The sequence below is a fragment of the Bos mutus genome, chromosome 17 (assembly GCF_027580195.1).
Source record: "Bos mutus isolate GX-2022 chromosome 17, NWIPB_WYAK_1.1, whole genome shotgun sequence".
In the NCBI taxonomy this organism is placed as follows: domain Eukaryota; kingdom Metazoa; phylum Chordata; class Mammalia; order Artiodactyla; family Bovidae; genus Bos; species Bos mutus.
Window position 1 is genome coordinate 2,124,117 of NC_091633.1, and position 60,948 is coordinate 2,185,064.

The following is a 60,948-nucleotide window of genomic DNA, read 5'->3' on the forward strand; positions in this document are numbered from 1 at the left end:
TTTTCACTCTCCTCTTTCATCAAGAAGCTTTTTAGTTCCTCTTCACTTTCTGCCATAAAGGTGGTGTCATCTGCATATCTGAGGTTATTGATATTTCTCCTGGCAATCTTGATTCCAGCTTGTGCTTCTTCCAGCCCAGCGTTTCTCATGATGTACTCTGCATAGAAGTTAAATAAGGAGGGTGACAGTATACAGCCTTGATGTACTCCTTTTCCTATTTGGAACCAGTCTGTTGTTCCATGTCCAGTTCTAACTGTCACTTCCTGACCTGCATACAGGTTTCTCAGAGGCAGGTCAGGTGGTCTGTATTCCCATCTCCTTCAGCATTTCCCACAGTTTATTGTGATCCACACAGTCAAAGGCTTAGGCATAGTCAATAAAGAAGAAATAGATGTTTTTCTGGAACTCTTTTGCTTTTTCGATTATCCAGCAGGTGTTGGTAATTTGTCGTCTGGGCCTCTGCCTTTTCTAAAACCAGCTGGAACATCTGGAAGTTCACAGTTCACGTATTCCCGAAGCCTGGCTTGGAGAATTTTCAGCATTACATTACTAGTGTGTGAGATGAGTGCAATTGTGCAGTAGTTTGAGCATTCTTTGGCCTTGCCTTTCTTTGGGATTGGAATGAAAACTGACCTTTTTCAGTCCTGTGGCCACTGCAGAATTTTCCAAATTTGCTGGCATATTGAGTGCAGCACTTTCACAGCATCATCTTTTAGGATTTGAAATAGCTCAACTGGAATTCCATCACTTCCACTAGCCTTGTTCGTAGTGATGCTTTCTAAGGCCCACTTGACTTCACATTCCAGGATGTCTGGCTCTAGGGGAGTGTGAGTGATCACACTTACTAAGGCACTAATGCTCTCCTCAGAGTCTTTCCAGCTTTTGTCCACTGCCCAGTTTCAAAGCCACTCATATTTTAGGTATTTGTTACAGCAGTGCTCCCCTTCCAAATATAAGTTAGTATAAGTTACCTATTGATGTATAAAATACTATCCCAAACTTATCAGTTTGAACAAGGAACTTTTATTATCTTATGGTTTCCAAGAGTTGGGAATTTGGAATTTAGTTGAGTGGTTTTGACTCAGCTTCTGCGGTCACAATTAGGATGTTAAGATGGATCTCCAGTCATTTGAAGACTTGACTGGGGCTGAGGATCCACGCTATGGTCTGAGAGTTTTTGTCCCCCCCAGATTCATGTTGAAATCCTATCTTCCCAAAGTGGTAGTAGCTGGACTTTTGAGAGGGTTTGGGTCAGGAGTAGAGAGCCTTCTTAAGTGGGATTGTGTGTGTGCATGTGTGTGCTAAGTTGCTTCAGTAGAGTCTGACTCTTCTTGACCCTATGGACCCTTGCCTACCAGGTTCTCCTGTCCGTGAGGAATCTCCAGGCAAGAATACTGGAGTGCATTGCCATGCCCTCCTCCAGGAGATCGTCCTGACCCTGGGATCGAACCTGGATCTCCTGCATTGGCAGGCAGATTCTTTACCATTAGCACCACCAGGAGTTCCTGGGACTTCCCTGGTGGTCCGGTGGTTAAGAATCCGCCCGCCAATTCAGGACACATGGGTTTGATCCCTGGTCTAGGAAGATCCCACATACTGCCGAGCGACTAAGCCCGAAAGCCACAACTACTGAAGCCTGCGTGCCCTAGAGCTTGTGCTCTGCAACAAGAGAACCCACTGCAGTGAGAAGCCCGCATGTCACAAGGAAGTTTCAGGATGACTAGGGCTGTTGTAGGTGCATTACATGTCTCATTCAGTTCAGTTCAGTTGCTCAGTCGTGTCTGACTCTTTGCGACCCCATGGACTGCAGCACGCCAGGCCTCCCTGTCCATCACCAACTCCTGGAGCTTACTCAAACTCATGTCCGTCGAGTCGGTGATGCTCTCATCCTCTGTCATCCTCCTCTCTGCCTGCCTTCAATCTTTCCCAGCATCAGGGTCTTTTCGAATGAGTCAGTTCTTTGCATCAGGTGGCCAGAGTATTGGAATTTCAGATTCAGCATCAGAAGAAAAAAGCCATGACCAACCTAGACAGCATATTAAAAAGTAGAGACATTACTTTGCTGACAAAGGTCCATCTAATCAAACCTGGGATTTTTCCAGTAGTCGTGTATGGATGTGAGAGTTGGACTATAAAGAAAGCTGAGCGCCAAGGAATTGATGCTTTTGAGCTGTGGTGTTGGAGAAGACTCTTGAGTCCGTTGGACTGCAAGGAGATCCAACCAGTCCATCCTAAAGGAGATCAGTCCTGAGTGTTCATTGGAAGGACTGATGCTGAAGCTGAAACTCCAATATTTTGGCCACCTGATAACATGTCTAAGTAACTTTGAAATCATTTAGTCATTTCTGTCAACCCTCTGGTCTTTTGATTGGGATTGGTTTGAATGTCTGTACCAATTTTGAGACATTTAATATCTTAAAAACATTGAGACTGTAAAATTTTAAATAAAATGAAGCATTTTATTTCTTCCAACCAGTCCATCCTAAAGGAGATCAGTCCTGAGTGTTCATTGGAAGGACTGATGTTGAAGCTGAAACTCCAATACTTTGCCCACCTCTTGCGAAGAGTTGACTCATTTGAAAAGACCCTGATGCTGGGAAAGATTTAGGGCAGGAGGAGAAGGGGACGACAGAGCATGAGATGGCTGGATGGCATCACTGACTCGATGGACATGAGTTTGAGTGAGCTCCGGGAGTTGGTGATGGACAGGGCGGCCTGGCTCTGGTGGTTCATGGGGTTGCAAAGCGTCGGACACGACTGAGTGACTGAACTGAACTGAATTTTTTATGTTCTTTCCTCTCCTTTTTAGGAACCACAGTTAAATCTCTGATTTAATTCAGGATTTAACTTGATTGAGGAATATTAGGTGATATTAGTCTCTTCCATAAAAATGTTTCATGGATTTTCCTTGGTAACATTTTAATGGTTTTTCAAAAAGGAAGTTTCTAGTAACACAAATTTTACTTTTTACACAGCAATAAGTCATTAAACTGTGACAACACAAACTGCACTTTCTGGGAAGGTATATATAATGACTTATTGATATGTAAAAGGTGTATATATATATATTTATATATACACACACACACACATATTTGGGGCTTCCCAGGTGGCGCTAGTGGTAAAGAACCCATTGCCAATGCAGGAGATGTAAGAGATGTGGTTTCATAAGAGATGTGGGTTCGATCCCTGGATCAGAAAGATCCCCTGAAGGAGGGCATGGCAACCCACTCCAGTAATCTTGTCTGGAGAATCCCATGGACAGAGGAGCCTAGAGGACTGTAAACCAGAGTCATAAAGAGTTGGACATGACTGAAGTGACTTAGCACATGCACACACACACACATATATATGTGTGTGTATATATATATATATATATATATGTATGTATGTATGAATAGTAGATGTGTATTAGGGCATAAGTCTGACATGTACAGGTTCTGAAAATGAAAACTGTTTTTCATGTTTTAATAAAAACTTCACGAATGATGAAGTTCAGGGAAACATAAAGGGTCCTGAAAGTATGCTTGTCATGTTGTTCCTTGACACAGAACCTATTCCAGTGGTTCTTCATGAGTTGAGCACAGTTCAGTGCTACCTTCAAATACTGTGAAAACATAATTCCCATACTATTGAAAACATAATTATCATATAAATAATGGCACATGCCAAATTTAAGTATCCCATTAAAGTTTCCCAAACCAGGTTGGCAAAGCTGATTCAATAAGGATATAAAGGATAGAAAGAAGTAGGATTTATGTAGTCAGGTATCTTATGTTGAAATAAGCTAGGTAGAGCAGATTGCTGAATTGAGTACAAAGCTGGTTAAAAATCCTAAACTATAATCCTTGAGATTATCTTTTCTACTTCTAATCTGTTTTCTACATGTTATCCTAAATTCACCCATTATACAATACCTGGACCCTAAATCAATTCTGAGACAAATGAAGTCACAAATTCTAATAAGATCAGATGGGACTATTTAAAAACAACCTTGAGACTTCTTTTGTGGTCCAGTGGTTGAGAATCTGTGTTCTAATGCAGGGGATGTGGTTAGATGCCTGGTCAGGAAACTAAGATCCCACATGGCTTGGGGCAAATAAGCCCGCACCACCACTCGGGAGCCACAACTCCTGCAGCAACGAAGACCCAGTGCAGCCAAAATTGAATAAATAAAAAATTAAAAAAACTCTAGTGTGACATTCTAGGGTCATCCAGTTATATTTTGTTGTATCTCCAAATTTTGGATTATATTTTCCTGAAAGATATTTATTAAAAGGTTATTTTAAAAATAGAGTCACAGGAAGTTGCAAAAATAGTACGTAGAGTCCCGTGTACCCTTCATCCAGCTTCCTTCAATGGTGACTTCATGTCTATAGAACATCAAAACCAGGAGATTGATACTGGTACAGTACTGCTAACTAGATCCGGTTTTCACTGTATTTTATACGCATTCATTTGTGTGTGTGTCTGTATGTGCATGCATGTGTACAGTCCTGTGCAATCTTATCCCATGCTTAGATTTGTGTAAGCATTGCCACTATCGAGCTATTCCAGCATAGCTAGGAGACTGCCCCATGCTACTCCTCTATATCAGCACACCTCTCCACCTCTGGCAACCTCAGTGTGGTCTCCACCTCTGCAGTTTTGTCAACAATTTTTACCATGAAAGAAACACATATTTATTGCTGACAATGACAGAAATACAGAAAGATGAAAGAAATGAAATAAACCCTTGGGACTACTTATAGGCCCTGACTACTATCATTTCTAATAAGGCCTTTTTCAGACTTGGATGGTATGTTTGGAGGATGGCACAAAAGAAGTGTTCTTCCCTAGGCCCAGGATTCACACAGATAGTCCTGGAATCCTTCACCCTTGTGGACAGAGCTGCCCACTGAAATGGAACAACTGATGGGTGCACCCTGAGGGCAGAACCTGCCAGTCCAGTGGATATTCATGCCTGAGGCCACTCACTCCATGAACACTCCTGAACTGTGTTGGAGGCAGCCTTCTGGGTGCCAGGGAGGATGCATCAGAGCGGATGGGCAGCAGAGCCTGCCGTGACTGGGTTCTCCTCTAGCAGCACACCTAGCTGCCTCTGCACATCTCTGAGATGAGAGGTCATGATGGTGTTGATTTTCCTGGAGTGCCTTGGTGTGATTCTAGGCACGGAGATGCCAATTTGATAGAGCCTTTGGAAACTAAAGGATTTAAATATTCATTCAACTTTATTAAATTATTATTACCTATCAAACACAAGAGGAATTGAAAGCATTCTACCTTCTTATAACTTATAGTCTATTTGAGAAAAGACACTGGAAAATATATGCACGTATAGGTCGGAAAATATGTCGTAACACATGAGTAAGTGAAGGTAAGTCTCCCTGGGGAGATCAAGGAGAGCTTTCCAGAGGAGGCAAAATCTGAAAGTTGACCTTTGAGAAAGACCAGACAGACATAGTGGGGATGTGGGGAGGGAAGTTAGTCAGATGGTTCTTTCTGGACAAGAGGTCATCCTGCATAAAGGAAAAGTGTTGTCTGATAACTAAACGTGACTTGACTTGACTGGGCCATAAAGTAGGGCTGAGAATTTGGCTCACCGAGGCTGAAAGGACTGAAAATATGTCAGGAGTCTGGATGTGATGTTTTAGCTGGTGTGTATGACATCTGAAGGGGAGCATACTCATAGTTTAGGATAACTGAGGATTGGAGGGGTCTGGACAGAAGAAAAGGCAAAGGGAAGTGGAGCCCCTAGTTCAGAGAGAAAGTGGGACTTTCCTAGGACTGAAGGAAAAGATATTTTCAAGAAGGAAGATGTCAGTACTTTGAACGGATGGGGAGGGGAAGGTTACTTGAAAAGTATGTGTGTGTGTGTGTGTGTGTGTGTGTGTGTGTGTTAGTCGCTCAGTCGTGTCAAACTCTTTGTGACCCCCATAGACTGTAGCCCCCCCCCAGGCTCCCCTATCCATGGAAATCTCCAGACAAGAATGTTGGAGTGGGTTGCCATTCTCTTCTCCAGGGGATCTTCCTGACCCAGGGATCAAACCCTGGTCTCCTAAATTGCAGGCAGATTCTTTACCATCTGAGCTACCAGGGAGGCCCACTTGAAAAATGCTCCTATGAAGATGTCAGTGGAAGATCCTTCCTGACATTAGGCAGAGCCCCTCAAGGGGTGATGGGAAGGGAAGTCCTCCTGCAGAGCTGGAGGGGCAAGTGGGAGATCCAAGGTAGAGCAGTAGACCACACCCCCGACCACCCATGGAAGATCCTCCGAGGAGCAAGCAACCCATCTGTGCAAATAACGTTTAAAAAGGACAGGCGGCCAGGTCAGAGAAGCAGGGCAGCCGAGACCTTGTTTATGCACAGGAAGTGGCATTTGGGGCATCGGGCTAGAGGACCAGGCTTCTTGCTGAGGCCAGAGTTAGCAAAAGAGCTTTTGACTTCAGCTCTTTCAATTGCTGCCCTGGCCGGATTGCTGCCTGTACTTTCACCTCAAGAGACTGAAAAACAAAGCAAACCAGCTCAAGTCAAACTGAATTTGCAGCCTAACAGTGGGGCCGCAGGGATCAACAGCCCAGCAGGCCACCCGTGAGTGTTTCTTCACTCTGCAATCCTCTGAAAGCCCTAAATTTACAAGACAAAGAAGATAAACTCCATCTCAGGAGAAGGTAGGGGGTGGGGCCTATAGTCTCCTCAGTTCAGTCGCTCCGCCGCGTTCAACTCTTTGCAACCCCATAGACTGCAGCACGCCAGGCTTCCCTGTCCATCACCAACTCCTGGAGCTTGCTCACCTAGCCGGGGCAAAGCCACAGAAGAGCACGGAGTCCACCACACTGTGAAGCCTGGGCTCTGTTGCTGGGCAGATCACATCTCCCTGTTTAGATTCAACAGGAGTAACACAGGTTGAGCCTCTGTGTTCAGTGCCCTGTCCTTGTAGCTGAGTAACTGACAACTTGTGGGATGGTCACAAAGGGAACAGGCACCCACAGAGAAGCGCACACTGTAAGAAGGCATCCACTCAACACTTCAGCAACAGGAATTAGAATCAATGAGACAAAAGATCAAGATTTAAAGAAGTGTCATGTCTTCTGAGATACAAGGAAGAAGAATGTTAATAAACTGTTAAGAGAATTTTTTTGCATCAAAGGAGATACAATTGTCCTCAGTGCCTTGCGTAGCTTACTCCCTCACCTCCTCAAATATTTGCCCAAACATCATCTTCGTGTGGCCAAGAGACCAGATAATTTAAAATTGTGCCCCCATGCCAATCCTTGTTCCTTTTCACTGCTTTACTTTTATCCATAGCACTTTTCACCTTCTCACATGCTGTACAATTTATCTTTCCAGTCTGTTTCACCCTCTTACAATGAATTCTCTGTGAGGTCACTTGTCGGAGTCCAGCTCTGGCAGCCAGGGAATCAGCCTGAAGAGATGAGCGGTGGTTGGCAGAGAATGATGTAGCCTCTGACTCAAGGTAGGGGACACATGTTTATTTTAAGCATCAGGTCTTTTTTTATATTTTGACAAAAGCATTAGGTCAGAGGTTTTACATTTTCAGTTCCCCCTCACCCAGATTTATTATTTCCTTGTTGTCCTTCAAACAGAGTTCTTGTTTCAGCAATTCTCTCAGAATCGTGTTTACTCGTGATTACATTGTAACTCATGTTTATGCCTGGGCTGTATACCACATTCTTCAGTTTATTTTTTATCTTTTTAAATCTTGTTTGTCCCTAGTATCTTAAGTTCATTATTTCTTAAAAAGGCTTTTAGCTATTTTTAATTATTTTTAAACCAAAGCTCAGCAAACTTTTTTGTCATAAACATTTCCCTCACAAACAGGTCTCAGATAACAACTTTTTCCATGGCCTCAAGCTGTGGCCTACGTGTTCATCTTGGGACATTTTTGTAAAGATCTTTGAACAAATGTCAATGGTTACTTTATAGATTATTTTTTGGGCACAACTGCAGAAGGCTTTGTGCTTTCTCATGTTTTTCTCAAGAACAATAAGCACCTTAGCATTCTTTCCAGCCAACTCAACCAAAGACAGGAAAGAACAAGTCAGAATCACAAGACCTAACTCCTTCATCTTGGGACCGTGCCTGTGGGATGAGGAGAGGGGGTTGGGGCCGTGCCTCCGTTTTGTCAGTAATGTCTAACATGGCTCCTGACATCTCCCCTTTTCTTATTTTTTAGAGCATAAGTATGAAACTCAGTAGATAAAGCTGAAACACTTTGGTTGAGTATTTTGAAAAGGCACGGGGCTATTACACAAATCAGAACCAACAAGCATAAGCACATGGCTGCATTAGTCATTATTGTAAAAAAGGATCTATGGGAAAGATATCCCTCCAGATTTTTAAAAAGGGAATTAGAAAGCCATTGGGAGGAAAAGTCAGACTCCACCTGCTTCATACTCTGAATGTCCTGATGTAGCTTAGAAATATCAATACTAAAATCTGAATGATTTTAAACGCCTAGAATATGGTTCCTAATGTGTTCCCAAGAATGTACGGAACCATTCACTTGTAGAGGGGTAACACACATCCATTTAAATTCAGCATGGCACTTTAAAGACAACTTAATTTTTAAATTTGTAATTTCTTGTCCTATAAGCAGGACTGCTTCTTCTAAAGCATTGACCTTATTTTTAATTTTCATATACATAATTTCCTGTGTAGTAAGAGCTATGGAGACATTTTTGGACAGCTGATCAACAGACGAGGCAGTATGTACTTCTTTTGACAGGGCAACAGCAGAAACCATAACTGAAGCAATTATGGCAATCAAGGCAGTTATTCCCACAATCAGAGCTGCAATAAATCTCTTAGGTCGAGAAATTAAGCCATTAAGTTCAGACAAAGCTTTCAATGCATGATCATCAAACCAGTGTCCCTCTAATTTTACAGGAACCATCAAATACGGTGGTTGTTTTAGAATCATCACAGCCTTATAATTACTATAATCATTCCCATCAACACAATTTGATATAAAACAATTTACACATTCGACATTATAAACAGTTTCTCCTTCAAAAACTCCCAAATCATTCCGATTTCTGGCCAACAAAAAGGCATAAGGAGAATGTATGCAGGCCTGTACAATATATCTTTGTTCATTTAAAGGTCTATGTAAAGTCACAGGTGCCATAGCAGCCAATGTTCTCCATAATTTAGGCTGCATGGGACCTGTTCCATTGAAACTCACTAAAGGAGAAACCCATCCATTAACATGCCACATAGTAATTGCTAAAGGATAGGGGATAAATGAATCATTCTATATAGATCTATAAGGTTCTTCAAAAATCAAGTTTAATCATTGATCTGAAAGATAGGGGCACCCGCATTTGATCAGAGAATGTCTGGTGGCAACAATGGGAATAGATAACTTTAGGGTATACATGCATTCTTTCCAATGAGGAAAGCCAGAAATTTAGCTTATGTTTTCCCAGGCCTGTAGTCCTTCTTCATCAGAATCTGGAGGGGGGAGTGCACAGCTTGGAAAGTCCTTTAAATGAGGGGCTGCCTGTTTTATGGCATATTGTTTTTCTTGCGCCCCCGGCATCAGCAGCTGTAAAGACCAAAAGTCTGTCTTGCCTTTGTTTCTTGGAGAATCAGAAAGCATGCCTTTCAAGGAAGTGTTAACACATCCATTTAAAACTGGAGCTGATCCTTGTAAGGAGGAAGGTATGGCAAAGCAAATAGGTGGATAAACGGACACGCCTGAAAAATTGAAGGGAGCACTGACCACTGTTTTAGCATTATTAGGATAGATGAAAGCCCCGCCCAAAAGATGAATATCATTAACAAAAACATGAATGGGCTCATTCATCTAATCAACAGGCTGAAAAGAAGGTGGATTAGGCAAATAGTCTCAATGAACTTTTTTTGTGCTGGAGGGCCTCGGCTGACAAGCCAACACAGCAAGCATAGCCACAAACATTACCGTAGGAGTGGCCTCATGTCTCCCCCTTTCTATTAGTTTTTCAGCCTGTTGAGTGAGATGTTTCAGCTGGCCCCATGTTGGCACCATGTTGGAGGTAGTTGTTTGAGTACGATGACGGCAACGAGATGTAGCAGAATACGGTTGGACTCGATCAGCATGTCTTTCTTGAAGCACCAGGTGTCTGAAGCGATGTACTAGCGGTGAAGCCTCAGGTGAAGGGTCACTCGCCCTTTGGCTTTTTTTTTTCTACTCTCTCAGGCCCGGACTCGGACGAGCTTTTGATCTCTCTATCTTCCCTCAGTCCCGGACTCTAGGACTCCAGGGATCTCAGTGACCTTGGGGGTCTTTGTGATCTTGGAGATCTCATGGGACTGGACGTGTCGAATCAGTCTGTCAGGAATCTAAACAGGAGAAGTGGAATCTTGTGAAAACACACAAGCATACCCTCTCTCACAAGTTAACAGTACATCTGGCCCTTTTTACTCTCTGGTAAGGAGGTCTTTTCACTTGACCAGAGGCCGAGTCGTAGCCCCTGTAGGAATCTAGTGCCTCATCATTGTATTCTGTCCCTGTGTGTCTACGTTTAAATGATTAATTACAAACAAAGCATGATGTAGAACATAATGTGGAGAGGAATATTTAAATTTTCTCTGTCTTAATTTAGCTATCTGATTTTTTAAAGTCTGATGTGTTTTTTTTACTATGGCTTGGCCTTGGGGATTACAAGTGCATTATATTGCATTTTGTTGAATGCACTATAGAAAATTGTTGACAAAATCTCTTAAAAGCAGCAGAAGTATAAGCTGGGACATTGTCTGTTTTTATCTGTTTAGGGAGTCTTATTTGGGAAAAGCACTGAAACAAGTGTTGAATTACATCTTTTGTTGTTTTACCTGATCTAGCAGAGGCTATAATAACATGAGAAAAGGTATCTACTGGTAACATGTACAAAGGACAGTATTTTAAAGGCCGGGGTATGAGTTATGTCTATTTGTCAGAGAGCATTAGGCCTAAGGCCTCGGGGATTTACTGTTAATGGTAGAGATGGATTAGATGTTGGGCAATTTGGACATAACTTAACTATTTGTCTATGCTTTTGAACTGTGGTGTTGGAGAAGACTCTTCAGAGTCCCTTGGACTGCAAGGAGATCCAACCAGTCCATTCTGAAGGAGATCAGCCCTGGGATTTCTTTGGAAGGAATGATGCTAAAGCTGAAACTCCAGTACTTTGGCCACCTCATGTGAAGAGTTGACTCATTGGAAAAGACTCCAATGCTGGGAGGGATTGGGGGAAGGAGGAAAAGGGGACGACAGAGGATGAGATGGCTGGATGGCATTGCTGACTCGATGGACGTGAGTGTGAGTGTGAATGAACTCCTGGAGTTGGTGATGGACAGGGAGGCCTGGCGTACTGTGATTCATGGGGTCGCAAAGAGTCGGACACGACTGAGCAACTGAACTGAACTATTTGTCTAGCTGTCTCCCTAGGGATTTGAAACTCATATCTTAAACCAGTTGTATTTTGATGGTGAATTTTGTGAGAATTTTTGGCCTTGTCAATCTTTTTATGTAAGTTTAAAGCAATTACTATAGTTAACGTATCTGCCAAAGCATTTTTTTTTATGTAAAGCACCGGGCAAGCTGAAATGGGCTCTAATATGTCCCACAAAATATTTTTTATTTCTATGTTTAATTTCTTTTTGTAAATCAAATAACAAGGAGAAGATGGTAGTCTTATTTTCCGGAATATTAGCAGTCTCAATATGAGGAAACAACCCTACAATATATCAGGAGTCAGTCAAAAGATTGAAGTTATGGTCTCTTAAAGGTTGAAAAGCCCAAATAACTGTTCTTAACTCAGCTCTTTGGGCAGATGTCTCTTCAGTTACCTGAACATGGTGTTAGGTAGGTAGAATAGGGAAAAGGAGTCCAAAATGGCGGTGGCTAAAAGACAAGGGAGGTCCAAGGACCAGAGTGAAGGCTTTAGGCAGAACAAACAGCACTCCTGGCTAAGCCCAATTTGCATAGGGCAGGCCCAGGTGGAGGAAAAAGCATATAAAAGGAGGAGCCAAAGCGCTTTCTCACGGACTCTCTCTCCCGCCTGCGTGCGCTCTTTTCTCTCTCTCTCTCTCACTCTCTCTCCTGCTATCTTCTAAATAAAATAGAGCTGTAACACTGATTTGCCTAAGAGCTGTAGCACGGTTTGTCCAAGACCTGAGAGCGCCGAGGGCTTTAATGTCCATTGCTCCAAATCTTTGTTGTGACGAGACAAAGAACGGGGGAACATACACTTGCATGACAATGGGATTTTCCATTAAAAATTGTGACCGTTTTACCATTAGAGGAACCATCTGTGAAAACTAAAGTTGCCCCCTCCAAAGGTTGAATAGAAAATTTTTTTGGAAAAATCACAGAATGTGTTTTTAAAAAATGTAAAAGGGGGCTTGAGGGCAAATGAAACAAAATTTGACCCCTGAAATCTATCAGGGCAATTTGTCAATCATCACTATTTTGTAAAAGAAATTGTAGTTGATCATTATGAAATGGAATCACTATATTTGTTACTTCTTTTTATAAAAGTTTTACACTTTTTTTTTTTTACCTTTTATAATTAATTGTGTCACCAAGCTGGGATAAGACAAAACTATTTTTTGAGGGGTCACTGATGGAGCCATTCTAATGGGCCTTTTTGTCACAAGCATCCTATAGGTGTATGTTTTGTGGCGAGAATAATTAAATCCCATCTTCTGATAATATTAATCTTAATTAACTGATCATGTAAAGCCTCATTCACTTTAACAAGAACTAACTGCCTCACTAGTCAATTTTTTTTTTAGAACCGGGATCAGGATCGCCCTTTAAGCAATCAAACAAGGGCTTTAAATCTGTAGTAGTCAGTCTTAAATGTGGGCATATTCAATTAATATCCCCTAATAATTTTTGGAAATCATTTAAAGTTAGTAAAGGATCTCTCTGTAGCTGTAAAGGGCATGACTCACAGTATGGGTATTTAACACCCTCCCTAAATAAGAAAAAGGAGGATTTACTTGTATCTTATCTGGAGCTATCTTTAAACTCCAGTTTTTTAAGGCCTTAATTAATTTAGATAAGATTTGTTGTAACAAGGCTCTATCCTTATGGGCAGCCAAAATATCATCCATATAATGTATCAAATATAGATCTTTATACTTTTTTTTAACATTTTGTACAGCTTGATCCACAAATTTTTGACACAAGGTGGGGCTATTTTTTATTTTCTGAGGCAAAAACTTTCATTGAAACCCTATAAAGGGCTGTTTAAAATGAGCTGAAGGGAGACTGAAAGCTAACATTTTACAATCTTGAACAGCCAGGGGGATGGTAAAGAAACAATCTTGTAGATCTATAATTATCACGTTGTATTTAAAGAACACAGTTACTGGGGAATGGAGACCTGGCTGCAGGGTCCCCATGTCTTCCATCGTTGTGTTTATAGCTCTCAAATCTTGTAACAATTTCCTTTTTTTTGGATTTTTTTTTTAATGACAAAAATAGGAGTATTTCAGGGGCTATTAGAAGGCTCTATATGGCCGGCTGCTAGTTGTTTTATAACTAAATCTTTAGCTGTCTGTAGCTTTTTAGCTGTTAAAGGCCATTGTTCCACCCATACCGGATCATCAGATTTTTAGGTAAAAGGGTCGGCAGTAAGAGCAACAGCCTCTAGGATAAATTTGCATATCTCAAACCTTCTCTATTTTTGTTAGGAACCGTTTCTAATGGAGAAACAATTTCTTGTTGATCTTTACCAAGCCCCTTGTCAAGATTATACCTCATTTGTAGCACTTCGTTAGTAACGTTTTTATCTGGGCTGTATAAAAGCATTTTCATCTGAGATAATATATCTCTCCCCCATAAAGAAAAAGGTAGTGAAGGAATCACATATGGACGAAAGGTGTCTTGTGCCCCCTTCTCATCTGACCTTGTCAAAATTTGTGGGCTTTTAGCAACCGAGGGCACTGACCCTATTCCTACCAAGTCAGCATTGGTCAAATGTGTCAGCCAGGACGAGGGCCAATCTTTTTTAGTAATATAAGAGACATCTGTTCCAGTATCCAACAGCCCTGACGTGATATTTTCTTGAATTAAAAGATCTTTTAAAGGCCTTGAAGCTGTAATTTTTTGTACCCAAAAGGCTAGATCACTAGATCTAAATCTTTTGAGGCTCCTAGCTTGAGAAGTCAAGGTTTTTCCTGTCTGATAATAAGGTAAAAGCAAAAGCTGTGTTATTTTTTGACCTTTATTAAATTTGTAGTTTTGGCAGGCAGTGAGATCAAAACTTTAATTTCTCCAGTATAATCAGAATCTACTACATCAGGCACCACTGAAATTTCTTGAAGGGAAAGCAAGCTACGCCCCAGCACAAGTCTTACAATGTCCTCAGGAAGGGGGCCAGCCACTCCCATTGGAATCGAGTAACGTCAGGGGTTAATACTGTTGTGGTGGCAGAACTGAGGTCTAGTCCTGCGCTACCTGGGGTTGTTTTGAGGAATTCTGAGACGGAATAAAGGGATTTAACGCGACTGCCCCTGTTGTTGTCTGGGGTCGGGGCTGTCCCTGTTGCCCATTTCCCTGAAACTGGGAAAAATTACTTTTTGTATTTGGGGAGTGAGTGTAATCTCATCTTTATGGAATTTAGATCTGCAGTCTTTTGCCCAGTGATATCTCTTTTGGCATCAGGCCAAGGTGTCTTTGGAGGGTTGGTTTTAGTCTGTACTGGCACGGCTTGTTGTCTCTGCTTGGCAGGACATTGTCGGCAAAAATGCCCCATTTGGCCACAAGAGAAACACTTTTTATTTGTAGAATCGTTTTCATTAGGGTTAATCTTTTTTCTCATTGCCTGAATAACTTGGGCAGCAGTTTTTCCTCTCAAGGCTGTGGCTAAGGCAACCCCCTGCATAAAGGAAGTTTTTATTTTTTGGCAGGTCTGTATGTAAGTCCAAAGATTTTTTTTACTTTTAACAGGTCTAAGCAATGTCTGACAGGTAGAATTGGCATTTCATAAGTCAATTGTTTAAGAACTATCTCTGTTGGCTCGGTACTCTTAATAATTTTTTTTTACAGCAGTTTTTAATCTGGCCACAAAGTCTTTATATCTCTCATCAGGTCTCTCATATTACTCAAAGTGGATAACTTTTCATCTGAAGGGGGCGAAGATTTTCATGTCAAGATACCTATGGCCATAATCTGATTAAGTGTTTCTTTAGACAACCTTGTTTGGGCTATATTAGATTTGTATTTTCCATGTCTTTTTAATGTCACAGATCCCACTGTCTTGAGCTGTGTATCATTAGAGGTTTTGTTTTCCGCTGACTGTAGTCATATTTTGTCGACCACAGGAGGAACTCTCCTCCAGGAAGGCAAGCCTTTGTAACCGTTTTCCAATCATATGGTGTCATCTGTCTTTTAGCCCAGGCATGTAGAAGGGTGGGTGTATAGGGGGAGGTGGAGCCATAATCACGACAAGCTTGTTTAAGCTCTTTTAGTAGCTTATAAGGGACCGGTTCCAGTTTTTTTCTTTTTCGCTTCCCCCTTCTGTTTTGGTAAAGACTACTGGAAAGGCCATAGAGAGTTTCAAATCCCCCTGTTGTTTCGCTTTTTTGTTTTTTTAGCCTGGGTGAGACCTCCTTTTTTTTTTTTTTTTCAAAGAGCAGCTCTGTATATTGTGTATGTATCTGTTTCAAAAGCTCCTTTGTTTCCAAAAACTTTTTATCTTCCTCAGCCTCTGGCAGTCTGTTTCAAGAGCTCCTTTGTTTCAGAAAACTCTATCTTTTTCAGCCTCAGGCAATGTTCTGGGAGGCTTTGGGGGCAAAGTGGGGGAGCTCCTGGGCCCTGGGAGGCGCAAACAGAGGCTGCGGTGATTGCCTTAAATCAGAAAGTGATGGATAAGTTTTTAAAGGTTTGTGTAGAGGAGGAGGGGCCTCACTAGGGTGCCCAGCTGCAGCATCCTGCAAGTCTTCCCCCTCCTCCGGAGGTAGAGCACAGTCTCCCTCCTTTTCTTCGTCAATGGCAGAAAACATGATCTGTGCAGAAGGTGGAGACCCAGCATCCACCGCTGTAGCCTCTCCCATAGGCTGTCTAACAGCCTCATGTCGAAGGTCCAGGACGTCCCTAATCATATTCTACAGAGCAAAAGCATCTACAGGAATCTTTTTTGGCTCATGTAAAGTATAAAACAAATGTAACTGATCTCTAACCTTAGTCCAGGTTTTAGATTTACAGTGCCCTCTCAGGAAACCATGGGCATTGTTCTTGGACAAAAATTAGAAATTTAGACAGTCTTCCTTTGCTTACCTTAATGCCTCTATGGGCTAACATGTGAAGTAATATTTCAATAAACATTTGTCTATTTTTGGATGTAGAGAGACCCATTTTTCTAGAGAATATTTTAATTTTTTTTGTACCCTCTTCACCCTGTCTAAACTTCAGAGGGGTGCCAGCCACCCACAGGTACAATCCTAACCGCTCCGGGTTGCAGTCACGAAGTTACTTACTCTTCAGATGGCCCACGTTGGGCACCACTTGTCGGAGTCCAGCTCTGGCAGCCAGGGAATCAGCCTGAAGGGATGAGCAGTGTTGGCAGAGAATGATGTAGCCTCTGACTCAAGGTAGGGGACACATGTTTATTTTAAGCATCAGGTCTTTTTTTATATTTTGACAAAAGCATTAGGTCAGAGGTTTTACATTTTCAGCTCCCCCTCACCCAGATTTATTATCTCCTTGTTGTCCTTCAAACAGAGTTCTTGTTTCAGCGATTCTCTCAGAATCGTGTTTACTCGTGATTACATTGTAACTCATGTTTATGCCTGGGCTGTATACCACATTCTTCAGTTTATTTTTTATCTTTTTAAATCCTGTTTGTCCCTAGTATATTAAGCTCACTATTTCCTAAAAAGGCTTTTAGCTATTTTTAATTATTCCTAAACCCTAAACTCAGCAAACTTCTTTTGTCATAAACATTTCCCTCACAAACAGGTCTCAGATAACAGTTTTTTCCATTGCCTCAAGCTGTGGCCTACATGTTCATCTTGGGACATTTTTTGTAAAGATCTTTGAACAAATGTCAATGGTTACTTATAGATTATTTTTTGGGCACAACTGCAGAAGGCTTTGTGCTTTCTCATGTTTTTCTCAAGAACAATAAGCACCTTAGCATTCTTTCCAGCCAACTCAACTGAAGAAAGGAAAGAACAAGTCAGAATCACAAGACCTAACTCCTTCATTTTGGGACCGTGCCTGCGGGATGAAGAGAGGGGTTGGGGCCGTGCCTCCATTTTGTCAGTAATGTCTAACATGGCTCCCGACAGTCACTTGTCTGTATCCTCAGCACCCAGAAAGTGGCCCAACTCATAGTGGGCATGGAATCAATACTTGTTGAGCTAGATCAGCATGAAGAAGTACAAGGGATATGGGGATTAAGGATAAGGAATTAACCTACAGATTTATAATCTAAAAAAGCAGGACAAACTGTAAAAAGGAAGGAAGGAAGGTAGAAAGGGGGAGAGAGAGGAAAGGAAGAAGAGAAGGAAGGAAGAAAGTGTCAACTACAAATTGGCACTTACCAAGAGCGTTGCCACCAACCGAACAACAAAGGCATGTGCCATCAGCCTCCACGGAGACCGAACCCTGTGTATAGATGGAGACCCTCAACAACCCCCGAAGCAGTTCAGGGTGGAGTGAGGCACTCCGTGCTCCAGGGAATCTGGTGGGACAGGTCTTTAGATAGTTGGATGTTTTTAGGAACAGATTTTATGATCTCAATCCTTGCATCTCCTCGTATCTAGAGAGGCACTAACTCCCTTCATGGTGACATCAGATCCTCATGACTAACAAAAAGCCTTTTGTAAAACGAGTGCTTCATGGTATTGAACTTGCCCTTCACCAAAACCTTATAATTGACCTTGCCCCACTGCCACTCTGGTGGCTCAGATGGTAATGCGTCTGCCCACAATGCGGGAGACCTGGGTTCGATTCCTGGGTCGGGAAGATCCCCTGGAAAAGGAAATGGCAATCCACTCCAGCACTCTTGCCTGGAAAATCCCATGGACGGAGGAGCCTGATAGGCTACAGTCCATGGGGTCGCAAAGAGTCGGACACGACTGAGCAACTTCACTTTCACCACTGCCGCTTTGGAGCAGTCTCTCAGAGCTATCAGAGATGCCGCCTCCCGGGCTGCAGTCCTCATTTTGCCCCAAATAAAACTTAACTCACAACTCTCAAGTTGTGCATCTTTTTTTTTAGACAACAAAAGGAAGAATAAAATACCGTATTGTGTCAACCTGGATTTGTAATAACAAATGACACTGATGGAGTGAGGTGCTAGGGACTGGGCACTGGGAGTGGAACCAAAAGGACTGAGAGTTCAGTTCAGTTCAGTTCAGTTGCTCAGTTGTGTCCAACTCTTTGCGACCCCATGAACCTCAGCACGCCATGCTTCCCTGAGCATCACCAACTCCCAGACTCCACCCAAACTCATGTCCATTGAGTCAGTGATGCCATCCTACCATCTCATCCTCTGTCGTCCCCTTCTCCTCCCGCCTTCCATCTTTCCCAGCATCAGGGTCTTTTCCAATGAGTCAACTCTTCGCATCAGGTGGCCAAAGTATTGGAGTTTCAGCTTTAACATCAGTCCTTCCAATGAACACCCAGGACTGATCTCCTTTAGGATGGACTGGTTGGATCTCCTTGCAGTCCAAGGGACTCTCAAGGGTCTTCTCCAACACCACAGTTCAAAAGCATCAATTCTTCAGCTTTCTTTATAGACAATATACTTAAGCTTTAAACATTGCTGAACAAATTTAAAAGTACTGAAATTCAAAGATTTTATTATGTGACCATAAAGGACTTAAATGAAAAGTAAATAATAGAAAGCTTTCTGGAAAACTAACCTCAAAGTATATGAAAATTTAGAAGAATCAGGAAAAAACCCACAAATTTAGAAAATATTTTGAATTAGTTAAAAATGTAAGCAAATTGTATCGTTATGTATATTATGGACTATAGTTAAAGCAGTGCTTATAATATACACCTGTAAGGGTTTATTAGATAAGAATGGAGGTCTAAAATCAATCATCTTAGCCTCTGTCAGTGAGTCAGTTCAGTTGCTCAGTTGTGTCTAACTTTTTGCGACCCCATGGACTGCAGCATGCCAGGCTTCTCTGTCCACCACCAACTCTCGGATCTTACTCAAACTCATGTCCATTGAGTTGGTGATGCCATCCAACTATCTCATCCTCTGTCATCCCCTTCTCCTCCTGCCTTCCATCTTTCCCAGCATCAGGGTCTTTTCAAATGAGTCAGTTCTTAGCATCAGTGGCCGAAGTATTGGAGTTTCAGCTTCAGCATCAGTCCTTCCGATGAATATTCAGAACTGATTTCCTTTAGGATGGACTGGTTGGATCTCCTTGTAGTCCAAGGGACTCTCAAGAGTCTTCTCCAACACCACAGCTCAAAAGCATCAGTTCTTCGGCACTCAGCTTTCTTTATAGTCCAACTCTCACATCCACACATGACCACTGGAAAAACCATACCCTTGACTAGACGGACCTTTGTTGACAAAGTAATGTCTCTGCTTTTTTAATATGCTGTCTAGGTTGGTCGTAACTTTCCTTCCAAGGAGTAAGCGTCTTTTAATTTCATGGCTGCAATCACCATCTACAGTGATTTTGGAGCCCCCAAAAATAACGTCTGACACTGTTTCCACTGTTGCCACAGTGCTTAGTGGTTTCTTTTTCTTTATTTTTAAAATGTTCTGGCTGTGCCCCATTGGTTGTGGGATCTTAGTTTCCCAACCAGGGATTGTACCTGGGCTCCTGCAGTAAAAGCACCTAGTCGCAACCACTGGACCAACAGGGAGTTCCTTATGGTCAGTTCAGTTCAGTTGCTCAGCCATGTCTGGCTCTTTGCGACCCCATGGACTGCAGCACACCAGGTTCCCTGTCCATCACCAACTCCCAGAGCTTGCTCAAACTCACATCCATTGAATCCGTGATGCCATCCAACCATCTCATCATCTCTCGTCTCCTTCTCCTCCTGCCCTTGATCTTGCCCAGAATCAGAGTCTTTTCTAATGAGTCAGTTCTTCACATCAGGTGGCCAAGGTACTGGAATTTCAGCTTCAGCATCAATCCTTCCAATAAGTATTCAGGACTGATTTCCTTTCGATTGACTGGTTTGATCTCCTTACAGTCCAAGGGACTCTCAAGGGTCTTCTCCAACACCACAGTTCAAAAGCATCAATTCTTCAGCTTTCTTTATAGACAATATACTTAAGCTTTAAACATTGCTGAACAAATTTAAAAGTACTGAAATTCAAAGATTTTATTATGTGACCATAAAGGACTTAAATGAAAAGTAAATAATAGAAAGCTTTCTGGAAAACTAACCTCAAAGTATATGAAAATTTAAAAGAATCAGGAAAAAAACACAAATTTAGAAAATATTTTGAATTAATTAAAAATGTAAGCAAATTGTATTGTTATGTATATTATGGACTATAGTTAAAGCAGTGCTTATAATATACACCTGTAAGGGTTTATTAGATAAGAACAGAGGTCTAAAATCATTCGTCTTAGCCTTTGTCAGTGAGTCAGTTCAGTTGCTCAGTTGTGTCTTAACGTTTTTCGACCCCATGGACTGCAGCATGCCAGGCTTCTCTGTCCACCACCAACTCTCGGATCTTGCTCAAACTCATGTCCATTGACTCGGTGATGCCATCCAACTATCTCATCCTCTGTCATCCCCTTCTCCTCCCGCCTTCCATCTTCCCCAGCATCAGGGTCTTTTCAAATGAATCAGTTCTTAGCATCAGTGGCCAAAGTATTGGAGTTTCAGCTTCAGCATCAGTCCTTCCGATGAATATTCAGGACCGATTTTCTTTAGGATGGACTGGTTGGATCTCCTTGTAGTCTAAGGGACTCTCAAGAGTCTTCTCCAACACCACAGTTCAAAAGCATCAATTCTTGAGCGCTCAGCTTTCTTTATAGCCCAACTCTCACATCCATACACGACCATGGGAAAAACCATAGCCTTGACTATATGGACATTCGTTGGCAAAGTAATGCCTCTGCTTTTTAATATGCTATCTAGGTTGGTCATAGTGTTTCTTCCTAGGAGCAAGCACCTTTTAATTTCATGGCTGCAATCACCATCTGCAGTGATTTTGGAGCCCAAGAAAATGAAATCTCTCACTATTTCCATTGTTTCCCCATCTATTTCCCATGAAGTGATGGGACCAGATGCCATGATATTCGTTTTCTGAATGTTGAGTTTTAAACCAACTTTTTCACTCTCCTCTTTGACTTTCATCAAGAGGCTCTTTAGTTCTTCTTCGCTTTCTGACACAAGGGTGGTGTCATCTGCACATCTGAGGTTATTGATATTTCTCCTGGAAATCTTGATTCCAGCTTGTGCTTCCTCCAGCCCAGCGTTTCTCATGATGTACTCTGCATATAAGATAAATAAGCAGGGTGACAATATACAGCCTTGTCATAGTCCTTTCCCAGTTCCGATCCAGTCTGTTGTTCCATGGGGCTACCCACTCCTGTATTCTTGTGTTTCCCCTGTGGCTCACCTGGTAAAGAATCTGCCTGCAATGTGGGAGACCTGGGTTTGATCCCTGGGTTGGGAAGATCTCCTGGAGAAGGGAAAGGCTACCCACTCCAGTATTCTGGCCTGGAGAACTCCATGCACTATACAGCCCATGGGGTCGCAAAGAGTTGGGCACGACTGAGCGACTTTCATTTTCACTTTCACTGTTGTTCCATGTCTGGTTCTAACTATAGGTTCTTGACCTGCATACGGATTTCTCAGGGAGGGCACAGGGCGATTTAGGTCTCCCTTCCCTGTGGGTCTGGAGCGCTGTGTTAGTACTACTGCAATATGTAGCAGAGTAATAGTCAGCCTTGTCCTCAGCCTGTAGCCGAGATTAGCAGGAGCCCTGCCTTCACCGAGGTGTCTTTGGATCCAAAGAAGTGGCTGGGGACCCTGGAACCCTGGTGCTTATTGGAGTCTGAGTAACAATACAGGGGTACCAGGGAGGACTCCCTGGCTTCTGCTGGTACCAGTTTATGTAGTAGCTGCCAACATTGTAGCCACTGCTCAGGGTGCCGGTGAGTTTGGCTGATGCTCCCAGAGACGCAGAGAGGGTGGCTGGCTGAGTCAGCACAGGCTGGGAGAGGGAACCTGCAGACACAGACACAGAGGAGATGGGGCAGGAGCTGCAGGAAAGGTTCCCAGAGTCTGCACGCCAGGGGCTGATGAGGCTGGGACTGAGCCCTGGTACCCGGGGCCTGCCTACCTGTGCAGAGAGAGAGGAACATGAGCAGGAGAGGAGTCCAGGCCATGGTGCTCAGAGCTTCCTGGTTCCCACAGTGGGGCTGGGCTGCCCCAGGCCTCCTGTTCTCCCCCAGCCTCTGCCAGAGGAGGGCTGCTATGCAAATGAGGTCCACCCAGGGCCCGCCCAGCCCCTCCCTGAGTCCTGCTGCTGGAGCTCAGCTCACAGCCCAGACTCACGGGGTGGAGGGGAGTTCCCTCTTGGGAGGCCCTGGAGGAAGCCCCTGCCGAGACCACACACATCCCTGCTCAGGGGACTCTTCAGCCAGAGTGGACACACTGCTGAGTCCCCCCAAGGGCTCAGGCCCCGCCCCCAGCCCAGCTCCTGAACTGAGAGTGCTCCCTGAGCAGCTGTGCCTGGACTCCAGGGCAGTCCTACATAGCCACCTGCTGGTAATATGTGGGAAATAAAAAGCAAAACTAAACAAAAATAACCTCTAGAATTGAGGTAAAATGCACACTTTTCTACGATGATGGTGGGTCTAGTAGAGAAAACAAGTAGGAAGATTAATTTCCTTAGAAAAAGATGGAAATTTTACTATGGAATTACTCCACAAAAAGACATAACATGTATTTAGTCACCTGAAATATGTAACAAACTTGAGCCACTACATTGTTCTAATTGATTTGCATTGTATGAATGTCTTTTTAAAAACCTTACAAAAGATGTATATTTCCTAGTTCTTTAAGAATTTGTTAAAACTTGTACAGATACCTGATAAAATATATAAGAGGAAAAATTACAAACCACTAACATTAAATATTGATCAAAATCTTGTAATCAGAAAGTTAACAAAAAATTCCAATACCAAATTTAAAAAGTTGAAACTGATACCAAACGTTGTTTTTTCCCATCTACAAGCTACCTTTTATATTAAGATGTATTAAAAAATAAATTTAGAACCAATAACAAAATGAATGTAAAAATAGAAACACCTAGACACAATTGTAGTATTGCTAGTCCATACTCATTTACATACATGTAATTTCATGCAGGAGGACTTAATGTTTCCATTAATTGGGAAAATTAAGGGACAAAAATAATGCTAATCAATGTAAAGTGAAATTATGGTTTTGTAATCAGATTAGATGTTCTGGTACATTAGCTGTTTAATAAAATTCATACAGTTATTTTCTTTTCTCAACAGGTGTTTACGAGATTCATCTCATATCAAACGAAATGTTCATACTAAATCCTTTTCCTATTATTCCAATGCATGGATGATTATGTAGTGGAAAATAGGAAAATAGGTGACGAGAGGAACTGGTAAAGGACAGAACCATCAGCACCACCCTTGAAGGAGGGTGAGAAGCTGACAGGAAGCATGGGTGCCCCACGCCCTGTGTCCAGATGCCAGGAGCAAAAGGCAGGGCAAAGGCCTCCAAACCCACATCCCGTCACTTTCCCTAAAGGACAGTCTAGGTTCAGGAGTGAGGACACGAAGGGAGGGGTCCAGGTCGTGGAGGAGGGCCCCCAGGACCCTGCTCTTGAGGCGAAGTTGTTGACATGGAGAAAGTCCCTCCCCTGGGTCTCTTGTCCTCTGTCCAGGTATCACTGTAGGTCAAGTTTACTGACATTTTTGTTGTGTAATTTCCCATCCATTCTACCTGGACCTCAGGTCTAGGCACTGCCCCCCCGGATAGAGAAGCGGAAGTAAGAAGCAAGATGGTTGCTCACAGCTGACAGCTCTCATGTCCCCTGGGGCCCAGGCGCAGGAAAGTCACTCTCCAGGGAGCACCCTGCTTCCCATGTGGGCAAAGGCCAGTGGAGGAGGTTCCCAGGCTGCCTGGCCAGGACCCTGGAGCCCTGGGTGAGCCTGAGAGGCTGTCACAGGAAAGGCAGGAGCAGCATCCTGGGCCTCAGCTTAGCCCAGTGATGGCCAAGGAGCCTGAACGCCAGGCTTGAGGCCAGGGAACCAAGCAGGGACCCCCTGCGTCCACTACTAGCCTCAGAGAGAAGGAGAGCTGCTGGGACCAGGACACATACTGGATGCTCTGATGAGTCCAGAGTCAGACAGAACTGTACTGTGTTCCTCTGGTTCTGACCTGACCCATCATGGACTCTGACCCCAGGGCACCTGGCCCTGGTACTGGGGATTTCTGCTCAAGTTGAGAAAATCAGACAATGTTTTGCTGCAAAGGAAAGCTGGAGAAGGGGTGAATTAAGAAAGATGTGAACAGATTTTTCTGGACCAAGTTCCGTGGTATGACTGAGCACAGTTTTAGGCCAAACATCAAATGAAGCGGCTGCCTTTGCAGAGGATGTTTCTGCCCCCAGAGCCCCGACTGTGAGAGGAGAGCAGGTTTTTGTCGCACTTCCCTCCTGGCCTGGAGCACTGTGGGAGTATTAAGACTGAGGTCAGCAGACGCACAGTAATAATCAGCCTCGTCCTCAGCCTGGAGCGAAGCGATGGTCAGGGTGCCTGTGTTGCCGGACTTGGTGCCAGAGAATCGGTCGGGGACCCCCGAGGGTCGTTGGTTACTAATATAGATCAGGGTTCTGGGGGCCGATCCTTGGAGCTGTTGGTACCAGCTCACACCCAAAATCCCGATGTTGTTGCTGCTTCCGGTGCAGGAGATGGTGACCGTCTGGCCCAGGGACCCGGACACGGAGGGCGGCTGAGTCAGCACAGCCTGGGCCCAGGATCCTGGAAGGGGGAGAGACAGAGATGGTGACTCTGGGGTCCAGACACGAGAGCAGGGAGCAGGGACCGTGTGTCTTCCCAGGGCCCATCCCCTATCCCCGCATCCAGTCACCTGTGCAGAGAGCGACCAGGGTGAGGAGCAGAGGGGACCAGGCCATGGTGCACACGGTCAGGGCGTCCTGCCTTCTGTGGCCCCACAGCTGAGCAGAGTGTCCCCACAGCGCTCTTTCCCCTCTTCATACCCTGAGAGGGGGCGAGGCCTTTCATGCAAATCACGCCCCTAGCTCTCTGACCCCGCCCAGCTCTCTGCCCCCACCCCTTAGCTCTCTGACCCCCCCAGCTCTCTGACCCCTCCCTGGGCCCCGGGTCAGGTCCCTGTGCTTGAGGAGGGCAGAGTGTGGACTGGGGCGGGGCTCTTGGGGCCCAGGTGTGGGAGGTTCCATCGAGGAGCCCTGAGCAGTGGTTGCCTGACAGGGTCAGGGCCTGGGCCCCACTCTCACCCCACTAACCACCTCAGGAATGGCCCTCGAGCGCCCCCTGCTGTCCAGGCCCAGACACGCTTCCTGTGACCTGGTGACCAGAGCCCTCAGGGGACAGCTCCTGACCTGCTCTGTGCACTGTCCCCGCCTCAGAGCTCGTTCAGGGGCCTCCTCTGTATCCGCTGTGACCTCAGGGACCCCTGTGTGCTCCCCTCAGGCCCCTAAGACTGAGTCTGTCCATGGCTCCCTGGGCTGCTCAGGGTCAGGACTGAGAGGGCTTCTGGGGCACAAGTTCCTCTCGCATCAGGATCAGGTCAGGCAGTGCTGGCCCTGGGGAGGCCCATCCCCTTCTGGGCAGGATAGCGGGTCCCTCCTCTGTGTGTCCCCTCCCTGGTGGCCAGAGCCCTGCTTCCTCTGTGTGTCCCCTCAGCCGTGAGGAGGAGGGGCCTCTTCTCTGTTGAGGTGGGAAGGTGTAGGGGAGAGGCCGGGGATGTGACTCTGGATCCCTAAATGTCTGGATCTTTACTGTGTGTGAAGCTTTCCACACAGTGGACCCCCATCGCTGTGTCCTCTATTATGAAGTGACCCCTCCTGGGCGTCTCTCCTGCAGGCACAGGGCACAGGCTGCAGGGAGCAGGGCTGTAATACTCATCGCACTTTTTGTTGAGACTCTGAAAGGCCCTGAACAGAGTCTTTTCCCAGGGAGCCTGATATGTGGTGGGTGGTAGGACCCCATCCCAATCAGTGGGTCCGAGAAGATACAGTTCAGGGAAAGCTTGGCTGGAGAGGAATGGCCCGACTGTAGTCTGTCCTGCACTGCACGAGTGTGTTACACTGTAGGTGTGACTTTGAGACTTTTATAAATATTTATTTATCTGTTTGTCTGGGAGCTGTCTTAGTTGTGGCTTGTGGGATCTAGTTCTCCGACCAGGGATGAAACCAGGCTGACTGCACTGGGAACACGGAGTCTTAGCCACTGGACCACCTGGGAATTCCCTGAGACGGTAAATGTAGGAAAATATGTCAATGGATTAGTGAAAATTCTAAGGCCATTACTTTAAATACGTGCATGAGTTTAATTGAAGGACAATCTATGCTTATTTCAATTTTTCATTGACAAGAGTTCCATATGTGAAATATAATCATCTTTGTAAGTTTATTTTCTTATTAAGAAAATATTAAATAAATGACACAAGGTGAATCTTCTGAAAATTTTTATTAAATGAAGTAAAACTTAATTTTTACACGGATATTTGCATTATTAATTTTGGGGGGTCTGAGTGAAGCAGAGCAGGAACCAGCCTCTTTCTGCCACTTACAGCATCTGCACTGCAGGAGTTTTATTCTGATGAGGAAGGTGTGTGTTAGAACATGGCAGTCTGAGCGGTCAGAGCCGTGGGTGAGTCTCAGATCTGAGATGAGGGGCAGTACATGCAGGTCAGATCTGCTGTTCTCTGGAAGCTCAGCAGTGACCACAGGAGGTTAACCGGAGTTAGACACGGTCCAGTCCGAGCAGCAGTGGCAGCTGCGTGAGGGAGGGCACAGGGCCGCCGTGGGCCTGCAGCACCGGGTGAATGCAGTGTTTTGGGGACAGTAGCAGTTATAATCAGCCTCAGCCTCAGGCTGCAGCCCAGAGACGAACGGGGGCCCTGCATTGGCTGAGGCAGCCTTGGATCCAGAGAAGTGACTGGGGACCCCGGAGCCCTGGGGCTTATCCGAGTCTGACTTGAACATCAGGAGGTCCTGGGGAGGGCTCCCTGGCTTCTGTTGGAAACAGGACATTTGCTAGCCACCAACATAGACCCACTGTTCAGGGTGCAGTCTGGGAGTCTGGCTGATGCTCCCAGAGACGCAGAGGGGGAGGCCGGCTGAGTCAGCACACGCTGGGAGAGGGAACCTGCAGACACAGACACGGGAGATGGGGCAGGAGCTGCAGGAAAGTTCCCAGAGTCTGTGCCCCAGGGGCTGATGAGGCTGGGGACTGAGCCCTGGTGCCCGGGCCCGTCCCTACCTGAGCAGTGAGAGAGGAACAGGAGAGGAGAGGAGTCCAGGCCACGGTGCTCACAGGACCCTGGTCCCCACAGTGGGGCTGGGCTGCCCCAGGCCTCCTGTTCTCCCCCAGCCTCTGCCAGAGGAGGGTTGCCATGCAAATAGGGGTCCACCCAGGGCCTGCCCAGCCCCTCCCTGAGTCCTGCTGCTGGAGCTCAGCTCACAGCCCAGACTCACGGGGTGGAGGGGAGTTCCCTCTTGGGAGGCCCTGGAGGAAGCCCCTGCCGAGACCACACACATTCCTGCTCAGGGGACTCTTCAGCCAGAGTGGACACACTGCTGAGTCCCCCCAGGAGCTCAGCCCCGCCCCCAGCCCAGCTCCTGAACTGAGAGTGCTCTCTGAGCAGCTGTGCCTGGACTCCAGGGCAGTCCTACATAGCCACCTGCTGGTAATATGTGGGAAATAAAAGGCAAAACTAAACAACAACAACAAAAATATGGAGAAGGCAATGGCACCCCACTCCAGTACTCTTGCCTGGAAAATCCCATGGATGGAGGAGCCTGGTAGGCTGCAATCCATGGGGTCACTAAAAGTCAGGCACGACTGAGCGACTTCACTTTCACTTTTCACTTTCCTGCGTTGGAGAAGGAAATGGCAACCCACTCCAGTGTTCTTGCCTGGAGAATCCAGGGACGGGGGAGCCTGGTGGGCTGCCGTATGGGTTGCACAGAGTCGGACACGACTGAAGCGACTTAGCAAACAAAAATAACCTCTAGAATTGAGGTAAAATGCACACTTTTCTACGATGATGGTGGGTCTAGTAGAGAAAACAAGTAGGAAGATTAATTTCCTTAGAAAAAGATGGAAATTTTACTATGGAATTAATCCACAAAAAGACATAATATGTATTTACTCACATGAAATATGTAACAAACTTGAGCCACTACATTGTTCTAATTGATTTGCACTGTATGAATGTCTTTTTAAAAACATTACAAAAGATATATATTTCCTAGTTCTTTAAGAATTAAAGAATTAAGAATTAGTTAAAACTTGTACAGATACCTGATAAAATATATAAGAGGAAAAATTACAAACCACTAACATTAAATATTGATCAAAATCTTGTAATCAGAAAGTTAGCAAAAAATTCCAATACCAAATTTAAAAAGTTGAAACTGATACCAAATGTTATTTTTTTCATCTACATTTTATATTAAGATGTATTAAAAAATAAATTTAGAATCAATAATAAAATGAATGTAAAAATAGAAACACCTAGACACAATTGTAGTATTTCTAGTACATACTCATTTACATACACGTAATTTCGTGCAGGAGGACTTAATGTCTCCATTAATTGGGAAAATTAAGGGACAAAAATAATGCTAATCAATGTAAAGTAAAATTATGGTATTGTATTCAGATTAGATGTTCTGGTACATTAGCTGTTTAATAAAATTCATACGGTTATTTTCTTTTCTCAAGATGTGTTTATGAGATTCATCTCATATCAAATGAAATGTTCGTACTAAATCCTTTTCCTATTATTCCAATGCATGGATGATTGTGTAGGGAAACACAGGAAGATAGGTGACGAGAGGAACTGGTAAAGGACAGAACCATCAGCACCACCCTTGAAGGAGGGTGAGAAGGTGACAGGAAGCATGGATGCCCCATGCCTTGTGCCCAGATGCCAGGAGCGCAAGGCAGGGCAAAGGCCTCCAAACCCACATCCCGTCACTTTCCCTAAAGGACAGTCTTGGTTCAGGAGTGAGGACACCAAGGGAGGTGCCGGGAGCCTGCGTGAGAAGCTCCGCCCATGGCAAAGGTCATGAGGAAGGAGGCTCCACATACACAAAGGCGGGATTGAGCCTCAGGAGTCCCCCTGGAAATTCTCGAGCATCTACCCCCAAAACCAGAGTCTGCCTACTTTCCGCTTTGTGCTCTCACCTACACCTCTGACTTTACAGGGGGCTGTCCCCCACTACCTCTCTCTGGAAAAAGAGTTAACTTATAGCTCCAGTTAATAAAGTTCCTGGGTGTGATAGTGTTTCAACCTACAAACTCCTTTGGAAATCCTCTAGCCTGCCTGAATAGGTTTTTCCGGCCACATGTGATTGTTCAGAGCCTCCCAACTGTGAGAGGCATGAGATGTTCTAAACTGTCTAAATACAGATTCCTTTGAGCAGTTAAAAGATTGATTAGAAATTGTATTGGTGAAGGGTTTTTCACTTGTTGGGCCAATGTTTGCTGCTAAGTTTCCATATCCCTTACCTGCTGTGTCCCTGGCAGTGTATTGATTAATATAATTGGTGTAAGTAGTAGCTTTAATGTTTGTAACCTTGGACCCTTGAGTTAATTCTTTTCTTGTTATAGCCCACTACAACTTTGCCCTATAGGAATGCAACTTTATCTAATGCTTTTGGAGGGTGGTGCCTGACTTTAGAATAATCACTTTTAGAGAAAAATAAGTTTCTTAAAATGTTAACAGGCCTCTTGGCCAGAAGATGATGCAAATCGCCTAAGCTTTTGCATATGATAAGTTTGCAGGAAGAAAGTCTGGCTTACTGCATGACTCTACCCCTTCCCCCATTATCCTCTATGCATAACTTAAGGTATAAATCTACTTTGGAAAATAAAGTGCGGGCCTTGTTCACCGAAACTTGGTCTCTCCATGTCGTTCTTTCTCTCACCTTCTGGCTGAATCATTCAGCCTCTTTTCTCCACTGAATTTCCTCACTGAGCTATCCTTATTTCAGCCTCTTTTCTCCACTGAATTTTCCTGCTGAGCTATCCTTATTCTATTACTCTTTATATTCTTAATTAACATTTAATTAAGCAATTGTTTCCTGATCCTCGCCAATGCCGTCCCCGCTTCGAATTCCCTGGATCCCCCGGGGCTGGACCCTGGCAGGGAGGGGTCCAGGTCGTGGAGGAGGGCCCCCAGGACCCTGCTCTTGAGGCGAAGTTGTTGACATGGAGAAAGTCCCTCCCTTGGGTCTCTTATCCTCTGTCCAGGTATCACTGCAGGTCAAGTTTACTGACATTTTTGTTGTGCAACTTCCCATCCATCCTAGCCTGGACCTCAGGTCTAGGCACTGACCCCCCGGATAGAGAGGCGGAAGTAAGAGGCAAGACTGTTGCTCACAGCTGAGAGTGCTCATGTCCCCTGGGGCCCAGGTGCAGGAAAGTCACTCTCCAGGGAGCACCCTGCTTCCCACGTGGGCAAAGGCCAGTGGAGGAGGTTCGCAGGCTGCCTGGCCAGGAGCCTGGAGCCCTGGGTGAGCCTGAGAGGCTGTCACAGGAAAGGCAGGAGCAGCATCCTGGGCCGCAGCTCAGCCCAGTGATGGCCAAGGAGCCTGAACACCAGTCTTGAGGCCAGGGAACCAAGCAGGGACCCCTCTGCGTCCACTACTAGCCTCAGAGAGAAGGAGAGCTGCTGGGACCAGGACACATACTTTATGCACTGATGCACCCAGAGTCAGACAGAACTGTACTGCGTTCCTCTGGTTCTGACCTGACCCATCATGGACTCTGACCCCAGGGCACCTGGCCCTGGCACTGGGGACTTCTGCTCAATTTGAGAAAATCAGACAATGTTTTGCTGCAAAGGAAAGCTGGAAAAGAGGTGAATTAACAAAGATGTGAACAGATTTTTCTGGACCAAGTTCCATGGTATGACTGAGCACAGTCTTAGGCCAAACAAAAAATGAAGCGGCTGCCTTTGCACAGGATGTTTCTGCCCGCAGAGCCCCGACTCTGAGAGGCAGCAGGTTTTTGTCTCACTTCCCCCCTGGCCTGAAGCCCTGTGGGACCACCGCTACTACTGTCATAAGCTGCACAGTAATAATCCGCCTCGTCCTCAGCCTGGAGCGAGCTGATGGTCAGAGTCGCTGTGTTGCCAGACCTGGAGCCGGAGAATCGGTCGGGGACCCCCGAGGCTCGACTGGTCGCACCATAGATGAGCATTCTGGGGGCCGATCCTGGGATCTGTTGGTACCAGGTACCATAACCATGCCCAATGTTGCTGCTGCTTCCAGAGCAGGAGATGGACACCCTCTGGCCCAGGGACCCGGAAACAGAGGGCTGCTGAGTCAGCACAGCCTGGGCCCAGGATCCTGGAAGGGGGAGAGACAGACATGGTGACTCGGGGGTCCAGACATGAGAGCAGGGAGCAGGGCCTGTGAGTCTTCCCAGGGCCCTTCCCCTGTCCCCACATCCAGTCACCTGTGCAGAGAGCGACCAGGCTGCAGAGGGGACCAGGCCATGGTGGACATGTCAGGGTGTCCTGCCTTCTGTGGCCCCACAGCTTAGCAGAGTGTCCCCACAGGGCTCCTTCCCCTCTTCATTCCTTGAGAAGGGGAGGGGCCTTTCATGCAAATGACCGTGCTCCCCTCCAACCCCCAGAATGCTCTGATCACCTCTGGGACCTGGGTCAGCTTCCTGTGCCTGAGGGAGATTAGTGTGTGATCTGGGTCAGGGATGCGTGGGGCTGGGGGTGGGTGGGACACCACCGCTCAAAACTGCCGATGAGAGCCTGGAGACCAGGCCCAGATGCATCCAGGGTATGATCAAGCCCTCAGGGACAGATCCTCCTCCCTGCTCTGGGCACTGGCGTAGTGACAGGATCAGCACAGCTTCAATTAGATGAAAGATATAAAGAGTCTAGAATAAGGGCTCAGTAGGAAAATTCAGTGGAGAAAAGAGGCTTTGTAGCTTGGTGACCTGGGGAGACCAATAAAACTTCAAGACAAGAAGTTTGCACCACTCAGAGCTGTCCAAGGCCTCCCAGGCTGCTGGGGCTCTAAGTCCCTCTCCGAGAGGAGAGAGACCACTGAGGCCTGGATCTTAGGGCCCAGGGACGCGCTCGGGGAATGTCCACGGTGGGAGACATGGAGGGGCCCATCAGCTCCAGATGACTGACTCAGCCAGAGGTGACTCAGGGTGAGAGAGCTTGACATGGGGAGACCAGTATTTGGAGAAACTGATCCCGGGGAATTCTTTATTTTCCATGGTCTCCTTTTATACACTGAGATGGCAAAGTCAGGGCAGTCCTGTCAAAGTCAGGTGCTTCAGTCCCAGAGGTCCCATCTCCCTGGCCAGGGGGCCTGCCAATCCAGTCACCTGTGACAGCTGGTCAGTCAATCAGGATTTCTCCAGGGCTGATTAGAAGTTCCCGCCACCCAAATAAAGGATTCCCCAGGTGAGGGTGTAGTGGGGTTTTGTCAGGAAAAAAATTTCTTAGCCTAAGGTCTGTGATTAATATCAAAGGTTAATACTTATTTCTTCTATATATTCAGTAATTTGGGCAGGGGATGTCTTGAGACTTAGCAACAAACATTGGCTCAACAAATGATACAATTTTCTAATCTTCATTATACTTATATTAATAGTTTTCTAACTTTTCTAGTGGAACCTGTTTTTAGAAGGTTTACAGCAGAGGGGTGCCTTCACGGTTGGGAAATGACAATCACATGTGTCCTCCCTGTCAACCCCTGTCCCACCTTCAGAGGAGTTTGGTTCAAACAGTCTTATCACAAGGGCAGGGGACCTGGAGCTCGGCATTTAACTCCTTCTCCCAAAGAGGTGCCTGAGGACAGCCCCGTAAAGTGTGTGATCTGGGAGGCTGGGTTATGGGGGTCCAGGCTCCCAGGATTTGCTTGTGCTGTAGAGGGGACTCCTGAGGGGATGTCTCCAGCTCATGAACTTTGAGCACCTCAAAGCCCCACCCTGACCCAGCAAAGCATCAGGAAGTACCAGAGGGCTGGCTCTCTGCTCTCACCCCTCCAGACACTCAGGAAAGGCCTTGGAATGCCCCTGGTGTCCTGGCCAAACACACATCCTGACCTGGTGATCAGAGCTCTTAACAGCCAACTTTCCCAAAACTGGTTTTGTAATTATACCTTCAGGATGTGTTTGCTTGGAAAACAACAGCCAACTGTAGCTTACCCTATAGTGCATGTGAGTGTTACACAGTGGATGTGTGATTCTGAGATTTTCAATGAACCAAAATGTGATCATGGAGTAGTAAAAATCTAAGGGCCTCACTTAAAATAGATGCCTAAATTTAACTGAAGAAAATGTTGTTGTTAAGTCACTAAGCTGTGTCCAACTCTGGCTCTGGTTTAATTCTGCATTCCCATGGTAGTATTTCTAAAACATAATTTTCCTTGTAGCCTCTGTTCTTTAAGTAAGATAATTTTAAAGACTTTCTGACATGTATGGCATCTCCACTGGGGGATTTTATGTCGTAGCAGGACGTTCTCTCTGTGAAACAGGGCAGGCTGAGTTATCAGAGCCATCGCTCGGTCTCAGATCTGAGATGAGACACAGGACAAGACAAGGCAGATCAGCTGTTCTCAGGAACCTCAGACGGGACCATAGACATGGTCAGACAGAGCAGCAGTCACGGCCCCGGGGGCAGAGCCCACAGGGTCTGCTTTCCCAGCCCAGGGCCCCAGCAGCTTCTCCCGGGCTCACTGTGCATAAAATCAGTCCCACAGCAGCTGAGCACAGACACTCCTCAGCCAGGAATCATTTCCCAGGTCTCAGGACAGGGTTTCTCTCCCCTCCTGATTCCTCACTCAATGGGCACACAGGACGGAGTGTGAGGTCTCAGGGAATAAATCGGCTACTAGAGGGGTTCATGGATCCCCTGGGAAACAAGGGGAACCTGGGGAGGAACAGGGAGGGGACGAGTAGGGGTCACATCTGAGAACCAGAGACCTGAGGCTTCTTGGAAAGGAAGGGTTAGAGAGGTTCAAGGAGGGGCCGAGGAAGTGAGTGTAAATTTCAGAAAGATTTGGAAACATGTCCACGATCTTCTGACAGACTGAGCTGGGTCATGACCATGGAGATCAACAGTGTAGGTCTGTAGAAAAGAAGGGGCCCAGAATTGGGAGGAAAGTCATGAATGAGGGGAGCGGGAGGGGTGCATGGAGTGGGCTCTGGGGGCTCCTCCCCTCCTCTGTTTCTGGGAAGAGGGTGGGGACTGATGACCACCTGACCCCTTCACCCTCCAATTCCGGGTGCTCGGCCCCGTGTGCAGCTTCTCTCCCAGGAGGAGGCCTGGGGGCCGCGGGTCTGAGTCTGTCCTTTGAGAGGAAGCACCTGCTGTCACGTCCAACTCAGGCTGCTGAGCCCGGGAGCAGGGCCAGCTCAGGGGACCATGTTGGTCTGTTGCTATTGCTGCTGCTGCCAGGTTGCTTCAGTCATGTCCGACTCTGTATGACCCAAAGACGGCAGCCCCCAGGCTCCTCCATCCCTGGGACTCTCCAGGCAAGAACGTTGGAGTGGGTTGCCATTTCCTTCTCCAGTGCATGCACGCACCCATGCTAAGTCACTTCAGTCGTGCCCGACTCTGTGTGACCCCATGGACAGGCTCCTCTGTCCACGCGATTCTCTAGGCAAGAATACTGGGGTGGGTTGCCATTTCCTTGTCCTAAGTCTTCCTCTCTTGCCCCAATAATCCAGCCTTTCCACACCTGAGCCTGTCTTTAGAATACTCTCCGTCTTCTCAGGGAACCCTGAGTCCCGTCTGTGCGGTGCTGTCCTTCCTCCAGCCCTGAGCCGAGCAGGAAATCCCGGAGCCTGCGTCTGCTGTGAAGGGTGAGGGGTGGCCCTTGAAGCACTCTTTTAAGCTGTCTCTAGTCCCAGCGCTGGGGAGACCAGGATGGGAGGTGGGGAGTGGCATGCGGAGCCACATGGGCAGGCTTAGGGTGACAGCGTCCTGTGCTGTAAACAGCCATGACCACGTGGAGTACCTTCAATAGAACTGTGGGTTTCACGGGTAAAGGTCACCATCTCGTCATGCAATTATGACAGCTGGCAAGTTCATTTCCAACAAAGTTGGGACACATGTTTCATCATCAGAAATAGAAAAACATGGTGTGTGGACAGGTAGGTGTGGTGAGCATCATGGACCTTGTAAAACTCCCTTCCCTGTGGTTCTGGGTGGAGCCGATGGACCCGGGACGGAGGAGGGGTGTGGGGGCAACGAGGAGGAGAAGGAGCTCAGACACCTCACGTTAACGTGTGTGGAAGAGACGGGAAAGTCTTGTTCATTCTTGTTTCTTTGACATAAAAATGTAAATGCTCTTCTTATTTGTATTCATATTGGAATTGCTGCTAAAGTAGCTTTTTAATAAAATTCACATGATTTTTGTCAGAGGTGTTTGAGAACCTCAGCTCATAGAGGTGAAAAATATATATTCCTACTGAATTCTTTTCTTATTATATGAACATATTGATGACAGTTTGCTGAACTTTTGGTTTCATATATTTCATGTCACAAGTGTATTAATAAAACGGGAAGGAACGAGTAAGGGAATCACAAAAAGTGACATAATATCACTCTCCATTGTTCAATTCAAAATGTTGAAATTGCCAAATAACCCAACAGGGAACATGTTTAAATGACACCGATGGTGACAGAGGGTCCTTGCCTGCATCCCTCTTCCACGGGGAACACCCGGGCGTTCTGTGGGCAATGGGGCAGCCTCTGCAGGGGTCTCTCATCCCCTGTCCAGGTATCCCCGGAGGTCGAGGTTCCTGAAGGAAGTTCATTTATGTTGTATGACCGTCCCTCTGTCCTTGTTTGGGTGGCAGGCCTGGGCACTGACCCCACGACAGAGCAGCAGGAACTGAGAGGCAAGCCTGTGGCTCTGAGCTGAGAGCTGCTGTGTCCCCTGGGAGCCCAGGTTCAGGACGTCACCCTCCAGTGAGGACCCTCCTGCCCACGTGGGCAAGAGCCAACACAGGAGGTGCCAGCCTGCCTGGCCAGGACCCTGATCTCTCCGGACCAGGCCCACAGCGCCCCCTGCTGGACTCAGACCTCCTCCTCCCCCACTTCACACCACAGCCTCCTGGAAGGGCTTTCTCACACTTGCAGCTGGGTCTTCCTGATGTCACCGCCCAGGGCAGTAGAATGAGTCGCCTTCATCTAGTTTGGGCCTGGTCATTGATTTTTCCAGGTACCTAATGAGAGATCCAACCAGTCCATCCTAAAGGAGACCAGTCCTGGGTGTGCATTGGAATGAACGATGCTGAAGCTGAAACTCCAATACTTTGGCCACCTCAGGCGAAGCACTGATTCATTGGAAAAGACCCTGATGCTTGGAGGGATTGGGGGCAGGAAGAGAAGGGGACGACAGAGGATGAGATGGCTGGATGGCATCACCTACTAGATGCACATGTGTTTGGGTGGACTCTGGGAGTTGGTGATGGACAGGGAGGCCTGGCGTGATGCGATCATGGGGTCGCAAAGAGTCGGACATGACTAAGTGACTGAACTGAACTGAACTGAACTGAATGACCTCAGACCCCTGAATGGTATGCTGATACACTTAAGAATTTCAGGATTCCCTGATGTCTGAGTTTGCTCCGCCGAGCTCGTGGGTTCACTGCCATAACACAACCACCCGAACCTGAATTTCCAGGGTTCAAAAACCCAGCATTCCCGGGGGGTTGTGCCTGGTCATGATTCTGTCTGAGTTTCCTTCCCAGGTTGATAGGTAGTCAAGGTTGAATTTGCAAGGCCTCCCGGAGCCTTCCCAGCTGACTACATGGCTCTGTTCTTATTTCTCTCTTTGCAAAGAGAAGAGGGAGGCTCTCAGGTACAACAAATCTCTTCTTGGTCACTTCCAGGGGTTCTCATTTACCCTTCATCATGGTTCTCATAGTACTTCTTTTTGACTCAGATATATAAAGATGTTTTTAGTCTAATTTTATAATCTTTCTATAATAAATGTTTGATATAAAAGATTATGCTTATAAATGGGAATCTCATCCTTGTCTGGGCTCCTGTTTCATCTCTGGTTGAGAAACCCTTATGACCGTTACCTGATCTTCATTGGACATGGTGAGAGGCGGTCACAGGAAAGGCAGGAGCAGCAGCCTGGGCCTCAGCTCAGCCCAGGGCCAGCCAAGGAGCTAAACGTCCTGAATCAGACACAGCTGGACACTGTCTCTCTGGTTCTGACATGACCGTCATGGACTCTGTCCGCCAGGACCTGCCTCTGGCATTCAGGTCCTTCTGCTCAACTTCAGATATTCATATAAAATGTGGTTGCCAAAAGCAAAGCCTTGGTGAGGGGTCAGAATGAAGAAGAACTGAAAGGGTTTCCCAGACCAATTTCCTGGTGTGGGGCTCAGACCCCGTTTTAAATCAAACAAACAACAGAAGTGTCTGCATTGGCAGAAGATGCTTCAGCCCAGGGAGGCCCGTGACTTGAGGGGAGGGCAGGTTTTTGTCTCACTTCCCCCCTGGCCTGGAGCACTGTGGCATTACTACTACTATCCTCAGCAGATGCACAGAAATAATCTGCCTCGTCCTCAGCCTGGAGCGAGCTGATGGTCAGGGTGGCTGTGTTCCCAGACCTGGAGCCGGAGAATCGGTCGGGGACCCCCGAGGCTCGACTGGTCGAACCATAGATGAGGGTTCTGGGGGCCGATCCTGGGATCTGTTGGTACCAGCTCACATATCCATTTCCAACATTGCTGCTGCTTCCAGAGCAGGTGATGGAGACACTCTGGCCCAGGGACCCGGACACGGATGATGGCTGAGTCAGCACAGCCTGGGCCCAGGATGCTGGAAGGGCGAGAGACAGAGATGGTGACTCGGGGGTCAAGACATGAGAGCAGGAGCACAGCATGTTTGTGTCTTCCCAGGGCCCCTCCCCTGTCCCCCCATCCAGTCACCTGTGCAGAGAGCGACCAGCGTGAGGAGCAGAGGGGACCAGGCCATGGTGGACATGTCAGGGCGTCCTGCCGTCTGTGGCCCCACAGCAGAACAGAGCGTCCCCACACCGCTCCTTCCCCTCTTCATACCCTGAGAGGGGGCAGGGCCTTTCATGCAAATGACTGTCCTCCCCTCCAACCCCACAATGCTCTGATCACCTCTGGGACCTGGGTCAGCTTCCTGTGCCTGAGGGAGACCAGTGTGTGATCTGAGGAGGGGATGTGTGGGGCTTGGGGGTGGGAGGTCACAGCTGGGAACCCTGAGCAGAAAGCACCAGGAAGTACCAGGGGACTCATCTCAGCTCTCACCCCTCCAGACACTCAGGAAAGGCCTTGGAACGCCCCCTGGTGTCCTGGCCAAACATCCATCCTGACCTGGTGATAGAGCTCTTAGAGTCAACATTCCCAAAACTGGTCTTGAAATTATACCTTCAGGATGTGTTTGGTTGGAAAACAGCAGCCAACTGTAGCTTACCCTGTAGTGCATGTGAGTGTTACACAGTGGATGTGTGATTTTGAGATTTTCAATGAACCAAAATGTGATCATGGAGTAGTGAAAATCTAAGGTCATCACTTAAAATAGATGCCTAAATTTAACTGAAGAAAATGTTGTGGTTCAGTCCACAAAGTTGTGTCCGACTCTGGCTCTGTTTTAATTTTTTGCATTGCCATGGTACTATTTCTAAAACATAATTTTCCTTTTAGATTCTGTTCTTTAAATAAGATCATTTTAAAGACTCTGTGACAAGCATCTCCAAAGGATTTTCATGTCTTAGCAGGACGTTCTCTCTGTGAAACAGGGCAGGCTGAGTTATCAGAGCCATGGGTCGGTCTCAGATCTGAGATGAGGGACAGGACATGACAAGACAGATCAGTTGTTCTCAGGAATCTCAGACGTGATCATGGGGATCAAACCTGACTTAGGTGTGGTCCAGACAGAGCAGCAGTCACGGCCCCAGGGCAGAGCCCCAGGACAGGGTCTGCTTTCCCAGCCCAGGGCCCCAGCAGCTTCTCCCGGGCTCACTGTGCATAAAGTCAGTCCCACAGCAGCTGAGCACAGACACTCCTCAGCCAGGAATCATTTCAGGTGTCAGGTGTCAGGGTTTCTCTCCCCTCCTGACTCCTGACTCGATGGGCACACGGGACAGAGTGTGAACGTTCACGGGATAAATCAGCTGCTGGGTGGGCATCACTGGGTCCCCTGGGAAATGAGGGGGAACCAGGGGTGGAACAGGGAGGGGTCGAGCTGGGGTCAAACCTGAGAGCCAGAAACCTGAGGCTTCTCGGGAAGCAAGGGTTAGAGATGTTCAAGGAGGGGGATGAGGAAGTGAGTGTTTCAGGAAGATCTGGAAACTCGTTCATGACTTTCTAAGAGCATGAGCTTGGTCATCACTGTGGAGGCCAACAGTGTATGTTGTAGAAAGAGCGAGGCCCAGAATTGGGAGGAAAGTCATGAATGAGGGGAGCGGGAGGGCAGGCTCTGAGCAAAGAGATGAGGAGGAGCAGGCGCAGGCTGAGGAGAGCTGGAGGGGTTCACGGGGTGGGCTCTGGGGGCTCCTCCCCTCCTCTCTTTCTGGGAAGAGGGTGGGGACTGATGACCACCTGACCCCTTCACCCTCCAACTCTGGGTGTTCGGCCCCGGGTGCAGCTTCAGTCCCAGGAGGAGGCCTGGGGGCCGCGGCTCTGAGTCTGTCCCCTGAGAGGAACCACCTGCTCTCACATCCAACTCAGTCCGCTGAGCCCGGGTGCAGGGCCAGCTCAGGGGACCATGGGGGTGCGTTGAGGGGCTGCCAGTTCTGAGCAGGTGCACAGCGCCCCCTGGTGACGCACCCGGGGAACGTTCTCGGCGGTGAGACTGGGAGCAAGGTGCCGCTCAGTTACTTGGTTCTCAATCCTGTCTGACTCCTTTGCGACCCCGTGGACTCTAGCCCACCAGGCTCATCTGTCCATGGGATTCTCCAGGCAAGAACACTGGAGAGGGTTGCCGTTTCTTGCTCCAGAGGATCTTCCCACCCCAGGGACAGAACCCACATCTCTTATGTCCCTTGCATTGGCACCGGGTTCTTTACCTCTAGCGACACCTGGGAAGCCTTATGAGAGGAAGCAGGGGCGCTCTTTTTTCCTGTCACCAAACACTCTGTCAATAAACAAATGAATGAATTGAATAGCAATAAGTATTACACGTCTTTGATAGTGTGCAGATACTTCTTTTTATTTCTCCTATTGTATTTTCAGGTGATTCTGACTACTTTTTCTCTTTTTCCTACATTTATCTCCTTTTCCTTAGGACCCAAGAGTGTTTGTATTTGCTCATCAAATAGATTTGATGATTTGTCCCTAAAAACATCTGTCACCTGATTTCATCATCTCAGGCATCTCACCAGTGATGTCTATGCTGTCTCACTTCCCTTCATTATTTAGTTTCCTGGTTCTTGATAGAAGTGACGATTTTTACTGGATCCTGGACTGTGTGGAAATTGCTTGTAGAAACTCTGGGTTCCATTTCCTTTTCCTTTAACAGAAAATGCTTCTGTGGTGGAAGCTCAGGGATGTGCGTTCACTGCCCAGTGACCCAGCAAGGGCGCACTGACTCCCCTGCTCCGTGCTGCCGACTCCGACCTGGGAGCCGGGGGCAATTGCTGTGAGCAGCTCCTTCATCCTGGGGCGTGTGACCACCCCTTGTGTGCCGCTGGCCTAGGGAGGGGAGTCCGGATGAGGGTGTAGCTGTGATGCAGTCAGGGGACACACAGAGAGCTGGGTTCCGTGGTCTCAGGGACTCCAGGAAGGGAGGGACAGACATCTTGCCCTGGGAGCCCCATGGCTGTGGGGGAAGCAGGTATTTGTCTCCTTCTCTCTGGCCTGAAGCAATGTACAAACTTTCAATCCGTCAGCCCATGAGAAACAGTAATAATCAGTGTCGTCCTCAGACTGAACTGAGGTGGTCAGCGCGGCCGAGCTGCCAGACTTGGAGCCAGAGAATCAATCTGGGAGTCCTGAGGTTCGTTTGCTATTTTCATAGGTCAGGACTCTGGGGGCCTTCCTGGGAGCTGTTGGTACCAGCTCACATAAAGACCCCAGTGTTGCTGCTGCTTCCAGTGCAGGAGAGGGTGACCCTCTGACCCAAAGTCCCGGACATGGAGGGCGGCTGAGTCAGCATAGCCTGGGCCCAGGATCCTGGAAGGGGGAGAGACAGACATGGTGACTCTGGGGTCCTGACAGGAGAGCAGGGAGCAGGGCCTGTGAGTCTTCCCAGGGCCCTTCCCCTGTCCCCCCATCCAGTCACCTGTGAAGAGAGCGACCAGCGTGAGGAGCAGAGGGGACCAGGCCATGGTGGACACAGTCAGGGTGTCCTGCCTTCTGTAGCCTCACAGCTGAGCAGAGTGTCCCCACACCGCTCCTTCCCCTCTTCATACCCTGAGAGGGGGAGGGTCCTTTCATGCAAAGGATCCCGTGCATCACACTGACCCTCCCAGGCCCTGGGCCAGGTCTCTATGCCTGACGGTGGCCAGAGAGTTGTCAGGGGTAGGGCTCTGTGGGTCTCAGGAGTGGGAGTCACAGCTGGGAGCCCTGAGCAGAGGCCACCAGGCCTTGTCAGGGAGCTCTGTCGGGGGGCCCAGCTCTGCCTCCCACCACCCAGCTTCAGAAATGGACCCCGAGCGCCCCCCACCCCTTGTCCAGGCCCAGACACACATCCTGTGACCTGGAGAGCAGAGCCCTCAAGGACAGATCCTGCCTCCTGCTCTGTGCACTGTCCCCTCTTTAGCACCAGGCCAGGTGCCCCTTCTGTGTCCCCCTGAGCTCAGGGCCATCATGGGCTCCCCTCAAATCCTCAGGATGAATCTGTCCAGGGCTTCCATGACTGCTCAGGGGTCAGGACCGAGGGGCATCTGAGACACAAATTCCTCTCAGATCAGGATCAGGTCAGGGCAGTGCCGGCCCCGGAGCAGGAAGGTGGGTCTCCTTCTGTGCAGGACAGCAGGGTCCCTCCTCTGTGGGCCTCCTCCCTGGTGGGCAGAGCCCTCCTTCCTCTGTGCGTCCCCTCAGCCCTGAGGAAGAGGGGGCAGTTCTCTGAGGAGGGGGTGAAGGTGTGGAGAGAGGCCTGAGGTGGGACTCAGCATTCCTAAATGCCTGGATCTTTACTGTGTGTTTGAACAAAAGAGCCTCTTGATGAAAGCAAAAGAGGAGAGTGAAAAAGTTGGATTAAAACCCAACATTTAGAAAACTAAGGTCATGGCATCTGGTCCCATCACTTCACGGCAAATAGATGGGGAAACAGTGGAAACTGACAGACTTCACGTTTGGGCTCCAAATCACTGCAGATGGTGACTGCAGCCATGAAATTAAAAGATGCTTGCTCCTTGGAAGAAAAGCTATGACCAACCTAGACAGCATATTAAAAAGCAGATACATGACTTTGCCAACAAAGGTCTGTCTAGTCAAAGCTATGGTTTTTCCAGTAGTCATGGAAAAGTTGAGAGTTGGACTATAAAGACAGCTGAGCACCAAAGAAACGATGCTTTTGAACTCTGGTGTTGGAGGAGACTTTTGAGAGTCCCTTGGACTGCAAGGAGATCCAACCAGTCCATCCTAAAGGAAATCAGTCCTGAATATTCATTGGATGGACTGAGACTGAAGCTGAAGCTCCAATACTTTGGCCACCTGATGCAAAGAACTGACTCATTTGAAAAGACCCTGATGCTGGGAAAGATTGAGGAAAGGAGGAAAAGCAGATGACAGAGGATGAGATGGTTGGATGGCATCTCCAACTCAATGGACATGAGTTTGAGTAAACTCCAGGAGTTGGTGATGGACAGGGAAGCCTGGCGTGCTGCAGTCCATGGGGTCGCAAAGAGTCGGACATGACTGAGCTACTGAACTGAACAGAACTTACTGTGTGTGAAGCCTTCCACACGCTGGACCCTGTCCCATGGCCTGTCTTATGAAGTGGCCCCTCCCGGGCGTCTGTCCTGCAGGCACAGGGCACCGGCTGCAGGGAGCAGGCCTGGTGATGCTCCTGGCAGTTTTTATTGAGACTCTGAAGGGCTCTGAGCAGGTGTGTCCCCAGGGATCCTGATACATAATAGCTGTTAGGACCAACCATCCCAAATAGCAGGTTAGAGAAGGAAGAGGTCGAAGTGATTGGTTGGAAAAGAACGGTTGACTGTAGCTTGCCCTGCACTGGTGAGGTGTTACACTCTGGGTGTGTGAGATTTTAAACGAACCAAATGTGGTAATGGATTAGTGAAAATCTACAGTCATTCCTTAAAATCTGTGCATGAATTAAACTGATGGAAAATCGACGTTCTCTCTTAATTTTTCACTTACAAGGGTACAGTTCTGGAAAACTAATTATCATTGTAAGTTCTTTTTTTATTAAAAAGTTCTTTTTAAATGACTTCATAGGTATCCTAGGAAATTTTAAATATTATCCAGTAAAAATATTTTTACAAAGATATTTGCATTCCTAACTTGTTTGGAGTTTGACTGAGGCAGGGCTAGAACCAGCTCTTTCTGCCACATATTGCCTCTCCACTGGGGAGTGCTTATCTCTGAGCAGCCTGTGAAAACAGGGCAGGCTGAGGTATGGGAGCCATAGGTCAGCTCAGAGCTGAGTTGAGGGAACGTGCATGACAGGTCAGGTCTGCTGACCTCGGACACTCAGAAGTGACGATAGGAAGATAGGCTGAGTTAAAGGAGGTCCAGGTAAGGCAGCAGTGACCGCCCTGGCCGGGAGGGGATGAGCTGGGGTCACACCTGAAGTCTGGAGACCTGAGGCTTCTCTGGTAGGAGGGCTAGAGAGGTTGCAAGGGAGGACAAGGAAGTGAGCGTCTGGTCAAGGAAGCCTGGAAACTGACCCATGACCTGATAGAGTGACGTTGGTCTGGAGGAGGAGGTCTCTGGTGAAGGGTTGTAGAGAGGAGCCCAGATTGGGGAGGAAAGTCATGGATCAGAGGGGTGCTCTTAGGAAAGAGCAAGAGAGGAGCAGAAGAGGCTGCAGGGAGTGGGAGTGGTGCAAGGGGTTATTATGTATTCCTACTGAATTCTTTTCTTATTATAGGAACATATTGATGACAGTTTGGCTGAACTTTTGATTTCATATATTTCATGTTACAAGTGTTAACATAAAGTATTAATAAAACGGGAAGGAACGAGTAATGGAGCCACAAAAACTGACACAATGTCAGTTTCCATGGTTCACTTCAAAATGTTGAAATTGCCAAATAACCCAACAGGGAACGTGTTTTAAATGACACCGATGGTGACAGAGGGTCCTTGCCTGCATCCCTCTTCCACGGGGAACACCCGGGCGTTCTGTGGGCAATGGGGCAGCCTCTGCAGGGGTCTCTCATCCCCTGTCCAGGTATCCCCTGGAGGCCGAGGTTCCTGAAGGAAGTTCATTCTTGTTGTATGACCGTCCCTCTGTCCTTGGTTGGATGTCAGGTCTGGGCACTGACCCCACGACAGAGCAGCGGGAACTGAGAGGCAAGCCTGTGGCTCTGAGCTGAGAGCTGCCGTGTCCCCTGGGGGCCCAGGTGCAGGACATCACCCTCCAGTGGGGACCCTGCTGCCCACGTGGGCAAGAGCCAACGGAGGAGGTGCCAGCCTGCCTGGCCAGGACCCTGGGCTCTCAGGACCAGGCCCACAGCGCCCCCTGCTGGACTCAGACCTCCTCCTCCCCCACTTCACACCACAGCCTCCTGGAAGGGCTTTCTCACACTTGCAGCTGGGTCTTCCTGATGTCACCGCCCAGGGCAGTAGAATGAGTCGCCTTCGTCTAGTTTGGGCCTGGTCATTGATTTTTCCAGGTACCTAATGAGAGATCCAACCAGTCCATCCTAAAGGAGACCAGTCCTGGGTGTTCACTGGAAGGACTAATGTTGAAGCTGAAACTCCAATACTTTGGCCACGTCATGTGAAGAGTTGACTCATTGGAAAAGACCCTGATGCTGGGAGGGATTGGGGGAGGAGGAGAAGGGGACGACAGAGGATGAGATGGCTGGATGGCATCACAGACTCAATGCATGAGTTTGGGTGAACTCCGGGAGTTGGTGATGGACAGGGAGGCCTGGCGTGATGCGATTCATGGGGTCACAAAGATTCAGACACGACTGAGCAACTGAACTGAACTGAACTGAATGACCTCAGACCCCTCAATGGTATGCTAATACACTAACGAATTTCAGGATTCCCTGATGTCTGAGTTTGCTCTGCCTAGCTCGTGGGTTCACTGCCAGAACACAACCACCCGACCTGAGTTTCCAGGGTTCAAACTCCCAGCATGCCTGTGGGTGGTACCTGGTCAGGATTCTGTCTGAGCTTCCTTCCCAGGTTGATAAGGAGTCAAGGTTGAATTTGCAGGGCCTCCCGGGACCTTCCCAGCCCAGACTGCATGGCTCTGCTCTTATTTCTCTCTTTGCAAAGAGAATAGGAGGCTCTCAGGAACAACAAAGCCCTTCTTGATCACTTCCAGGGGTTCTCATTTACCCTTGATCATGGTCCTCACAGTACTTCTTTTTGACTCAGATATTTAAAGATGTTTTTAGTCTAATTTTATAATCTTTCAATATTAAATGTTTGATATAAAAGATTATGCCTATAAATGGGAATCTCATCCTGTCTGGGCTGAGAAACCCATCCCAGACAAGGGTTTCATCTCTGGTGAGAAACCGTTATGACCGTTACCTGATCTTCATTGGACATGGTGAAGTCTAACGTTCTAACCTTCAATTGATAGAATCCATAGTTTTAATGGAGGTGGGTTGATAAGGTATGTTTCCAAAATAGTGACATTTATCCAATATCATCTCAAACAAGGAAGCACGGAGGGAAAAGGGGGAGAGATCATGAGGCAAAAGGGAGGAAATGAGCAAGTGAGGAGTCTGAGAGCCGCATCCTAATGGGGAGGGTCTCCCAGTACCTGAAGAGGAGTGCACTTCAGGCAGCAATCCCCAGGGAAAGGGAGGACACAGCTTCCCTAAGTGTCAGGGTTCAGGGCAGAGCACAAGGCTGGAGCAGGAGAGGGTCGTGTGGGGGTGGGAGAGGCCCCCTGGGGCTCCAGGGCACAGCTGCTGGACTTCTGCTTCCTCGACATCCTGCTCAGTACCTGTGAGGGACCCTGTGTGTCTGGGCACATGGGCATTCTGCTTGTATGCTTGTATTTGGAGACCAGAGCGAAAAGAAGACAGTGTCGTGGACCCCATAATGATGGACCAGGATGAGAGGTGAGACGGCCTGGATTTAATAGCACAAGTGAGAGCAGAGACCTGAACCAGCACTGGTGAGGTCACAGGCAGGGTCAGGGCCGTGATGGGTCGACACGGGAGTACAGGGCAAGCTTTCATCAGACATCCCCATCACACGGGGATTCCCTGTGGCTGTGGTTAGTGATGAGCTGTGTGACACTGATGACCAGCCTCCTCACCAGGCTGGGGTCCAGAGTGATCAAGGAGTGTGGACTTGATCCTGGGCATGTGGACCCACCAGGAGCCAGAGAACAGGGCTGAACCCCTGACTGTCCCTCACCTCTGTCCTGAATCACAAAGGCAGGGACTTTGCCTGGAATCTCTTGTCATCACTGCCATGGTGATCCCCGCTTCCCCGCTGACCCTTCTACAGGCCATGGGGCCCTTGGATCTGGGCTCATCGGGGGCATCACAAGCAGAGGGACATGGGCACATCCTGGGAGCCCCTGCTCCTGACAGTCCACAGACCACCCCAACCCTGAAGTAGGAAATGCTCCAATGGGGTGGAGAGAGAGAGGGGGAGGGCAGGACAGAGCCAGCACCTGTGGGTCAGGAGAACCACTCCCGGGCTTCCCTGCCTCCTGTGATGTATCAGCGGTGCCCCTCACTCCTCACGCTCTCTGCTCTGCCCCTTCAGGAGCAGGGTTCACACCCTGGGGGACGATCTGCCTGCTGGGATGGTCCACGGGCTCTGCTGAAGGTGCATCTGGGAAAAGCCTCCTGCTCCTGATCTCCAGTGAGGGAGCTCAGCTCCACGGCTCCCTTGATCACATGGATGACCAGGGTGCACTTCAGTGGTATCAGAAATTGTTTACATTTTCTGAGACTTCAGCAAAACTGACTGTACAACTGGGAGTAGACTTATTATGAACCAGAACATACCTCAGGAATTAATGGATTCTGGGGTATTATTTAACATTTGACGGTTCTCTAAGAACAAGCCCCTGACAGGCTGAGCCTCTCGTCCCAGTTTCCCATCTACCTGTGTCGCTGTGAGAAGCCCTGTTGCACCAGCCTGCACGGTCAGAGTCAGCCTCATCCTCAGGCTGCAGCCCAGAGACGAGCAGGAGCCCGCGTTGGCCGAGGCATCTTTGGATCCAGAAAACCCACGGGGACCCTGGAGCCTGGTTCTTACTGGAGTCTGAGTGGTAGGACCGGAGGACTGAGGAGGGCTCGCTGGCTTCTGCTGGTTCCAGTAACAGCAGAGCGGCCAACACTGATGTCACTGCTCAGGGTGCAGGGAGCCACAGAGTCAGCTGTGGTCTGTGAGGGGACAGGGGTCTCCCCACACACAGGCCCTGAAACCATTGCCAGTCACAGCAGTCCAGGGCCTCAGGGCTGCAGTGTGGTCACTCACAGCAGCACCAGCTCTAGGGGCTAAGCGTCTCCTCAGAGAAACCATTAATAAACAGGGGTGGCCTCAACCTACTTGCAACTTTTCAGAAGAAAGTTAACAATACTGCTGCCTGATTAAGACTTCCCAACAACAACCTAACTGAAAAACCAGGCTTAAATTAAAAGATTCCAAATAAAAATGAAAATGGGTGTGACAGTGTTCATGACTCACAAACGGATCTGAAAATGAGCACGTGTCTGATAAAGGTGGGATTGTTGTTTTTATTCTACATGTGATTCCCTTTTCCAAATGATTTTCCAGGCTCAGTACTGGAGCGGAAGGACTGAGAAGAGCAGCTGAGGAGGTTTGGGGTGAAAACCTCTGCAGTAAGTTGTGAAGTACGGCCACAACATTCTTATTCTCACCACGTGAAATGAAATTCAACTTTATGTCCATTTCTGAGCTGCTGCTACAGTGTCCGCTTCCCACAACGTGTGGTAATTGTGTTCCTTTCTCAGTAGCTGTGTCTGAGGCCCGATTCCACCAAACAAAGATCCGCACTGCTTGATTTGGAGCCTATTAAGCAAGGTTCCTCTGACACATTTTCTTGACAGTATGTGTCCGCCTCCCATTTAATTGTGTATGAAAATTGAGGATACAGCAAATTTAATGCTTTTTGGAGGCTGGGCTCTGAATTAGAAGGAATAATCCCACTTATTCCAAAATACATCACTGTTAACTGTGGCCCCACAGCCGAGGCGGCCAATGTGCAGACCCCACACCTGATGTGTGAAAGGGCAGTGACAGGGAGCAGGACACAGGCGTGTGACCTGTGCTCCGTGACCCCACGTGCGGGTGAGGCCGGGAGCTCAGGGTTGGGGTCACTTCCCCCTGGGTGAGGCCTCCTGTGAGCAGCAGGGCTGAGTCCCAGCTGAGCAGGAACAATCAGCCTTGTCCTCGGCTGGGCCCAGAGATGGTCAGGGGCCCCACCTGACCTGGAGCCCGCCAGCCTCGCTGAGACCCTGCGGGCGGGTTGTGACTCCTGTGCTCAGGAGCTTGGGACTCAGCACGACTGAGACGGCAGCCAAATCGCCCCCTTTGTGCCAACAGTGTTGCTGTTCCCAGGCAGATGAGTGTGGCTGAGTGTCCATAGAGTCACTGACCCTGGCTGAGTCCCCCTGCCTGAGCCCCGGACACCACGAGGGGACAGAGCAGGCTGAGAGCAGGACCTGCTCCCTGTGCAGGAGAGGGCCCAGGGCTTGGGGGCCTCCCAGGGCTGAGATGTGCTGATGGACCCCCAGGGGACACTGAGATAGAGAACTAACAGACCCTGTGTCCCCAGTGATGGGAGACAGATTTTCTGTGTCCTTTGAGACCCTCTCCTGGGAATGGGCTGCTGGAGGGACTTTGAGGACAGAGGGGAGAGGAGGAGCCTCCATGCATGGGCAGATCCCCAATGACCTGGACCCAGGGTGGGGCAGCAGCAGCAGAAGGTCCAGCAGAGCCTGAGCAGGAAGCCCCTGGGCTGCCCCACCTCCCCCAGTGAGACAGGAGTCCTGGTCTAGTTCCTGCTGGCCTGGAGCTCTGGGGGAGCCTGAGAGGCAGACACAGGAAAGGAAGGAGCAGCAGCCTGGGCCTCAGCTCAGCCCAGGGACGGCCGAGGGCTCTGAAGTGTCCTGAATCAGACACAGCTGGACGCTGTCTCTCTGGTTCTGACCTGACCGTCATGGACTCTGTCTGCCAGGACCTGCCTCTGGCATTCAGGGCCTTCTGCTCAACGTCAGATATTCATATAAAATGTGGTTGCCAAAGAAAAGCATTGGTGAGGGGGCAGAATGAAGAAGATCTGAAAATATTTCCTGGACCAAATCCCTCGTGTCAGGCTCAGACTGCAGTTTTAAATCAAACAGACAACAGAAGTGGCTGCTATGGCAGAGGCCATGTCTGAGGAGAACAGGTTTTTGTCTCACTTCCCCCTGGCCTGGAGCACTGTGCTATGACTACTACTCTGATAAGATGCACAGAAATAATCCGCCTCGTCCTCAGCCTGGAGCGAGCTGATGGTCAGGGTGGCTGTGTTCCCAGACCTGGAGCCGGAGAATCGGTCGGGGACCCCAGAGGCTCGACTGGTCGCACCATAGATGAGGGTTCTGGGGGCCGATCCTGGGATCTGTTGGTACCAGCTCACATAATTACCACATACCAACGTTGCTGCTGCTTCCAGAGCAGGTGATGGAGACCCTCTGGCCCAGGGACCCGGACACGGAGGACGGCTGAGTCAGCACAGCCTGGGCCCAGGATCCTGGAAGGGAGAGAGACAGAGATGGTGAGTCTGGGGTCCAGACACGATAGCGGGGAGCACAGCATGTTTGTCTTCCCAAGACCACTCCCCTGTCCCCGCATCCAGTCACCTGTGCAGAGAGTGACCAGGGTGAGGAGCAGAGGGGACCAGGCCATGGTGGACATGGTCAGGGCGTCCTGCCTTCTGTGGCCCCACAGCTGAGCAGAGCGTCCCCACACCGCTCCTTCCCCTCTTCATACCCTGAGAGGGGGAGGGGCCTTTCATGCAAATGACCCCTCCCAACCCCCACAATGCTCTGATCACCTCTGGGACCTGGCTCAGCTTCCTGTGCCTGAGGGAGGCCAGTGGGTGATCAGAGGCGGGGTTGTGTGGGGCTTGGGGGTGGGAGGTCACAGCTGGGAACCCTGAGCAGAAAGCACCAGGACGACAGGGGACTCATCTCAGATCTCATAGCTGCAGACCCACAGGAATGGCTTTGGAACTGCCCCCTGGTGTCCTGGCCCAGACATACATCCTGTGACCTAGTGATCAGAGCTCTTAGAGTCAACTTTCCCAAAACTGGTTTTGAAGTTACACAGTTCAGGAAGTGTTTGGTTGGAAAAAAAGATCCAGGTGTAATTTACCCTGTAGTGCATGTGAGTGTTACACAGTGGATGTGTGACTTTGAGATTTTAAATGAACCAAAATGTGTGAAAATCATGGAGTAGGAAAAATCTAAGGTCATCACTTAAAATAGATGCCCAAACCCTGGTTCTGTTTGATTTTGCATTGCCTCGGTACTGTCTTTAAAAAATCTTTGTGGTTCAGTCACTAAAAGTTGTGTCCGACTCTGGCTCTGTTTTTTAATGAAATTTTATTATTAAGTAAAAGAACATTTTAAAAGATATTAATTTAATTTCTTATTTCTAAAACATAAAGAACCATTCTTTCTAATAAGATCATTTTAAATCATCTCCACTGAGGGATTTTCATGTCTTAGCAGGACGTTCTCTCTGTGAAACAGGGCAGGCTGAGTTATCAGAGCCATGGGTCAGTCTCAGATCTGAGATGAGACACAGGACATGACAAGGCAGATCAGCTGTTCTCAGGAATCTCAGACGGGACCATAGACATGGTCAGACAGAGCAGCAGTCATGCCCCTGGGGCAGAGCCCCAGGACAGGGTCTGCTTTCCCAGCCCAGGGCCCCAGCAGCTTCTCCTGTGCTCACTGTGCATAAAATCAATCCCACAGCAGCTGAGCACAGACACTCCTCAGCCAGGAAATCATTTCCCCCAGGTCTCAGGACCAGGGTTTCTCTTCCCTCCTGATTCTTCACTTGATGGGCACACGGGACGGAATGTGAGTGTTCAGGGGATAAATCAGCTGCTGGAGGGCTTCCCTGGATCCCCTGGGAAATGAGGGGGAATCAGGGGTGGAACAGGGAGGGGACGACCTAGGGTCACATCTGAGAGCCAGAAACCTGAGGCTTCTTGGGAAGAAAGGGTTAGAGAGGTTCAAGGAGGGGACGAGGAAGTGAGTGTCCAGTTCAGGAAGATCGGAAACACGTCCATGACCTTCTGACATGGTCATGACCATGCAGGTCAACAGTGCAGGTTTGTAGAGAGAGAGGCTCATGATTGGGGGAGTCATGAATGAGGTGAGCTGGAGCGGAGACTCTGAGCAAAGAGATGAGGAGCAGCGGGAGCAGGCTGAGGAGAGCTGGAGGGGTGCACGGGGTGGGCTCTGGGGGCTCCTCCCCTCCTCTCTTTGTGGGAAGAGGGTGGGGACTGACGACCACCTGACCCCTTCACCCTCCACTTCTGGGTGCTCGGCCCCGGGTGCAGCTTCACTCCCAGCAGGAGGCCTGGGGGCCGCGGCTCTGAGTCTGTCCCCTGAGAGGAAGCACCTGCCGCCACGTCCAACTCAGGCCGCTGAGCCCGGGAGCAGGGCCAGCTCAGGGGACCATGTGGGTGTGGTGAGGCTTTGCCAGTTCTGAGCAGGTGCACAGCGCCCCCTGGTGGCGGATGTGGGGAACGTTCACGGCGGTGAGAGTGGGAGCAAGGTGCTGCTCAGCGGCTTGGTTCTCAATCCTGTCTGACTCTTGTGACCCCGTGGACTGTAGCCCACCAGGCTCCTCTGTCCATGGATTCTCAGGCTTGAACACTGGAGTGGGTAGCCGTTTCTTGCTCCAGAAGGTCTTCCCAACCTGGGGACAGAGCCCACATCTCTTATGTCCCTTGCATCGGCAGGCGGATTCTTTACCACTAATGACACCTGGGAGCCTTATGAAGAAGAAGTAGGGCTGCCTTTTTTCCTGTCACCAAACACTCTGTCAATGAACAAATAAATGAATTAAATAATAAGTTTTAATGTCTTTGATAACATACAGAGGATTCTCTTTTATTTCCATGTATTTTATTTTCAAATGATTCTGACTACTTTTTCTCATGATTCTTTTTTTCGTTCATTTATCTCCTTTTCCTTAGGACCCAAGAGTGTTTGTATTTGCTCATCAAATAGATTTGAAGACTTATCCCTAAAAATATCTGTCACCTGATTTCCTCATCTGAGGCATCTCAGCATTAATGTCTATGCAATCTCACTTCCCTTCAATAATTAATTTCCTGGTTCTTGATAGAAGTGACGATTTTTACTGGATCCTGGACTGTGTGGAAATTGCTTGAAGAAAGTCTGGGTTCCATTTCCTTTTCCTTTAACAGGAGATGCTTCTGTGGCGGAAGCTCAGGGATGTGCATTCACTGCCCAGTGACCCAGCAAGGGCAGCACTGACCCCCCTGCTCTGTGCTGCCGACTCCGACCTGGGAGCTGGGGGCAACTGCTGTGAGCAGCTCCTTCATCCAGGGGTGTGTGACCACCCCTTGTGTGCCGCTGCCCTAGGGAGGGGAGTTGAGCTGAGGGGGCAGCTGTGCTGCAGTCAGGGCACACTCAGTCTGCTGGGTTCCGTGGTCTCAGGGACTCCAGGAAGGGAGGGGCAAACACCTTGCCCTGGGAGCCCCATGGCTGTGGGGGAAGCAGGTTTTTGTCTCCTTCTCTCTGGCCTGAAGCACTGTGCAAACTTTCAAGCCATCAGCCCATGAGAAACAGTAATAATCAGTGTCGTCCTCAGCATGAACTGAGCTGGTCAGAGAGGCTGAGTTGCCAGACTTGGAGCCAGAGAATCGATCTGGGACCCCTGGGGGTCGTTTGCTACTTTCATAGGTCAGGAGTCTGGGGGCCTTTCCTGGGAGCTGTTGGTACCAGCTCACATAATAACCCCCAATGTTGTTGCTGCTTCCAGTCCAAGAGATGGTGACCCTCTGACCCAAAGTCCTGAACACGAGAGGCCGGCTGAGTTAGCCCAGCCTGGGCCCAGGATCCTGGAAGGGGGACAGACAGAGATGGTGACTCTGGGGTCCAGACACGAGAGCAGGGAGCAGGGCCTGTGAGGCTTCCCAGGGCCCTTCCCCTGTCCCTGCATCCAGTCACCTGTGCAGAGAGCACCCAGGGTGAGGAGCAGAGGGGACCAGGCCATGGTGGACACAGTCAGGGCGTCCTGCCGTCTGTGGCCCCACAGCTGAGCAGAGCGTCCCCACACCGCTCCTTCCCCTCTTCATACCCTGAAAGGGGGAGGGCCATTCATTCAAATGACTCCTACCCACTCGTCCCTGGGCCCTGGGTCAGGCCCCTGTGCCTGAGGGTGGCCAGTGGGTTCCCTGGGGCGGGGCAATGTGTGGCCCTGGGGTGGGAGGTCACAGCTGGGAGCCGTGAGCAGAGGCCACCAGGCAGCGCCAGGGTCCCAGCTCCCATCCCCCTAACCACCCTAGGAACGGCCCCCGAGCGCCCCCTGCTGTCCAGGCCCAGACACACATCCTGTGACCCGGTGACCAGAGCCCTCAGGGAAGCCCCTGACCTGCTCTGTGCTCTGTCTCCTTCTTGCCTTCAGGCCAGGAGCCCGTTCTGTGTCCCCTGTGACCTCAGGGCCGTCTGTGGGCTCCCCTCCGACCCTCAGGGTCAGTCTGTACACAGCGTGCTTGGCAGCTCAGGGGTCAGAACTGAGGGGGCGTCTGGGACACATATTCCTTTAATCAAGCTCAGGTCAGGACAGTGACGACCCCGTGGAAGCAGCCTCCTGACTGTGCAGGACGGGGGTGCTTTCTCCTTCCTTAGAAATGAAGCAGTGCCTTACACACACACACACACACACAGATTGCTTCGAGGTCCTTTCCTAGTGGATAATAAGCATTTTGTTTTTATACTCTAGTGACCCCACTGTACTAGTTCCTGGTCTCCTCTTTCCCAAGTTAAATAAAACATCTGCCACGTGTTCACTCCCTATAGGCTTGGAAAGCAGAAGCCACCTTTCTGAGGGAGGCTAACTCTGCTCCCAACTCCCAGGACATGGAATGAAGGTGACTGTGGTGGCACCACCTGTGTCCAGGTGCCCGGATCAGCATCACCCCTGTCCTCCTCTCTTTCATCCAAGGATAGGAGCCCCCAGTTGTCAAGGAAGCTGAGGGACAGCGTCTGGAGCCAAAGGACCAATCGCGGCTCCTGAGGGCTGGGGACCTGCAGGAATCGTGGTTTGGGGTCTCTGGCTGGGACCTGTTGGTTCCCGGACACCTCACACTGCCAGCTCTGCCGCTCTTTCCAGGACTAGAGGACCTGAGCACTGAGCTGGACAATGGGCCCGGCTGAGACAGCGCAGACAGTGCTCAGGACTCTGTGCTCAGCTGGGAGGGGGCAGGTGGCACGTCACTGCTACAGAGCCTGACTCTGAGCAGGCAGAGTGACCCTTGTGTGGTGTCAGGAACCACTGTCCTTCCTTCTGACCTCTAAGGGCTCTGCCCCGTCCCAGCTGCTCACACCCCTCCAAGTTCTCAAGGGAAACAGGTATAAGGAAGCAACACTGTAAATAATGCAGGGCCTGCACATCCCGGCTACTCACTGTTTTCCTGGAAGAAAATATTTCACTCTTGCTCAAATTTTCTTTTATCTTTCTTGCTGAATGTTTATTATTATACAAATACAGTCAAATTTTAAGATTTTTTTAATTACTGGGACCAAAGTAACACACATTTTTGAACTACTTTTAAATGTATATAATTTTAAAGTTATATACTATTTTTAATAATTGTGGACTTGAACATTTCCCTATTCATTCTCATTAATTTTCAGCATAATTTCATATTTATGACTCATTGGAAAACACCTTTTGCTAGGAAAGATTGAGGGCAGGAGGACAAGGCGATGACAGAGGTTGAGATGGCTGGGTGGCATCACGGATCCAGTGGACGTGAACTTGGGCAAACTCCAGGATGGTGAGGGACAGGGAACCCTGGTGTGCTGCAGTCCATGGAGTCAGACTAGGCCTAGCGACTGAACAACAAGTAGCTTTACAATGTTATGTTGTGCTACTTTTAATGACTTATCTCAGTGACACTCAGGGTTTTGAACGACAGATGAGGAGTAACTGTTCACTGTGCCTTTAATTTCTCTTGCATGTTTGTCCTTTCAGGGCACAGCCTTCTGATATTCCTCAGATTTATCTTTAAGTGTTTTCTATTGATTGTATCATACATGTTAGTGGTTTTATTTTGAGAAACTGGAGGTTCATTACTCAACTACAAAATACAATTCATTTCTGCATGTTGACTTTTATATCACAAAATCCCAAGTGAAACAGTCACAGAAGCCTGTCTTATTGAGCCCTTGACCCTGAGCTGGGCCTGGCCTGAAACCACCTCTTCTGGGCTCAGCCAATGTCTTCATCAAAAAGTTTTTATCTCTGAACAAGCAATGTTTGCCCAAGAAAACCTGCATTGGATAAGAGTACTTAGCAATCTAAAAGCTAAACTGAAGCAAAAGATACAATATTATCAAATCTGCTGGTTTGAGGAAAATCGGTTGCTTGTCTAACATCTGACAGTCGGAAGTCACCCCCTGAACTAGACTTCATCCAAGCCACGAGCAGGGGTGAGTGGAGGAGGTTTCTGTCTCACTTCCTCACTGGTCTGGAGCTCCATGTAAGCGTTAGTGTCGCCATGCCACACAGCACAGTAGTAGTCGGCCTCGTCCTCGGGCTGCAGCCCAGAGATGAGCAGGAGCCCTGCATTGGTCGAGGCATCTTTGGATCCAGAGAAGCGGCTGGGGACCCCGGAGCCCTGGTGTTTATCCGAGTCTGATTTGAACCTCAGGAGGTACCGGAGAGGGTTCCCTGCCTTCTGCTGATACCAGTATATGCTATAGTTGCTAACATTGTAGCCACTGCTCAGGGTGCAGGAGAGTCTGGCTGATGCTCCCAGAGACGCAGAGACGGTGACCGGCTGAGTCAGCACAGGCTGGGAGAGGGAACCTGCAGACACAATACAGGGGAGATGGGGCAGGAGCTGCAGGAAAGGTTCCCAGAGTCTGCGCCCCAGGGGCTGATGAGGCTGGGACTGAGCCCTGGTGCCTGGGGCCTGTGCCTACCTGTGTAGTGAGAGAGGAACATGAGCAGGAGAGGAGTCCAGGCCATGGTGCTCACAGCTTCCTGATCCCCATAGTGGGGCTGGGCTGCCCCAGGTCTTCTTTTCTCGCCCAGCCTCTGCCAGAGGAGGGGCTGCCATGCAAATAGGGGTCCACCCAGGATCCGCCCAGCCCATCTCTCAGCCCTGATGCTGGAGCTCAGCTCACAGCCCAGACTCAGGGGGTGGAGGGGAGTTCCCTCTTGGGAGACCCTGGAGGAAGCACCTGCTGAGACCACATGACAGGGGACTCTGCAGCCAGAGACGACACACTGCTGAGTGCCCCCAGGAGTGCACGCGCCGCCCCCAGCCCAGCTCCAGGAGTCAGTGATGCTCCCTGAGCAGCTGTGGATGGACCCCAGGGCAGTCCCACAGCGCCGCCTGCTGGGCACATGTGAAAAATAAAAACAAAAAGCAAAAATAACCTCTAGAATTAAGGAGGTAAAATGCAAACTTTTCTAGGAAGGTGCATCGGTGAGCTAGTAGAGAAAACAAGCAAGATTAATTTCCTTGGAAAAATATGGAAATCTTACTATTGAATTAGCCCACAAAAAGACATAACATGCATTTCCTCACCTGAAATATGTAACAAACTTGAGCCACTACATTGTTCTAATCGATTTGCATTGTATGCATGTCTTTTTAAAAACATTGAAAAAGGATGCAATATTTCCTAGTTTTTTGAGAATTAGTTAAAACATTTGTACATATACCCAAAAAATTTATGAGGAAATATTACAAGCCACTAACATTAAGTATTGATCAAAATGTTCTAATCAGAAAGTTAACAAAAAATTCAAAATTTAAGAACTTGATACTGATACTGAATGTTATTTTTCCTATCTACAAGTTGTATTTTATATTAAGACATATTAAAAATACATTTAGAACCAAGAATAAAATCCATGTAAAAATAGAAACACCTAGACACAATTGTAGTACTGCTGGTACATACTCATTTACATACGTGTAATTTCATGCAGGAGGACTTAATGTCTCCATTAATTGGGAAAAATTAAGGGACAAAAATAATGCTAATCAATGTAAAGTAAAATTATGGTTTTGTGTTCAGATTAGATGTTCTTGTAACTTAGCTATTTAATAAAATTCATAAGATTATTTTCTTTTCTCAACATGTGTTTGTGAGAATCATCTCATATCAAACAAAATGTTCATACTAAATCCTTTTCCTATTATTCTAATGCGTGCATAATTGTGTAAGGAAAATAGGAAAATAGGTGACGAGAGGAACTGGTAAAGGACAGAACCATCAGCACCACCCTTGAAGGAGGGTGAGAAGCTGACAGGAAGCATGGATGCCCCATGCCTTGTGCCCAGATGCCAAGAGCGCAAGGCAGGGCAAAGGCCTCCAAACCCACATCCTGTCACTTTCCCTAAAGGACAGTCTAGGTTCAGGAGTGAGGACATGAAGGGAGGGGTCCAGGTCGTGGAGGAGGGCCCCCAGGACCCTGCTCTTGAGACGAAGTTGTTGACATGGAGAAAGTCCCTCCCCTGGGTCTCTTATCCTCTGTCCAGGTATCACTGCAAGTCAAGTTTACTGACATTTTTGTTGTGTAATTTCCCATCCATCCTAGCCTGGACCTCAGGTCTAGGCACTGCCCCCCCGGATAGAGAAGCGGAAGTAAGAGGCAAGACTGTTGCTCACAGCTGACAGCTCTCATGTCCCCTGAGGCCCAGGTGCAGGAAAGTCACTCTCCAGGGAGCACCCTGCTTCCCATGTGGGCAGAGGCCAGTGGAGGAGGTTCCCAGGCTGCCTGGCCAGGACCCTGGAGCCCTGGGTGAGCCTGAGAGGCTGTCACAGGAAAGGCGGGAGCAGCATCCTGGGCCTCAGCTCAGCCCAGTGATGGCCAAGGAGCCTGAACGCCAGGCTTGAGGCCAGGGAACCAAGCAGGGACCCCCTGCGTCCACTACTAGCCTCAGAGAGAAGGAGAGCTGCTGGGACCAGGACACATACTGGATGCTCTGATGAGTCCAGAGTCAGACAGAACTGTACTGTGTTCCTCTGGTTCTGACCCAACCCATCATGGACTCTGACCCCAGGGCACCTGGCCCTGGCACTGGGGATTTCTGCTCAAGTTGAGAAAATCAGACAATGTATTGCTGCAAAGGAAAGCTGGAGAAGGGGTGAATTAAGAAAGATGTGAACAGATTTTTCTGGACCAAGTTCCGTGGTGTGACTGAGCACAGTCTTAGGCCAAACATCAAATGAAGCGGCTGCCTTTGCAGAAGATGTTTCTGCCCCCAGAGCCCCGACTCTGAGAGGACAGAAGGTTTTTGTCTCACTTCCCTCCTGACCTGGAGCACTGTGGGACCAGTAAGACTGAGGTCAGCAGACGCACAGTAATAATCAGCCTCGGCCTCAGCCTGGAGCTAAGCGATGGTCAGGGTGCCTGTGTTGCCGGACTTGGTGCCAGAGAATCGGTCAGGGACCCCCGAGGGTCGTTTGTTACTATTATAGATCAGGGTTTTGGGGGCCAATCCTGGGATCAGTTGGTACCAGCTCACATGATTGCCACGCGAAACGTAGCTGCTGCTTCCGGTGCAGGTGATGGTCACCCTCTGGCCCAGGGACCCGGACACGGAGGGCGGCTGAGTCAGCACAGCCTGGCCCCAGGATCCTGGAAGGGGGAGAGACAGAGATGGTGACTTGGGGGTCCAGACACGAGAGCAGGGAGGAGGGCCTGTGAGTCTTCCCAGGGCCCTTCCCCTGTCCCCCCATCCAGTCACCTGTGCAGAGAGTGACCAGGGTGAGGAGCAGAGGGGACCAGGCCATGGTGGACACGGTCAGGGCGTTCTGCCTTCTGTGGCCCCACAGCTGAGCAGAGCGTCCCCACACCGTGCCTTCCCCTCTTCATACCCTGAGAGGGGGCGGGGACTTTCATGCAAATGACCCCCCAGCTCTCTGACTCCGCCCACCTCTCTGTCCCCACACCTTAGCTCTCTGATCCCCCAGCTCTCTGACCCCTCCCTGGGCCCCGGGTCAGGTCCCTGTGCCTGAGGGGGGCAGGGTGTGGACTGGGGCGCGGCTCTTGGGGCCCAGGGGTGGGAGGTGCCATCCAGGAGCCCTGAGCCGTGGTTGCCTGGCAGTGTCAGGGCCTGGGCCCAGCTCTCACCACACTAATCACCTCAGGAATTGCCCTCGAGCGCCCCCTGCTGTCCAGGCCCAGACACGCTTCCTGTGACCTGGTGACCAGAGCCCTCAGGGGACAGCTCCTGACCTGCTCTGTGCACTGTCCCCGCCTCAGAGCTCGTTCAGGGGCCTCCTCTGTATCCGCTGTGACCTCAGGGACCCCTGTGTGCTCCCCTCAGGCCCCTAAGACTGAGTCTGTCCATGGCTCCCTGGGCTCCTCAGGGTCAGGACTGAGAGTGCTTCTGGGGCACAAGTTCCTCTCGCATCGGGATCAGGTCAGGGCAGTGCTGGCCCCAGAGAGGCCCATCCCCTTCTGGGCAGGATAGCCGATCCCTCCTCTGTGTGTCCCCTCCCTGGTGGCCGGAGCCCTGCTTCCTCTGTGTGTCCCCTCAGCCGTGAGGAGGAGGGGCCTCTTCTCTGTTGAGGTGGGAAGGTGTAGGGGGAGAGGCCTGGGGTGGGACCCTTGATTCCTAAACGCCTGGATCTTTACTGTGTGCATAACTTCCCACACTCTGGACCCCATGCCCATGTCCTGTCTTATGAAGTGACCCCTCCTGGACGTCTCTCCTGCAGGCACAGGGCACAGGCTGCAGGGAGCAGGCCTGATGGTGCTCCTGGCCGTTTTTATTGAGACTCTGAAGGGCTCTGAGCAGTGTGTGTTCCCAGGGAGCCTGATATGTGGTGGCTGTTAGGACGAATTGTTCCAAGCAGTGGGTTCGAGAAGACACAGTTCGGGGAAAGTTTGGTTGGAGAAGAGGCCCTACTGTAGCTTGCCCCACACTGAACGTGTGTGTTACACTGTAGGTGTGTGACTGTGAGGTACCTAAAAAAAATTTATGTATTCATTATCTGGGTGCTGTCTTAGTTGTGGCTTGTGGGATGTAGTTCCCCGACCAGGGAAGAAACCAGGCTGACTGCACTGGGAACACGGAGTCTTAGCCACTGGACCACCTGGGAATTCCCTGAGACGGTAAATGTATGAAAATATGTTAATGGATTAGGGAAAATTTTAAGGTCATTACTTTACATACGTGCATGAGTTTAATTGAAGGGCAATCTATGTTTATTTCAATTTTTCATTGATAAGAGTTACATATCTGAAATATAATTATCTTTGTAAAGTTTTCTATTAAGAGAATATTAAATAAATGACACAAGACAGATCTTTTGAAATTTTTTATTAAGAAGTAAAACTTGAGTTTTACACAGATATTTGTATTATTAATTTTTTGGAGTCTGAGTGAAACAGAGCAGGAACCAGCCT

The 60,948-nt window shown here is 48.5% G+C and overlaps 2 protein-coding genes, 2 long non-coding RNA genes, 1 pseudogene and 1 gene segment (V, D, J or C); all 6 read right to left on the reverse strand.

The window, feature by feature from the left end:
- Positions 1 to 21,755: 21,755 nt before the first annotated feature.
- Positions 21,756 to 22,326, reverse strand: LOC138991515 (probable non-functional immunoglobulin lambda variable 5-48; annotated as a pseudogene).
- Positions 22,327 to 24,433: 2,107 nt separating this feature from the next.
- Positions 24,434 to 25,214, reverse strand: LOC102280184 (immunoglobulin lambda variable 1-40). The gene is made up of 2 exons (XM_005909887.2): positions 25,073 to 25,214; positions 24,434 to 24,963 (listed from the first exon to the last, which is right to left on the reverse strand). The coding sequence occupies exons 1-2, from the start codon at positions 25,116 to 25,118 to the stop codon at positions 24,434 to 24,436; spliced, it is 576 nt and encodes a 191-aa protein (XP_005909949.2). The 5' UTR covers positions 25,119 to 25,214.
- A 6,042-nt stretch (positions 25,215 to 31,256) lies between these two features.
- Positions 31,257 to 31,744, reverse strand: LOC102280467 (uncharacterized). Its single transcript, XR_011467367.1, has 2 exons — positions 31,660 to 31,744; positions 31,257 to 31,550 (listed from the first exon to the last, which is right to left on the reverse strand). It is a non-coding gene; the product is annotated as an uncharacterized lncRNA (long non-coding RNA).
- Positions 31,745 to 49,963: 18,219 nt separating this feature from the next.
- LOC102277762 (uncharacterized) lies at positions 49,964 to 50,286 on the reverse strand. The gene is made up of 2 exons (XR_011467368.1): positions 50,160 to 50,286; positions 49,964 to 50,050 (listed from the first exon to the last, which is right to left on the reverse strand). It is a non-coding gene; the product is annotated as an uncharacterized lncRNA (long non-coding RNA).
- A 5,375-nt stretch (positions 50,287 to 55,661) lies between these two features.
- On the reverse strand, positions 55,662 to 56,601 carry LOC102279615 (immunoglobulin lambda variable 5-39). The gene is made up of 2 exons (XM_005908502.3): positions 56,499 to 56,601; positions 55,662 to 56,382 (listed from the first exon to the last, which is right to left on the reverse strand). Exons 1-2 carry the CDS (start codon positions 56,542 to 56,544, stop codon positions 55,976 to 55,978), a joined length of 453 nt encoding a protein of 150 aa, XP_005908564.2. The 5' UTR covers positions 56,545 to 56,601; the 3' UTR covers positions 55,662 to 55,975.
- A 2,267-nt stretch (positions 56,602 to 58,868) lies between these two features.
- Positions 58,869 to 59,374, reverse strand: LOC138983919 (immunoglobulin lambda variable 1-40-like). The segment is given in 2 exon segments: positions 58,869 to 59,172; positions 59,282 to 59,374. Coding segments are annotated over 2 exon segments (294 nt in total).
- Between the last annotated feature and the right edge of the window lie 1,574 nt (positions 59,375 to 60,948).

What these genes read in the sequence shown, in the direction of transcription:
- LOC102279615 (XM_005908502.3), bottom strand. Translation starts at nt 56,544, where the DNA reads ATGGCCTGGACTCCTCTCCTGCTCATGTTCCTCTCTCACTACACAG. An exon ending in GTTCCTCTCTCACTACACAG is followed by an intron (nt 56,383 to 56,498) that starts GTAGGCACAGGC and finishes TTGTGTCTGCAG; the next exon opens with GTTCCCTCTCCCAGCCTGTG.
- LOC102280184 (XM_005909887.2), bottom strand. Translation starts at nt 25,118, where the DNA reads ATGGCCTGGTCCCCTCTGCTCCTCACCCTGGTCGCTCTCTGCACAG. An exon ending in CCTGGTCGCTCTCTGCACAG is followed by an intron (nt 24,964 to 25,072) that starts GTGACTGGATGC and finishes TCCCCCTTCCAG; the next exon opens with GATCCTGGGCCCAGGCTGTG.